At 45.5% G+C, this 72089-nt stretch overlaps 1 protein-coding gene across 1 annotated transcript; it reads right to left on the reverse strand.

The window, feature by feature from the left end:
- Window positions 1-44923: 44923 nt before the first annotated feature.
- On the reverse strand, window positions 44924-58628 carry TFPI2 (tissue factor pathway inhibitor 2). Its single transcript, XM_088442222.1, has 5 exons — window positions 58412-58628; window positions 57401-57580; window positions 52203-52382; window positions 49434-49607; window positions 44924-48223 (listed from the first exon to the last, which is right to left on the reverse strand). The coding sequence occupies exons 1-5, from the start codon at window positions 58503-58505 to the stop codon at window positions 48168-48170; spliced, it is 684 nt and encodes a 227-aa protein (XP_088298348.1). The 5' UTR covers window positions 58506-58628; the 3' UTR covers window positions 44924-48167.
- Between the last annotated feature and the right edge of the window lie 13461 nt (window positions 58629-72089).

Here is a 72089-nt window from a genome sequence, read left to right on the forward strand (position 1 = left end):
CTGCCCGCAGCCCGCATGGTGCTGCGGCTCAGGGGACACATGGCACCCTGCCCCCCGGCCCAGCCCGCCACTGGGGTTGGGGGAAGCCCAGCTAGTGAGGCTTCCCCCCAACCTGATGTTATTTGGAGTGGCACGCCTCCAAATAATGTCACAGAGGGGCGTGGCCTATGGTACTTAGGCCACCCCCCCAATTTCAGTCACCCTATTAAGAGCCGGCACAGGGTGCTCTGACCCCTGGAGCCGACCCTGGCTATCACTCATGCATTCTTAAAACAGCTAAAGACAGGGCATTGTCATTATCAAGATCTGAGTGTCTAAAACCTGCAACAAAGAAAGAACAAAGTAATAAGATGATATAGACATAGGACTATTCATCATCTAATCGAAAATTGATGTCGGATGCAAAACGTTTATGGGCCATGGTCGCAAAAGATCCTCAGTTACCAGCTTTGAAAAATTCTGTCATCATGCAGCATATAGACAAGGCAAGAACATTAAAGATTATGTAGTCCACAATGACATTACACACTTGATGAATCCAAACCCCTCCCACTTTCTTAACCGCAAACCAGGAAACTATAAATGCCTTGGCTGTATCACCTGCAGCTCCTTGGAAACAGGGGACTCTTTTGCGCACCCACATACTAGTAAAAGATTTAGGATTAAATATCCTCTTACCTGTTCAAGCAAATTTATAGTTTATTTTATTAGATGTCCTTGCGGAGTTATGTATGTGGGCAAGACCACCCACCAATTTAAAGAGCGGATGGCACTTCATTGATCTGCCATCCGAGCAGCAATTGAGGGTAAGAATTCGGACCAGCCGGTTGCCAGGCATTTTTGCGTCCATAAACATGGATTATCCACCATTAAGTACAAGATGATAGACCAGATCCAAGTATATCATAGGGGAGGTGATCGGGATCGCCTCCTACTACAATGAGAGACAAGATGAATCCACATGGGCTGAAAGGGCAACTCTCATTTTCATGTTTTTTATCATTTATTATATTCAGGATCATTGCTATTTAATATCTTCTCTGATTGGCTGATGTTGCTCATTGTGCATTCCTGTGTGCCCTTATGTGGATAGTTTAGATCATTAAGTGACCTTGGACAGTCTGTTTCTCAAAAAACTAAAATAAAATTTCCGAATTTTTTTTCTGAAATATTTTGGGTTGTTTTTGGGTGTTTTGGAGTTTGTTCTTTTGTTGTTTCTCTTTATTAATATTGATCTTTCATGTCAGCATTGTATATGAATTTGATTCCCAGATATAGTCGGCTATTTTTCATTTATAGTATATTCATGGGCTAGAGATCGTCTAGCTATATTATGAGTTTGTTGCTATTAATTTGATTGTCTGACCATATTCTTGGTGATGGGTCACATGGTTAGCCGGGTCCCCTGTGGGCTGCTGGGACGCTGAATGCCAATGCGATGGCTGATGACGTTACCGGGTCTGCAGGGAACCGAGCTGACAGAGTTTTGCACAGTTGGTGTTCAGTTTATAAAGGCATGTGTTGTTTCTCATACATTATGTCTTGATAAAAGAGTTAATCTCTGAAACGTTGATATCTCAACTGCAGTCTGTGTCTGCTCTTTGTGGGTTTGGAAGCTGGGAGTGCCGTCCGCTAGTTCTTTAATTTATATATATATATATATATATATATATATATATATACATATATATATATGTACTAGAAACCCCCCTCTAAAAATCCTGTGTTTGCCCCTGAGCACATTTTCCTCTCTCACCTATTTTGTGACACATTCCCTTCCCTCACCTGTGTAGTTACACATGTTCCTCTCTCACCTATGTAGTAACACATTCCCTTCTTTCACCTGTGTAGTAACACATTTTCCTCTCTCACCTATGTAGTAACACATTCCCTTCCCTCACATGCGTAGTAACACATTTCCTTCCCTCACAATTCAAATAAAAGAGCCACACCAACTGCCAGTGATGTTTAGCAGCACTTGGGTGACAGTTGGTGTTTGAATATGATCTGTACTACAGCCACCATGAGACAGTCAGTCAGGACAATGCACAGAGGGGGGAAACATTTTAGCCTCTTTCACCCCCTTAGGAGTCGAATTTTGAAAAAGCCTTCTTAGTGGGCACCTACGTGATGGAAGGCATATACTCCCCGATTTTCATGTCTCTAGGTTCAGGGGTTTGGGACGGTCGTTGATGAGTCAGTCAGTGAGTCAGTCAGTGAGTCACTCAGGACATTTGATTATATACATATATAGATTGTATTATGTTATATTATATGTACGTTTCTCTTTTTGTCATCTAAGACTAAAATCATAATAATTGAGAGACACTTTGTGTTGGGCTTGTGATTTGGCCACCTGACTATGGGACTGACTTGTTGTACACCAAAGCCGCTGCAACTGGGATTCCTGTACTCAGTTATAGCGCAAAAATGTGCAAATTCTAGTATAAGCATTTCCTGCATGTAGGAGCGTGAGATGATCTGTTAGTTGGTCCGTGCACTCCTCCACCACCCAAATATTAGACAAACATATAGAGATAAGCTGGCCATACACTTGGGGCCTCATTCAGTACTGATTGCAAGTGCATCTACGGACGCAGATCGAGCGATTGTATGCCATCACGCATGCGTATAACCCGCACTGTGACTGCGGACACACAGAGCTATCCATCGTAATGTGAATGACAAGCTGATAGCTTATGAGGGTAGTGACGAGTGGGTGCTGCATATGCATTCGCAGCATGAGAGCTCCCAGTGGGCCTGATTCAGTAAGGGGCGCAAGGTAGAGAACGCACACACTCGGCCGATGTTTTGGCACTGCGCATGCATATGCATCGCACTGTGTGTGTGCGAATTAGCCAGTAGGATCGGGTAAGGATACGCAGACTACACACAGTGTGTACGCAGACCCTTCCGATTTAGATTGACAGGAAGTGCAGTGTGTTTTTTTTTTGACGGGGGGGGTCGGTTGGGCGAACGCAGGCGTGCCTGTGCGTTGGGATGCCATTATAGGGGCGTGCATAATTAAGGCAGTGCGGCAGCAGACGCAGCCATATGACTCGATGAACGTAGGAAGTGGGCAAAATCCTGCACCAGGTCAGGTCATCCTCTAATGTGCGTCTGGGTCCGATGGTTCTCAATGTTACCGATGTTTTGTGCTATCCTGTGTACAGATTGATTGTGCATTGAGTAAAGGGAGATGGGTGGATCTATGTATTGCTGGGCGTCCGCACCCTTGTGCTGCGCTTGCTGTGCGTATGCATTGATTAGCACATACACGCAGTGGCCGAGTACGTGCGTTCTCTCCCTTGCTGAATCAGGCCCTGTGTGTGAGGAGACTGGCGGTGTCTGCAACTGGCCGATGTGTGTCGTTGGCACCGATGTTTACACAGAAGAGCAACATTGGACGGATATGAGAAGGCAGTAGTGGGCGTATTTATGCCAGCTGAGATGTGGCAGGCATTAGTATATTTTCGCAGCTGCGTTCCGTGCAAAATTGCAGCTGCGAATGCAATTGCGATCGGTACTGAATCAGACCCTAGACAAGCTTCATCCATCCATACAACTAGTTGGTTGGTTGCAATGAAAGTCTGGTAATGTAGGGGAGTAAATAACAATTAGCCATTTGCTCCCAAATGGCGGAAAACAAATGAGAACGGTGGATCAGACAATTTGGTTAAATCTGTTTCATTTAAACAACTTGTCTGAATGACAGTTTTTGTCCATTTTTCAAATATGTTCACTGATTCTTGTTTTTAATTTTCTTAGTGCTGCCTATATATTGTAAACCGCACGAACACTCCAAGAGGTAAATCACCCCTCCAGTATTACTGTTCAAATGTTTTTATTTTATTTTGTATTCAATTCCTCTCATCTTTGATATGAAACATTGAATCAGTTTTGTTGATATATTTTCTACCTTCTTACATCCTTTACAATTGTAGCAGAAAGGAATCCTTTGTTATATGTTGTCAAAGTGTCTTCTTCATGTGGTATAATGCATGACGTTAGAATATTCTTTAATGTCTGTGCTTTTCCATAGATGACAATAGGTTTATTCAGTAAAATCTTTTCAAAATCTCGAACCAGTTTAAGGAGATGCCAATGATTTTTAAATTTGTTTGTAATCCCTAATGCTGGGCATACACGGCAAGATAAAATGTCTGTCAGACCGACAGACATTTTAGCCGGCCGGCTGCCAGCCGCAGATGTCCGCGGCATACACTGTGAGAGAAATCTCACAGTGTATAGCCCGACATCTGCACTCCGCCCCCGGGGGAGGAGACATTTCCCTGTTCCTTCCGTAGGAACAGGGAAATGTCTCCTTCCGTAGGAAGGAACACAGGAAATGTCTATCTGTCGGCTGCGCTGGGCATGCACTGCCCGATGCGGCCGACAGTTACTGGGTGAATACCGCATCGGACGGGCATGCTGGACAATCCAGCATGCCCGACCGAGCAATATTTAACCCTCGTTCGCCCCCCCCACGCTACAATTATTGCGGCGATCCGCCGATATCGGGCGGATCGTCCCGATAATTGCAGCGTGTATGGCCAGCATAAGTGTAGCTATTGTATTTAGTGATGAAAGTTGTTTTAGGTGAACTCCTCTTATTTTTTTTATTATATTTAATGAGATCTTCTTTATTCTATTGTTCAGGGCCATAACTAGGGTGGTGCGGCCGGCCTCCTGAACCCGTAATCCTGGCCAATACCTTGTCTTCTACCTCCTGCTACAATGTATGATTGTATCATAAGTCCGGCTCCTTCTCTGCCAGGCGCACCGGTACTAATACACATTACATCAGGCAGTCCACCATCTCCCCTCTCTCCTGTAGTCTTCAGGGACTGGGAGAGACTTCATGACATCTCTCCCATCCAGTCCCACAGTGACCTGCGCCGAGGAGCCTTTCCTCTGGCGTTTGGCTGAATTCATGAAACTGGAGGAGACGGACACTGCGGCTTTCTCCGGCTCCCACAGTGCCGTGTTATACAGGTAAGTGCTGCATTTAGTAAAACACCCGGGGGAGAGTGGGGGATTTGTACTGTGGGCATAATGTGTAAGGGGGAACTACTACTGTGGGCATAATGTGTATGGAGCATAACTACTCTGGGTATAATGTGTATGGAGCTATACTACTGTGGACATAATGTGTAAGGGGGCACTACTACTGTGGGCATAATGTGTATGTAGCATTAAAACTGTGGGCATAATGTGTAAGGGGCACTAGTACTGTGGGCATAATGTGTATGGAGCATTACAACTGTGGGCATAACGTGTATGGAGCATGATTACTGTAGGCATAAGGTTTAAGGAGCACTACTACTGTGGGCATAATGTGTATGGAGCATGATTACTGTGGGCATAATCTGTAAAGGGCACTACTACCCTGGCCATAATGTGTATGGAGCATTACTTCTGTGGGCATAATGTGTAAGGGGCACTACTACTGTGGGCATAATGTGTATGTAGCATTAAAACTGTGGGCATAATGTGTAAGGGGCACTACTACTGTGGGCATAATGTGTATGGAGCATTACAATTGTGGGAATAATGTGTAAGGGGCACTACAACTGTGGGCATACTGTGTAAGAGGCACAACTACTGTGGGCATAATGTGTAAGGGGCACTACTACTGTGGGCATAATGTGTAAGAGGCACTACTACTGTGGGCATAATGTGTAAGAGGGTATTATAGTGTTGCCATGACCTTTCCCTACAAGACCACACTCTTTTTGGGCCGCATGCCTGCTGAGTGCAATGTCCCTGTTTACACTATGGATTCCCTCCAAATGAGAAAAACAATACGTCCCTTCTCCAAATCAGTTGTAATCACTCATGTAGAGTTGGCATGTGAATAAAACATAAACATGGAGAGACACAGGAGGAAAAATAGTGTAATCCAATTTTTAATATAAGACAAAGATACAATAAAATCAATTCTTAAAGGTGATATTCAATGCTTTTCCACACACCCTTGGGTCTTTTTCAAGGCAAATGCTCATTTGCGCTATAGAACTGGTAACTTTTGTTACCAATAGTTCTTAAAGCCTTGCTGGTAATTGCCTTCATTTATGCCTTTTGGAAGCACATGCTGAATATCACCATGATGGTGCTGGAGAGACACAGGAAGATGGTGCTGGAGAGATGCAGGATGATGGTTCTGGAGAGACGCATGAGGATGGTGCTGGAGAGATGGAGAAAGATGGTGCTGGAGAGACTGAGAAAGATGGTGCTGGAGAGATGCAGGAGGATGTTGCTGGAGACGCAGGAGGATGGTACTGGAGAGATGCAGGAGGATGGTGCTGTAGAGACAGTGATAGATGGTGCTGGAGAAACAGGAGGATAGTGCTGGAGAGATACAGGAGGATGGTGCTGGAGAAATGCAGGGGGATGGTGCTGGATAGACAGAGAAAGATGGTGCTGGAGAAACAGGAGGATAGTGCTGGAGAGATGCAGGAGGATGGTGCTGGAGAGACGCAGGAGGATGGTGCTGGAGAAAAAAGCAGATGAGTAATTATTTTCACATCATATATATTTTGCTAAATTAAGTGCAGTTTTTCTTGGTGTTTTCAATTTCATTATTTTAAAGCCAGACCAGCAAATGGCTTTTTCTGATTTGCAGTATAGTCGGATTTATTATTGCATATTGTTTATTTATTAATATTTTTATAAAATTTATATATATATTTAATATTTCAATTAATACAGGTATTATAAACATCCAGATCAAGCAGGTTGTTTTCTATTTTTTTTTTAAATTATGCTATTTTTTTGTATTACATATTTAAAGAGACATTGCTGCTGATAGTGGAAGGGGTGTACACGTCCACATGGCACTGGTCACACCCACACAGCTCCTCTGTTCTCATAACAGGGCCTTAAACAGGATGCATGTAGATGGTGCTAAATAAATGCAGGAATATGGTGCTGGAGAGACACAGGAAGATGGTGCTGGAGAGACGCAGACAGATGGTGCTGGAGAGACGACGCAGGAGGATAGTGCTGGAAACACAGCAGGATGGTGCTGGAGAGATGCAGGAGGATAGTGCTGGAGACACAGGATGGTGCTGGAAAGATGCAGGAAGATGGTGCTGTAGAGACGCAGGAAGACGGTGCTGGAGAGACACAGGAGGACGGTGCTGGAGAGACACAGGAGGATGGTGCTGGAAAGACACAGGAGGAAGGTTCTGGAGAAACACAGGAGGAAGGTTCTGGAGAGACAGATAAAGAGGGTACTGGAGAGACACAGGAAGATGGTGCTGGAGAGACACAGGAGGATGGTGCTGGAGAGACACAGGAAGATGGTGCTGGAGAGACGCAGGAAGATGGTGCTGGAGAGACGCAGGAAGATGGTGCTGGAGAAACGCAGGAAGATGGTGCTGGAGAGAGGGAGAAAGATGGTGCTGGAGAGACAGAGAAAGATGGTGCTGGAGAGATAGAGAAAGATGGTGCTGGAGATGCAAGAGGATGGTGCTGGAGAAATGCAGGAGGATGGTGCTGGAGAGACAGAGAAATATAGAACTGGAGAGATAGAGAAAGTTGGTACTGGAGAGACGCAGGAGGATGGTGCTGGAGAGACGCTGGTGGATGGTGCTGGAGAGACGCAGGTGGATGGTGCTGGAGAGATGGAGAAAGATGGTGCTGGAGAGATGGAGAAAGATGGTGCTGGAGACATGCAGGAGGATGGTGCTGGAGACACGCAGGAGGATGGTGCTGGAGACATGCAGGAGGATGGTGCTGGAGACATGCAGGAGGATAGTGCTGGAGAGACACAGGAAGATGGTGCTGGAGAGACACAGGAAGATGGTGCTGGAGAGACACAGGAGGATGGTGGTGGAAAGATGCAGGAGGAAGGTTCTGGAGAGACGCAGGAAGATGGTACTGGAGAGACGCAGGAAGATGGTGCTGGAGAGGAGCATGAGGATGGTGCTGGAGAGATGGAGAAAGATGGTGCTGGAGAGACGAAGAAAGATGGTGCTGGAGAGACAAAGAAAGATGGTGCTGGAGAGACGAAGAAAGATGGTGCGGGAGATGCAAGAGGATGGTGCTGGAGAAATGCAGGAGGATGGTGCTGGAGAGACACAGGAAGATGGTGGTGGAAAGATGCAGGAGGAAGGTTCTGGAGAGACGCAGGAAGATGGTGCTGGAGAGACGCAGGAAGATGGTGCTGGAGAGGTGCATGAGGATGGTGCTGGAGAGATGGAGAAAGATGGTGCTGGAGAGATGAAGAAAGATGGTGCTGGAGAGACGAAGAAAGATGGTGCGGGAGATGCAAGAGGATGGTGCTGGAGAAATGCAGGAGGATGGCGCTGGAGAGACAGAGAAATATAGGACTGGAAAGGAGAAAGATGGTACTGGAGAGACACAGGAGGAAGGTGCTGGAGACGCAGGAAAATGGTGCTGGAGAGATGCAGGAAGATGGTGCTGGAGAGATGCAGGAGGATGTTGCTGGAGAGATGCATGAGGATGGTGCTGGAGAGACACAGGAGGACGGTGCTGGAGAGACACAGGAGGAAGGTTCTGGAGAGACGCAGGAAGATGGTGCTGGAGAGACGCAGTAAGATGGTGCTGGAGAGATGCAGGAAGATGGTGCTGGAGAGATGCATGAGGATGGTGCTGGAGAGATGGAGAAAGGTGGTGCTGGAGAGACGGAGAAAGATGTGCTGGAGAGATGGAGAAAGATGGTGCTGGAGATGCAAGAGGATGGTACTGGAGAAATGCAGGAGGATGGTGCTGGAGAGACAGAGAAATATAGAACTGGAGAGAAGGAGAAAGATGGTCCTGGAGAGACGCAGGAGGATGGTGCTGGAGAGACGCAAGTGGATGGTGCTGGAGAGACGCAGGTGGATGGTGCTGGAGAGATGGAGAAATATGGTGCTGGAAAGATGGAGAAAGATGGTGCTGGAGAGATGGAGAAAGATGGTGGAGACACGCAGGAGGATGGTGCTGGAGACATGCAGGAGGATGGTGCTGGAGACACGCAGGAGGATGGTGCTGGAGAGACGCAGGAGGATGATACTGGAGAGACACAGGAGGATGGTGCTGGAGAGACACAGGAGGATGGTGCTGGAGAGACACAGGAGGATGGTGGTGGAGAGACACAGAAGGAAGGTTCTGGAGAGACGCAGGAGGAAGGTTCTGGAGAGATGCAGGAAGATGGTGCTGGAGAGATGCAGGAAGATGGTGCTGGAGAGACAGAGAAAGATGGTGCTGGAGATGCAAGAGGATGGTGCTGGAGAGACAGAGAAAGATGGTGCTGGAGAAGCAGGAGGATGGAGCTGGAGAGACACAGGAAGATGGTGCTGGAGAGACGCAGGAGGATGGTGCTGGAGAGATGGAGGGGGATGGTGCTGGTGAGACATAGGAAGATGGTGCTGGAGAGACACAGGAGGATGGCGCTAGAGAGATGAAAGATGGTGCTGGAGAGACACAGGAGGATGGTGCTGGAGAGATGCAGGAGGATGTTGCTGGAGAGATGCAGGAGGATGGTGCTGGAGAGATGCTGGAGAGATTGTGATAGATGGTGCTGGAGAGACAGAGAATGATGGTGTTGGAGAGATGCAGGAGGATGCTGCTGGAGACGCTGGAGGATGGTGCTGGAGAGATGGAGAAAGATGGTGCTGGAGAGATGGAGAAAGATGGTGCTGGAGGGACGCAGGAGGATGGTGCTGGAGAGACAGAGAAAGATGGTGCTGGAGAGACACAGGGGGATGTGCTGGAGAGATGCAGGAGGATGGTGCTGGGGAGATGCAGGAGGATGGTGCTGGAGAGATGCAGGGGGATGGTGCTGGTGAGACATAGTAAGATGGTGCTGGAGAGACAGAGAAAGATGGTGCTGGAATGACACAGGAGGATGGTGCTGGAGAGACGCAGGAGGATGTTGCTGGAGAGATGCAGGAGGATGGTGCTGGAGAGATGCTGGAGAGATTGTGAAAGATGGTGCTGGAGAGACAGAGAATGATGGTGCGGGAGAGATGCAGGAGGATGCTGCTGGAGACGCTGGAGGATGGTGCTGGAGAGATGCAGGACGATGGTGCTGGAGAGACAGAGAAAGATGGTGCTGGAGAGACGCAGGATGATGGTGCTGGAGAGTTGCAGAAGTATGGTCCTGGGGAGACGCAGGACGATGGTGCTGGAGAGACACAGAAAGATGATACTGGAGAGACACAGGAGGATGGTGCTGGAGAGATGCAGGAGGAGGTTGCTGGAGAGATGCAGGAAGATGGTTCTGGAGAGATGCAGGAGAATGGTGCTTGAGAGACACTGGGAGGATGACACTGTAGGGGTGCAAGGGGGATGGCATTATATAAACACTGGGGATGGCGCTGTAAAATGCAAAAATACGGCACTAGAGAGACATAGGAGGATGGTGTCTTTCCAGGATGTCTGATTAGGGAAGTTCATATTTTGCCCTGCCCCAAAACCTCTGTTACTATGTATTATCTGGTTTAACCTCTCTGTATGAAGATTACACAATCAGGTGGCTTACATACCACATGATCTCCTTTATATAAAGTGAATACTAGCTCAAGGTACTGTCTGCCCAGGGAGGCTCAATTTCTTCAGTAGTTCCCCATTGCAGAAAAATAACCATATAGGTAAGATATAGGTAAGTAAGGATAAGTTCCACCACCTATCTAGGACCCGTTTAAGCCCTACTAAAAATCATATGCAACTTCAAAATCAGTGTAGCTATAAGTCAGATATGGCTTTGTTTATTACTGTCAGTAGAAATTCTGTGTATGAGCATGATACAAGAAGCTACAAATATAGTGAGTTTGGCCATGTGACCATGGTCCTATGAGACTCTACCAATTCCCCTGCACTGGGTTTTCCAATGTGAAAACAATATTCCAGCTGCACTGGCTCATTATTTGAAACATCCGCCAATTACCGAATACATACCTGCAATAATATCATTGGTATGTACCTAGAAAGTCGTAAAGGACAGCTCTCCTGCTAAGAGCTGTATTTGCGGTAGAGAGACTTCCGGGTTTATGACCGAGAAGTCCCTCTGGCATCCTTCTGCGCATGCTGTGGGCGGTGCTGGAAGGTATCCAATTGGATCCTTCTCAGGGGGTGTCCCAAAAAGAAGCCCATAGGCTTCTATTGAGCAACTCCTACTAAAGATACCATTATCTACCGGGTCGATGCATGCTTAATTCATATGAGAAATGAGGTAACACCCCTGAAAATTACATTTTCAAGGGTTAACCACATTTTTGAGCTTAGTACATTCGATTTGTATGTACAAACATAAATAATGCCATTACGGAACACCAAAGCAGACTTCAAAGCAAATCTAATTCACCACACTGGGCTATATTTATGAAGTGGCGGCGATTATAAACCGACAGTTTTTGGTTGGTTTTCAGCAGAAAATTTAAAGCGCCACTAAGTGTAACGCCCAGTATGTTTTACACTTGCAGTGTTTTCACACCCTTTTCACATTATTTTAGTACCATTTAAATTAATCAAAGGGCTTTTAGAGGAGAATTTGCAATATTTCCTCCATGCCCTCAAATTCGCATATTTTTAGTATGCAGATCGCATTCCCTTGCCTGTAATGGGAAATGCGATCTGTTTCAGATTTACTAAAGGCAAATTGTTAAATAATTGTGGAGAAAACCTTTGCGGAAATAACCCAATCTTCAGTTGTCGTTATGTAGGCTTCCCTTCATTTCTCCTACTCCTGCTGCATGCCGACAGACAGAGCAGAGCCTGAAGCCAGCTTCTGTGATCAGCCTGTGTACCTAATAGACCACAGGCTGATCACAGAGAAATTAGGTATAATAGAAAAATAAATAAAATAAAAAGTTTTTTCATTATTTTCTATTATAACTATTTATTTTCTCTGTGCTCAGTCTGTGCTCAGTTTGTGGTATACACACAAGCTGATCACAAAAGCTGGCTCCGGGTACAGGGGCATTGAGCCAAGAGCATAGCCTTAGTGCCGTTTTAAATTTTCAGCTGAAACCCGCTGTTGCTTTCAAAAATATAGCCCTTTGTATTAATAATGTTTTTCTTATCTGCACTGCTGTGGAATTATTTATTGTTGCACATAAGTGAAGTTGGAATTGATGCAGCTATAGACCAATAACCAGTATATTATGCACTGACTGTGAGCGTCTGCATTGAATACCGTCTTAATAAATGAATACACGAGAGATGTAATAATTGTTAATATCATTACAATCCACAATTCAATCAGATGGAATTATCCAGATGGTTAAAGCTTTCAAAATCACTGCCCTTGTCAAATCACGATACCTAGGGAACGAAAGAAAAAAATATTGTTTTTATTACGCAAAAGAAAAATGAGTATGCTGCAAATAGATTTAAAGAAGCATTGCAAACATAATGAGGAGGTAAGTACTCATGGGGGCCTGGCAGCTTACAAAAGCTGCTGCTTGTTGACATGTTTAAGCAGGAAATATAATAATTGCCTTGAAACCACTTTGTCAGTATCTTGAACCGAATTGCAGTTGGGAACAGGGGGTGGTGTCGACAATAAGAAAGACTTGAGACAGACTTATGGTCTACATTAAATCTGAACCTTCTATAAAAGCAATAGAATGTGGCTCCAAATTGGCCTTCATTGTCTCAGAACACATTTTGTTCGGTCTCACCTTGCCTCATGCCAGCCCACTTCCCTGCGTCTACAGTATATCCACAGGGACACAGCAACACTTAAATACTCAAACAATCCACTTAGAATTTACGCTAAAACAACCACTCCACCCCATAACTGCTCTGTATTGGCCGAGCAGACATCTTTGTACAACATTAAATTTCTCGCAATAGTCCTAGACAATGAAGTCCTAGCAACCACATAGGGTCACTGATGTCACTGATATTCCAAAACACAATCATAGCACCCCAAGCAGACCAGTCACCTGCAAAAGTACTAATATAGCGCCACTGGAAGAAATCTAAGGTGAGCTTCCTCTATTATAAATTCATCCTTCCATCCAACAATACAGTCATGTCACTTGTTGGGCAAATGTAATTAATTTGTTTAATATCCACCCAGTCATCTAACTGGCAACTTTTCTTTACCACCTTCAACCAGCTTACCTACCCATCTGCACCTACTGTACTCCCTTTTCCTCCCTCACAACCCCTGGTTCTGCCACCGGCTACATAGGACAAAATCTGCACCATTCATCAAGATAAGTCCTCATGCCAAATCATTCACCAACCACCCATCTTCTCCTACATTCCCCAATGCCCATTACCATTATAGTTAATTCTCTACAGTAACTAAGGATGAAATCTGCAAACATCTCCTCATCATCTCACTTTAGAACAGGGGTGGGGAACCTTTTGTCTGCCAGGGGCCATTTTGATTTTTAGAAAATCTTTCGGGGGCCATACAAAATTATTAATTTAAAATTTGCCTCCTTTATTTGGTTAAAAACGTTATTAACTCACCCTTAATGCGATGGCTGTAACTGCTTCTCTTTGGTATGTTGCCAGGCAGAGTCTGGAGGGGCAGTCCCTATGGATGTGTGACAGGCAAATTGATAAGGTAGCCCTGGGGTCCTCTCAGTCCTAACCAGCCTGATGACAGCACTGACTGTACACACCCCCTGCTGTGCCACCACTGCCTGCTTGCCCACGCTGTTAGGGTGAGACCCTGCACTAACTAGCTCAATGGCAGCCATATGACAGCCCTGATTCCCCCCCCTTGTGCACTGCCTGCCTGTCGCCGCTGATGGGGAGAGAGCCCTGCATGCCACTCAATGACAGCCCTGACACCCTGATCCCCCCCCTGTGCTACCTGCCACCGCTGATAGGGAGAGAGCCCCTGCACTAATCCGCCCGATGACACCCTCCAACGCTGCGCTACCTCCCGCCGCTGATAGCCGGTGACAGCCCTGACACACACACCCTCCCCCCACTGTGCTACCTGCCGCCGCTGATAGTGCAGCGGGAGGAAGGGGTGTGTCAGGACTGTCATTGGCTAGCTGACATCCCCTCTCCCCCGCTGCGCTACCTGCCACCGCTGACAGCCGCTACACTACGCTGATTCTGCTGCTGCCGCTGACGGCCGGCCGGGCCGGATGATTTCACCTTGCGGGCCGGAGGTTCCCCACCCCTGCTTTAGAACATGCCCCCTTCAACCATATTTGCCCCCTACTTATTCACTCCCTCTCCCCCACTGCATGCCCAGTTCTTAAACCTATGAGACTCCACTGACACATATACATCCTCCTTTAAACACATACTAACCTCACCAATCCTAATGAAGCCATCTCTTTACCCTACCACTTTCTCCAACTACAGCCCAATTTCTCTTCTCACCTTTGCTTCCAAACTGCTTGAGTGACTTGTACAAAAAAAGTGATCAATCTATTTACAGCAAAGTCTAAAGCTGGGTACACACTCTACGTTGGTGAGACCCAATGATGAGCTGATGGGATGTAAAGAAACATCACGTTGCCATAAACACTACATAATCCGGCATACAATGGCACAATGTATTGTTACATGCTACATGTAACACCGAGTCAGCCGTGGAATTGCCCCATCTAAGCAGCACTGCAGATGGGATGATTCAATGAACGACGGCAGTGAATGATGGATTGGGCATGCGCACTATACGATGTGTACCTCATTCAGAGGCGGTCGCTCGGGAGCGATAGGTCACACCCAAAGTGATCGAGAGTATGCAAAACGAGCGCTCAGTCGCAAAGCACATCGTAAGCGCGGAAACACCCACAACAATGAAAGCACACCTCCTATCTCTACGGCCTAATTCAGAGTCGGTCGCAGGCGGCAACCTACGTCAGCACGATTAACACCTGTTACATTGTTAATTGCCTACAGACATCGGTTGAGGCAGAAACCATCGCCAGCACTCACAATGCTTAAGGTAGACCCTGGGCTACTCTTAGCTCTGCGGGTAGTAGCGTTGTTATTGCAACAAGATGACGTGTGTGTGATGACTCGCTCAGTAATATATGCACGCCATTAAAATGCCCTTTTTAAGGTCAACCATGCCTGCGTGCGCACCACCACACCCCCGTTCACAAGCACCTTCCCCTGTAACCACCCACAAACGGCACGAAATGTTAATCTCAGCTACGACCTCGTAGTGACTAGCAAGCAAGAGGATTGCGGTCGGAAAGACAGGCTTGCACACGCGCACTGCCATGTACACGCATGGGCAGTTGAAAAAAACATCGCTCGCTACGACAAATCGCTCCATGCGACCGCCTCTGAATGAGGTCCAGTGTCTCTACCTCTGGTACTTCCTCCCCGCCATTCCCACTGTCTGTTTGAGTCCTACAGTAATCTGTTTTTCACTGTACATCTCTTCTCTTGGTGAACTAATTTGCTCATGTGGCCTCCAATACCACCTCTACACAGACAAAAGCCAAATCTTTCTTTCCTACCCTGACCTATCCCCTTCTGCAACGTCTCAAACAACTGTATCTATCTTGGATGTCTCAAAGCTACCTAAAGCTCAACAAGTCGAATGTCCTCCAAAATCCAATTCAATTTACTCTGTTCCTTAATACATTTCAATTATCATCCATAACTACTCTACAGTTCATACTCTTAGGTCTACCTCTGTCACAGATGGAGGTCTTACAATAAATTTTAAATTAATTATTGTTTCTTTAAAAATAAACCTCCCCCCACTGTTATCCCTTCCCTTTCCCTCATGTTTCTCTGTGAGTTTATTGTAAGTCTGTCAGTCCAACACTAGTTCATGAATATATTAAAAACTTCTAAAAACTATTGACGGATTCTTTTTATAACTCTTTTAAAATTAATTGTAAAAACCTTATTTTTAAAGAAACAATAATTAGTTTAAAATTTATTGTAAGACGTTCATCTGTCAAGACATATACGTTCCAAGTCACACCTTTTCTTATATAGACTCAATATCCACAAGGTGAGCGCTAGCTGTCTAAATATCTAATCCCTTTATTAATCTAAGAGAGTGGGGACCTCAACAGCAAAAGCTGCTCCCACATTCATTTCAGTTATATTTAGATGAGTGCATGATAGATAATCTATTTACTGTACCTCTGTCACACACCTCATCTCTTGTACCCACCTTTACATCTTCAAGCAGGGCCACCAAGAGCTGACTGGGGCCTGGGTATTAGGGAGTGGCCAAATCCAGGAGGCTTTTCCACCCATTCCCCCCCCACTATTAAAAAAGCTTGAAAATTCTCTTTATGGGCGCTGCAGAGCTGCACTGGACATTTTTCCCCCTCAGCAGAAGACCCGGGCCCCGGCCAGGTCCCTCCAACAAGCCCAGGCCTGGGAAAGCTGTACTCGCACCCCCTCTTGGCTCCCCTGCCTTCAAGGATTCTCCCACATTACTACCCACTTATGGAATTCCCTACCGATCAGACTCTTCCATAGTCTTCAAAACTCATGTATTTATTAGAGTTGACCCTACTCCCACCTATACAACCCACACCCTTCACAACAATCCCATTCTGAGCCCCACTCACTCCTCCAGCTCTGCCTTCCTCCAATAAGATTTGAAGCTTTCTTATGAGCAGGGCTCTCTGCATTTATTTTGATTACGTTCTATGTTTTATGTACAGATGTGTCCACATACAACTATCCTCAGATTGCGCCACTAACTTTCGCACCACGGACTTTGCTACTCAGCTGCGTCAAAACACTAATCCTAAGTACCCAGTAATGTGCGACTTTATCCAAATTCTTTTGAGACGAAAAAGTAATTCTAAATACCTAGTACACTATTTGCAAAATGAGAAGCACAAATAAGTAACACAATGAAGGAAAAAGTAGCAAAGTCGGGGGAGAAGTAATATAATTGAGGAAAAAATATGCAGCACAGAAATCGTGCCAGGCATCTCTCGCCATATGGCGGAAAAGCGATAATTGTATGAGAACACATCTGTATGACCTGTTTTCCCCACTGTCTGCCATTGTGCATAATTCATTTAATAGTTGAGTGTGTAATTGACACTTACCTTAGTTATAGCAGACTATTATGCAAGTCTCATAAAAAGTTTCTGAAAACTGTTGCAGACACCAAACATGAAGGCGGGCACGTCTGTGCATATTGTAGTGTTTCATTAAAGCCAGACAATGGCCACTCTCTGGAGGTAAGACCTGAAAATAAAACTGCATTCTGTTATTATTATTAGTATTATTATTATTATTATTATTATTATCCTTTATTTATATGGCGCCACAACACAAGTGTTCTGCAGCGCCTTACATAGTACATAGAACTAATAGGTGAACAAGAAACAAGTAACTTACAGTACATTACAGTGCAGGACAAGGACACAATTTGTATACATTGCTGCAATAGCGATTAAACACTCACAGTAAGCAGCCGGGAGTTGGCAGTCACGTGTTAGGTGCCCTTATGGGGAGTAAAGAGTAGAAGAAAATGTAAAGAGAAGCACATGAGGGAAGAGGTCCCTGCTCGTGAGAGCTTACATTCTAAAGGGGAGGGGCAGACAGGGGCGACACAGAAAGGGTAGATAGGGAGGAAACAGCATAAGGTGGGTTAGAATGAGACCTGGAAGGCCTTGATGAAGTAGTGGGTCTTGAGAGCCCGTTTGAAGATATGTAGAGAGGTGGAGAGGGAGAGGGAGAGCACTCCAAAGGTAGGGAGCAGCACGGGCTGCTTATGATGTGAATAACAATCCCCCTCTTTTTTACATCTGGCGTTTTACATTTTGTTTAAGAAAAAATATTATGAGTGTGTTTTCCAGATGCCTACCCGACTGTATTCAATTGATTGTCAGTAATATTTACCAAAAGTACATTACAACAACCAGAGCTGTAACTAGACTTGTTGGTGCCCTGTGCCTGAAAGATCATTGGCGCCCCCCACCCCCCATTTTTAAATAAGGACATAAGATAGTGCACCTGAAAAAGGGCCATGGCCTCATGGTGAAGGGCCAGGGAAGAGATAGGGGAGGCCAGGAGATGCTGGTGATAAAAGAAGAGGAAGCTACAAGTGAGAATGATAATGTGAGGTTCTGAATTTGTTGTGGACCCGGGGTGGTGATAGAAGCAGACACAGGAGCAGACTTAAATGAAAAAGTGGGGTTTTTAATAAGTGACTGAGAAGACATGGGAATGGCAAACAAAAAGTCCAGGTATAGCACTAAAGTGCACTTGATAACTGTAGTGAAGGTTAATGAACAAATGTCCAGATAGTGACAGGCAGGAATAGTCCAGTATAGGTATGGTGAGCTAAAACAGAATGCAGGTATAGTGAGCTGTAAGTGAATGCAGGTTTGGTGAGCTGTCACTGATGCAGACAGAGGTAGTGAAGTCCAGCTGGGAGTGAAATGAAGCAAGGTGCAGGGAAACAGCAGGTTCAGGTACTCAGGCAGGTAAGAAGGTATATGGAGGGTGCAGGGTAAGTCCAACAAGCGGGTTGGAGCAGGCAAGGTTCAGGCTAGTAGCGTAACCGACAGGCAGGCAGATAAGGCACAGGTACTCTCTCTCAGCCGCAGCTGAGAAACACGTTGCACTGGCAAAGGAAGGAAGGCTCTGGACCTTCCTAAATGCTCAGTGCCACGCTGTGACTGGCTGGAATGAGCACATGACCTACCAGGATTGGACAGCTGGGATCACATGGCCGCAGGCAAGATGGCGGCGCCCATGCCAATGGAACGGAAACACTGCCAGACCTCACAAGGCCTAGTGATAATGTGCCCGCACAGGACCACACGCAGCCAATGCCCCTCGCCAAACACCAGCACCGCTGCCAGAGACCCCCCGCCACAACGACCTCACAGGTAATACCCGGCGGGTACCATGCCGAGAAACCCTGGCCATGACAGATAATAAACAGGAGAATTGACAGGCCTAAACAGCGCCCCCTGCCCTGCGGTGCCCTGTGCCATGGCAATGATCGCACGGCACTACCCTAGTTACGGCACTGACAACTTGTAAAGAGTGCAGGTCTATTATTATTAGTTATTATTATCATCAATGGGGAGATAATTATTAAGGGAAACCCAAATGTAAATGATCATTATTGTACTAGTACAAAAGTACTAGTTGCTTGAGCACAGATGACTTAACTAGTACCTCAATCAATTTGATTTAACCATCTGGACTCAAGCTTGGAAATCCTTAAAACCTGGGCTGTCGCGGCAGCGTTTGGGAAACTCTGCTATAGAGGGAGAATGTGTGAGTACACTGCTAACCTGGAATACTCTCCCTGGTAATCCTAGTTATACTGGAGGAGTTTGCGAAACTCTGCTGTACAAAATAATTATTTACTCTCCCGGAATGTCTAGAAGATGTGTAAACTTTGGGAAGTTCTTCCAGGCTCCCGGGAGAGTAGCCTACTTACATGGATCCCGCCTGCTTCCTTAGTGAAGTGGGCGAGCCTATATGATGTGATATGCTACAAATTGCTTCACCCACATCACGACAACTCATATCATGGCATGATACAGAGAGGGACGGGGCCATACATTTAGTATCCTGACACAGGGGATGCTGGGCGCTTATAATACCAGTGCCAGAATCCCGACACCTGTCAGAATCCCTACCGCTGGCATCCCGAAGGTAAGTAGCGGGGTTGGGGGGGAGGGTTAGGGTTAGAGGTTATGGCTAGGGACTAGGGGGAGGGTTAGGGTTAGGCATTAGGAAGGGAGGGTTTGGTTCAGGGTGCGGGGAGGGGGAGATTAGGTTTAGGCACTAGGGGTGAGGTTAGGTTCAGGCACCGGGGAGGGAGGTTTAGGATGGGGAGAGGGGGAGGGTTAGGATACCTACCGACAGGTGTCGGTATTCTAACCCTGTTGGGTTAGTGCCTCCAGAAGTACTCACTCACTCACTCCTCTCGGCGGCCCTGGACACAGGAATGTCGCAATATGCAGCACCTGGAAAATGATGGGGTGCGAGTTGATGTGTGTTTGTATTTCTAGTTACTACATGATCATGTTAATAAGACTAAACGTAATCTTTTTGGATTTGTTTCAAGACAATTAAAGACATAGGGCTCTATTTACTACAATCCGCATATTGAATGCGGATTGTAGTGTGATATTACCAAGTGAATTCGCATTGCGAATTCAGGCAATATCACAGGGATTTACTATAAATCCCTTGCAGGGACAGAGCTTGCGATAAAGCTCTGTACCTGCGGATCCCATCCGCACTCTAGTCGCGGTATTTTCAGAAAAAATACCGCGACTAAGAGCCCGCGCATGCGCCGACCCACCATCGCTGCTACCCCCTCACCGATGCTAAGCCCCGCCCCCCACGATCGCGGACCCCTGCGACCCCCCCCCTGTGACACCCCCCCCTCCCTTCATTACACTTACCTGCATCCTCCTGGCCTCCGGTGATCTTCTCCGGGCTTCCCGGTCAGGTGATCTCCCATACTGCACTGGGACCCAATCACCTGATGACCGGGCAGCAGTGCACTGTGGGAGACGAGCTGACCGGAGAGGAGCCATCACTGGAGGCCCGATCACCGGTCCCTGGATTCAGGTAAGTAAAAAAAAAATGTTTCAATTTTTTTTTTCTTTTTTTTACAGCAATCAGCTTGCGGTCTGTTTAGACCACACAGCTGATTACTGGTACCGGCTCCCGCCTCTGCTCTCCCCGTTAGAGCAGAGTGGGAGCCTGGTAACCGGGGGAGATCCTGGATAACGCCACCTCCAGGTGGCGTTATTATCACAGGGCTTCCCCCGGTATTTTTTTACAATTTATTTTTAGTAACTATGGTCGGATCACATTTCCCATTCCAATTATGGGAAATGCGATCTGCTTTACTAAAAATAAGTGATACTTAGGGGTTGGAGTAGAATTTTACGAATTCTACTCCAATTGCCCTATAGTAACTACAGGTGAAACTAAAATAATGTGAAAAGGGTGTGAAAACACCCTTTTTCACTTTATTTTAGTAAAAATAATGTTAATAAGTAGAGCCCATAGTAATAGTTTTGAGTTACACTATTGAGGTCACCCACACCTTTACGGCGCATGGCAGATCCAATGTACAGTCGTTGGGACCCGGACATCAGGGACTATGGTCTTTATCTCTCTCCTGACCAGCAGTGCAGGCAACGGCAGCATGGGTAGCGTAGGAGTTGGTACAGGTCTGGATACACCACCAGTATGTTGCAGCCACATACCCGTCCCGCTTCCTAGAACCCCATGCAGCAGTGGGATCGCGCATGCAACACTGGTGTTGGCTGCAGCCCCTAGAAGCCGGGCAGAGCTCCCTGATAGGCAGAGGAGTCGCTTCCCACTGGAAGATGCTCTCTGCTAATCGCAGCATGTTCTGTGCGTGATTGGCAGGTAGCACTTCCAATGGGATGTCACTGCCAGTCACAGTGTAGACAGTCCAAGCACTGCCTGCTTATGGCTCACTGTGGTGGTGGATTTTACTGGGGCAACTGCAGCCCCTTGGTAAAATCAGCCACTGATCCAGACTCTGGGAAGGCATGGCTGCACTCCCAGTGTGTGGGTCTTAAAATGCTGAGAGACACCAGCCTCTGCAACATGCTGCAGTGCAATCCCATGCAAATCGGAACAAACAACCTGATTGTGGGATGGCAGGAAGAGCCTACAAAATTGGGACTGTCCTGCCCACAGCGGGATAGTTGGGAGGGGATGTAGTTAGCAGACCGGCGGGCGGGTTGCCGCAAGTCTAAATTCCAAGCCTGACACGGGGCTTAAGATAGGCATCAAAATACTGACACCTATCTTATTCATGACGCCGGAATACAGACAGACGCCATCCCGAACGAGGTAAGTCAGAGGCATCTTAACTGTTAGCTGCGGGGTTAGATTTTTTTGGGGGGGTTAGAGTTAGACACCCCTGGGGGGTGTAGGCACCCCTGAGGGGAGGGTTAGGTTTAGGCACTAACAGGGAAGGTTAGGGTTGTGGTGCGGGGTGGGGAGGGTTAGTGTTAGGCTACAAAAATGGAGGGTTAGGGGTCGAAGGGGGAAGGATTAGTATACTTTCTAACCCCTGTCAGGATAACAACCATCGGGTTGCCGCTGTCGGTATTTTGACAGGAGGCATCCCGACAGCCGGTATTACATACCCATTCCGTTGGGAGGTTTGGGCTGACTATAGAGGGAGAATTTGTGTGTACACTGCTAACATGGGATCCTCTCTCTAGTAATCCTAGAAATCACGGTATACTGTCTATAGCCGTCCAACCCTCCATGGCTACGAAACAGATAAGTATATCAATAGTTTGATTTATTTTGATTTACCAATATATTATTATTTGTATTATTTTAGTATCTGCATTGAATTCTAACTCCGTGAAAATATACTGTGTCTGTGATAATGCCCAACGGGACCTAAACTGCAACTAATTCAAAGAGGGAGGCTCACGATTCCTCGCCATGCAAACTCTGCAGCTTTTATCCCAGCAGTAATCACACATCAGATCCCACCGCTCAAACCAGCAGCACAACATATTCCACACAATACGTCCTCCCTCCAGAGTCATTTAAGTTGTGCAAAACACATTAAATACACAGCAGGGTAAATTCTCATATATGAGACCATTATAAGCATCTGAGTAATATCATCAGGCGGTATCCTGACAAACACAGGAACACAAGCTGAATATGAATCATATCACAACACCATAACGTATAACAACAGCAGCACTTTAGGAGACGGCTAGCTGAAATTGAATGTGATCAAATAAACCATCTATATTGCCCCCATTAAAAGATAATAAAATAATATCGCTGTAATAAAATATACATTTACATTGGCTCCTTCTTAAAATAATAAAACAATATTGGCTGCTTAATAAAATAAATGATTATTGCCCTCGTAGTGCCTCCCTAGTAAATACTTCTCTTGTTCTTATTCTGTTGAGCTAAGCCAGTGAGCCAGCAATCTCCCCAAATAGAGGGCCTGATTCAGGGGCGTATCTATAATGGATGCAGTGTGTGCGGGACACACGGGCCCCCGGGTCAAGGGGGCCCCGCACCGCACACCCTGCACCCATATTATTTTAAACTTACCTGTCCATGGTCCCGCGTCGCGTGTCAGCGCTGCTCAGAACACTGAAAAATGGCCGCCGCGGACATTTTTCCAGTGTTCTGCGCGTGCGCAGTAGACTCCGGGGTCTAGAGTGTGCCCGGAGTCTACTGTGCATGCACAGAACTCCGGTAAAATGGCCACCACCACTCTCTAGTGCCCGGAGTCTACTAAAAAATGGTCACCCTCCGTTTCAGTCCTGTGGTCGTTGTTTCCCTCACAGTAGCATGATCTGATGTTAATCCAGTACCAGGGTGTTGGTCTCCCCTTGCTAAGGGGTGACCTACTCACTGATCCAGTGTGAGTGGTGTCAGTAGATGGTAGGGGTGTGCGTTATGCAGTGGCAGTGACCTGCACTACTGCTCTTATCAAATCCCTCCTCAAAACACCACTTCTGTAGCCAAACATTGAAGTTTCTGATGCAATGATTTCTATCTTCCCCTCTGTGTACTGGCCAGGGCCGGCTCTAGGGGGGTTCGACCAGTGCGGTCGAACAGAGACACCACCCATAGAGGGCGCACCCCTCCCCAACATCCCGATTTCAGCGGGACAGTATTGTCCCGCTGTTCCACCCGTGGGCCGAAGTGGCCCACGGGTGGTGAAATCGGGAGGTTGGGGACCCCCACCGCCGTAGCTGTGCGGCGGTGCCCGTATGGGCGCGGCATCCATTCACAGACGGGAGAGGGCTGGGGGAAGCCCAACCAGTGACGGAGGGCTGGGCTTTACCCCCAGCCTGATGTTATTTGGAGGCGTGCCATGTGGGCACACCTCCAAATAACATCACAAAGGAGGCATGGCCTATGGTAATGAGGCCATGCCCCCAGGGCGCAGCATAGCGGGCCGCTCCAGGGGTGCTCAGACCCCGGGAGCCGGCCCTGCTACTGGCACTACTTCTGAAATAGTTACAGTGGTTGCCACCTGCTTTAGAGCAGTCCCTAACTTCCTGAATTCATCTTTTACTGCCATGACTTCAGCATTGGCCAGGTCATTTGTCCCTAGGTGGACAATGACATCCTCCTCTCCTATCTTGTCTTGCTGACTTCACAATTCTCAGCATGTGCTCTTTATGCCTTGGAGCTGTGGCTCCAGTTAAACACCGTACTTGTCTCTCTACTTCAGCAGTGTTTCCAGATGTACTCCTCTAATAATGGAACTCCCAAGAGATCCTTACTTTTTGAAGACGTCATTTTCCTGTTCCTATTCCTTTTTCTATAGTCAGTGGAAGAGCCCATATCTTCCTGTTCTGTATTGCCTATATTAGCTGTACCTTCCAGCCCTGCAAGAGCAGCATATGAGTTTTGCAGTGTCACAGCTTGTGGGAGGTGTCTGTGTCCCTCTGGAAATCTCTGCCTTTCAGAGCTCACAGTGGTCCCGGCAGTATGTCTTCTGGGGGCTCTCTGAGGCAGTGGTGGCCTCAAGGACACAGACATCCTACATATCTCAGCATGCAGTTTTGATATCTCCTCCTGCAGCAGAGAAAATTGCTTACAGATTGGACAGCAGCTGAGTCTCCAGCATTCCTCCTGTAAAACAAATGCATTACATCCCCTGCACTGCACTAGGCCAAACATTGTCTCAGATGTAAGTGGTATCGGAAATATGTGTTACTGTTTGTGTAAAATAACTCACCTTTCTCTGTTTCAAACTCACAATTCACTTAAGAATGCAAGCCTCACTTTAGATTGCACGCTTCTCTCACTGAGCAAGCTCTAAGGAGTTGAAAGACTATTTAAATAGTCTCTCAGGTGGCTGCTGTTAGATTCAGCCCCACTTCCTAGTGTTACTTCTCCTTAGAATCAGCCCCTCCTCCTAGTGTTACTTCTCCTTAGAATCAGCCCCTCCTCCTAGTGTTACTTCTCCTTAGAATCAGCCCCTCCTCCTAGTGTTACTTCTCCTTAGAATCAGCCCCTCCTCCTAGTGTTACTTCTCCTTAGAATCAGCCCCTCCTCCTAGTGTTACTTCTCCTTAGAATCAGGCCCTCCTCTTAGTGTTACTTCTCCTTAGAATCAGCCCCTCCTCCTAGTGTTACTTCTCCTTAGAATCAGCCCCTCCTCCTAGTGTTACTTCTCCTTAGAATCAGGCCCTCCTCCTAGTGTTACTTCTCCTTAGAATCGGCCCCTCCTCCTAGTGTTACTTCTCCTTAGAATCAGCCCATCCTCCTAGTGTTACTTCTCCTTAGAATCAACCCCTCCTGCTAGTGTTACTTCTCCTTAGAATCAGCCCATCCTCCTAGTGTTACTTCTCCTTAGTATCAACCCCTTCTCCTAGTGTTACTTCTCCTTAGAATCAGCCCATCCTCCTAGTGTTACTTCTCCTTAGTATCAGCCCCTTCTCCTAGTGTTACTTCTCCTTAGAATCAGTCCCTCCTCCTAGTGTTACTTCTCCTTAGAATCAGCCCATTCTCCTAGTGTTACTTCTCCTTAGAATCAGCCCCTCCTCCTAGTGTTACTTCTCCTTAGAATCAGCCCCTCCTCCTAGTGTTACTTCTCCTTAGAATCAGCCCATCCTCCTAGTGTTACTTCTCCTTAGTATCAGCCCCTCCTCCTAGTGTTACTTCACCTTAGTATCAGCCCCTCCTCCTAGTGTTACTTCTCCTTAGTATCAGCCCCTCCTCCTAGTGTTACTTCTCCTTAGAATCAGCCCCTCCTCCTAGTGTTACTTCTCCTTAGAATCAGCCCCTCCTCCTAGTGTTACTTCTCCTTAGAATCAGCCCCTCCTCCTAGTGTTACTTCTCCTTAGTATCAACCCCTCCACCTAGTGTTACTTCTCCTTAGAATCAGCCCCTCCTCCTAGTGTTACTTCTCCTTAGAATCAGCCCCTCCTCCTAGTGTTACTTCTGCTTAGAATCAGCCCCTCCTCCTAGTGTTACTTCTCCTTAGAATCAGTCCCTCCTCCTAGTGTTACTTCTCCTTAGTATCAGCCCCTCCTCCTAGTGTTACTTCTCCTTAGAATCAGACCCTCCTCCTAGTGTTACTTCTCCTTAGAATCAGCCCCTCCTCCTAGTGTTACTTCTCCTTAGAATCAGTCCCTCCTCCTAGTGTTTCTTCTCCTTAGAATCAGCCCCTCCTCCTAGTGTTACTTCTCCTTAGTATCAGCCCCTCCTCCTAGTGTTACTTCTCCTTAGTATCAGCCCCTCCTCCTAGTGTTACTTCTCCTTAGAATCAGCCCCTCCTCTTAGTGTTACTTCTCCTTAGAATCAGTCCCTCCTCCTAGTGTTACTTCTCCTTAGTATCAACCCCTCCTCCTAGTGTTACTTCTGCTTAGAATCAGCCGCTCCTCCTAGTGTTACTTCTCCTTAGTATCAACCCCTCCTCCTAGTGTTACTTCTCCTTAGTATCAGCCCCTCCTCCTAGTGTTACTTCTCCTTAGAATCAGCCCCTCCTCCTAGTGTTACTTCTCCTTAGAATCAGCCCCTCCTCCTAGTGTTACTTCTCCTTAGAATCAGCCCCTCCTCCTAGTGTTACTTCTCCTTAGTATCAGCCCCTCCTCCTAGTGTTACTTCTCCTTAGTATCAGCCCCTCCTCCTAGTGTTACTTCTCCTTAGAATCAGCCCCTCCTCTTAGTGTTACTTCTCCTTAGAATCAGTCCCTCCTCCTAGTGTTACTTCTCCTTAGAATGAGCCCCTCCTCCTAGTGTTACTTCTCCTTAGAATCAGCCCCTCCTCCTAGTGTTACTTCTGCTTAGAATCAGCCCCACCTCCTAGTGTTACTTCTCCTTAGAATCAGTCCCTCCTCCTAGTGTTACTTCTCCTTAGAATCAGCCCCTCCTCCTAGTGTTACTTCTCCTTAGAATCAGCCCCTCCTCCTAGTGTTACTTCTCCTTAGAATCAGTCCCTCCTCCTAGTGTTACTTCTCCTTAGAATCAGCCCCTCCTCCTAGTTTTACTTCTCCTTAGAATCAGCCCCTCCTCCTAGTGTTACTTCTCCTTAGAATCAGCCCCTCCTCCTAGTGTTACTTCTCCTTAGAATCAGCCCCTCCTCCTAGTGTTACTTCTCCTTAGAATCAGACCCTCCTCCTAGTGTTACTTCTCCTTAGTATCAGCCCCTCCTCCTAATGTTACTTCTCCTTAGAATCAGCCCCTCCTCCTAGTGTTACTTCTCCTTAGTATCAGCCCCTCCTCCTAGTGTTACTTCTCCTTAGAATCAGTCCCTCCTCCTAGTGTTACTTCTCCTTAGAATCAGCCCCTCCTCCTAGTGTTACTTCTCCTTAGAATCAGCCCCTCCTCCTAGTGTTACTTCTCCTTAGAATCAGCCCCTCCTCCTAGTGTTTCTTCTCCTTAGTATCAGCCCCTCCTCCTAGTGTTACTTCTCCTTAGAATCAGCCCCTCCTCCTAGTGTTGCTTCTCCTTAGAATCAGGCCCTCCTCCTAGTGTTACTTCTCCTTAGAATCAGCCCCTCCTCCTAGTGTTGCTTCTCCTTAGAATCAGCCCCTCTTCCTAGTGTTGCTTCACCTTAGAATCAGCCCCTCCTCCTAGTGTTACTTCTCCTTAGTATCAACTCCTCCTCCTAGTGTTACTTCTCCTTAGAATCAGCCCCTCCTCCAAGTGTTACTTCTCCTTAGAATCAGCCCCTCCTCCTAGTGTTACTTCTCCTTAGTATCTGCCCCTCCTCCTAGTGTTACTTCTCCTTAGTATCAGCCCCTCCTCCTAGTGTTACTTCTCCTTAGAATCAGTCCCTCCTCCTAGTTTCACACCTAGTAAGAATAGAATACACAACACAGATACAGACACAACCAAATTCACACACAGATTTCTCCCTTAAATTATAATTATTATATAGATAGGCAGAGAATACTCACCTGCTTCTGTTTCGGAATCGGTATGAATTACCGCTGGACCCCTGGCCGGCGGTTCAAATCCCGACAGCGCCTGGCCGACAGAGGAAGAAATCCCGATCGTCCCTAGGTAAGTATTCACTAACCTAATCCACCCCCTAACCTTCCTTTAGGGTGCCTAACCCTAACCTTCCCCCCCTGTGCCTAACCATAAGCCCCCCTCTAAGTGCCTAAACCTAACCCCCCCTTCCCCACCTCCTACACCTAAGTCCCCCGGGGGGTGCCTAACCGTAACCTCCCTCCGGGGGTACCTAACCCTAACCCTCCCTCCCCATAGCCTAACCCTAACCTCCCGGTGGGGGTGCCTATCCCTAGGACTTAGGGATAGGCACCCCCCGGGAGCCATAAACCTAACCCTGCCCCCCCACGGCTGTCCGCTGTGGCGCCCGGCATCTGCTCGATCGGGATGCCGGGCGCCAGTCTCCCGACGTCGGTCAAATGACAGGCGGCTAGATTTAGACGCCTGTCATTCGTCCCTAGTCGAGATAACAATGTCTGGAAGCCGGCGGTCGGCATTCCGTCCGCCGGCTCCCTGAACGTATACCTTCTGTTTCAAACTTTCAATTCACTTAACGATTCAAGCCTCACTTTAGATTGCAAGCTTCTCTCAGTGAGCAAAAACCACCCCAAGCTGCGATTCAGGACATTATCAATATTAATATAAATAGTGGTTGCGCTGGAGCATGGTGTCTCCACGAGTAGCGCAATCTAGTTACTAAACACAGTTTTAGAACGTTTGATTCTCATTCCATTCATTTCTACACATATCTTATGGATGACAGACACATAACATATACGTGAACATTGGACACATAACCCCTGTTAGGTTTAGGCAGCGGGGAAGGGACTGGTTAGGGTTAGGCACTTAGAAGGGGGATTAGGGTTAGGCACTTGTGGGGGAGGTTAGGTTTAGGCACCCCTAAGGAGGGTTAGGGTTAGGGGGGTTAGGTTAGTAGATACTCACCTATCCACAATCGGGATTTCCAGCGCTGTCGGGCTTCCGCTGCTCGGAACTCTGCTGATGTCGGGCTGCCGCTGCCAGGAATCGAACCGCCGGCCACAGTATTTCATACCGATTCCCTGTATTTGAACTATAGTCTGACATATGTCTGGCTGCCAGGATCTGTAATAGTCAATTTGTAGATTGGAATTGAAATTGAAAAACGAGGTCTGGAACTGATACTTGCCACCCTGAAGAGTACATAGCGGCTGATTCTAAGTTGGGAGTAAAGCAAGATGGAGCCAGTAACTTTGTACCTGGAACAGACCATGTTGCCAGGGCAATAACGAGGGGTATGCGACGAGTGCCGCAGCACAGAGCTCTGTGGGCAGCACCGACGCTGCCTCACAGTCCGTGCATCTGGCTAGCAGGGTGCCTGGAACATGCAGACATGTAGCCGGCAGCCTGTACAGCACCCCGCGGCATCCCGAGGATGCTCCGGCAGTGCTTCTGTCCTTACCGGCGCTGGCAGCCCCACCCCCTTGGCATGACATCATGAGGTTATACGGTTATGACTCTACATGTTGCAATGCAAGAGGTGCAAATACATTTATATTTCCTCATGCAGGGTAAATACTTCATGCATTTAGCTCACAAATGCTGGATAGATTTATTTTTACACTGCAACTTAGATTTCAGGGCCTGATTCAGAGCCGGACGCTCTGACCAGAGCGCTCGCTCTGAATCAGGGCCCTCCTACCTAAACTTGGAGCGGCCTCTTGGACGCTCGCATAGCTGTGGGTTACCACCCACAGCCTATGTGAGCGTCCATGATGATGATCGCGATGGTCAAGACCATCGCGACCATCGGGCTTGCGACGAGACCCTGCGGTAGGGTCTCGCTGCTGCAAGCCCTGGAGTGATTTTGGCTCTATCAGAGCCAAAATCACTCCCACTGACATCACTAGTGATGTCAGTGGGGCCGGACCCAGACGATAGGCGTTCCCATGGGAATGCCTCCGTCTGGCAGCCACGCCCCCGGCACGCCCACCAAAGGGGGCGTGCTGTCACTCACCATCGACAGCACGCCCCCTTTGGTGCGAGACCCCAAGCGACGGCTACCCCGTCGCTCGCCGGGTCTCGCGCATGCGCACGACGGAGCTCCCTCCATCGTGCGCATGCACATTTGGGTACCATCGACCCGCTTGCGAGCGTCTCTGAATGAGACCCTCAGTTTGGACACACTCCTCCCAAATCTAAATCTCTCAGCATTATAAACATCTGCACCACCCGCAGTGCAGCATGGTGTTACCCAAGTGCAAAGTTACTTTTTTATTTCTTGCTTTGCCCCAATTCAGAATCAGGCCTACAGCTTACTGCCACATTCTATGATTGCTATTAAAACTTACCTGGGATTAGGCTGAGCTGCTTGCATGCAGGACTTCTCACATTCAGCTTTCACTTTGAAATTATTGCCATTTCCAAGGCAGCCTCCATAGAAGAACACCCGGCATTTTTTTTCTGCATTGTTGTAATAGTAACGAAGGACATCAATTTCACATGGCCCAACTTCCTTGGGCAAGAGGCAAATATTAGGGTCACCTGCAATGAAATGACAGTTTGTAAAAGAAAAGTTCAGAAGAATCTCATAAAATAATCCCAACGTAACGGTTACATCACAGACTGCTTACTCGTGACCGTTGTACAGTACCCTCCTATGAAATGGCTTAAAATAAATTCACTTTTGTTGCCTGTAATTTACAAAATTATATTTAGTAGACGAAAAGTGACAAGTTTCTTATCCAGAAATCCTGATCAGACTGGCTGAGTTGGTTAGATACAAACTTTAGTAGAGTCTATCTAACACTCCCTGCAGGAGAACGAAGAATCATCAGTATTGGAGGCCGTTTCAATTATCCATTGGTCACAAGACCCATTAAGATAGAAGCGCGGATGCAGCAATTTGCATAGCCTGGTCCCCACCCCGGTGTCATAAAGAGGCTTTCACATGAAAAAAAAATTCTGACAGGAATTTAAACAAATTGGCTGTATGGATAATCTTTCATATAGAGATGTGTTTGACACCACATCAGTCTGGTAGCAGCTCCTTTCACTTCCTAACCCTCAATCTACCTGTCTCAGGACCTGATTCAGACCCGCTCGCTAGATGCATTCGCTCTCACGATGCATATGCAAATTTGGGAAGGCAGGTGATCGCACGGCAAGGCATTAACACGCCCACTATGTCTTGGTGCGCGATCACTCTGTGTATGCAGACGCCCGCCAGCCTGTCTTAAGACGCCCACTTGCGCACGTCATCTCCAAGAAATGTATGCAACCATCGGTACATCGGGTACCATCGGAAGCGCTCGCAGCGCTTGTGGTTGACCATAGCCTGCCACAAGCACTGCGAGCACTTCAGTGTAAAATCCGGCCAGGTGATGTGTACTATGACGCTGCCTCTTAATTATGCACGCCTCTGAAACGGCGTTGAGACGCTCAGGCATGCTTGCGTTTGCATCTCCACATCCCCCATTTTTAATGGCCAGCCCCTGTCACCACCCACAAACGGCTTCTCCTGTCACTCACTCTGCTGGGCTGTCCATGCGCAGCGAGCGAACGCTTTCCGATCTGTCGCAGTGGTTCATGCACGAGCACTGCGATGCGCACGCAAGCGTACAATGCGAACCATCGGCAGCTACGAGCGAAAGCATCTTAGCGAGCGGGTCTGGATCCAGAAGTCGAGAGAGGCTCGCGATTTTACAGGTAACCCCCCGCACGCCCGGTAGAGTAGGCACTTCTCCCACATTCCTACCCACTTCCTAGTGAAGTAGGCAGAATGGGGAGAATATTAAATGAGATCGGGGGTCCCCGAGTAGGGGGCGTGGCTTAATGATGCGATTCTATAAGAAATGTGCTGTTTGGCCCCGCCCCTATTTAAATCTGCACTGATCGCTGTAATTTACCATGAGGGGGTGGGGCTTAATGACCCCATCACTACCCACCTGCTTCTCCCCGGGCTTCTCCCAGGGAGGAAAAATTAAAGGTAGGCAAGTATTCACATCATAACACGGCCCCTGCCACATGCAGCTGCACCCTCAGTAACATTATCACATGAGTGGAGAGAACTCTGGACCTCATTCAGACCCGCGGAGCGCTCGCAAGCGGGTCGATGTTTAGGCCCTGCGCACACGCAGCGGCCGCACTGCGCATGCGCAAGCCCCGGAACGAGAGAGAAATCCTCTCGCTCCGGAGCTCACTGCCAAAGGGGCGGCTGTCGATGTTGATCGACAGCTTGCCCCGTTTTGTAGGCATGGCAGGGGTGTGGTTTCACAAATGAAGGCGTTCCTAAAGGAACGCCTGCCGTTTTGTGGGCGGCCGCACTGACATCAGCAGTGATGTCAGTGGGGAGCTTCCTGCTCAACCAGAGCAGGAAGCTCACAGGGGCTTGCGGTTGCCGAGACCCAACCTTAGGGTCTCGTCGCAAGCCCCGATGGTCAAGACCATCGCGACCATCAACCTGGTCGGTCGCTAAAGCTGTGGGAGGTAACCCACAGCTTAGCTAGCGACCAGGAGTCCGCACTTCAAAATACAAGCGGCCGCCCACATTCAGAACGAGCGCTCGCATTTAGCGAGCGCCTCTGAATGAGGCCTCTGTCTCCCACACTAATCTCTTGAAATACTATGTACTGCGTTGACCATTCCAATTATCTGATTGGCTGCAGCCAGTTTTATTCCTGTCCACTTCAAAACAAGCTGCAAGCGGAAAACATAATGAAAAATCATCTTAAAAACCACTGCGGTTGGCAGATAATATGGGTCTTGCGCATAATGTATGTAGTGCCAATTCTTCTCCTGCAGATCATAATACAGGAGACAAAGTTACAGAGACTTCTATTTACAATTAGCATATTTAGTATAATTTAGTGAAAACAATCCACAAAGGCTGGATTTCCTAAACCATACAGATGTGTCCTCATCAGGGGCAGCTTAAGGGAAGAGAGAGCCCATGTACAGGGTCCATGCGGGCCCCGTCTTCTGCTTTGTGCCAGAACCTACTGCGCAGGCGCAAGTCTCCGGTATCATGGCGCATGCGTCGTGTTCCTGGAGACTTCTCTCTGGGTAAATACCCACTGTGCCGTTTTCCCGGTATAATTATATCAGTGCAGGTTGTGCGGTGTGGGATACTAGTTCTCCGCACACCCTGCACCCAGTATAGATACGCCAATGGTCTTTATGCCATACAGCGCGAATGAGACGCTTGGTGTTGAGCAGCGTATCATATTGTTCCTTAAATTTTGCATCTTAGTTGCATCGCAGCTGCAGTGAAAAGCCGCACAGGTGAACTAGAGACACTACTTCTGCCACTTTTACCACACAGGAATTGGTTTTATACACATACAAAGTCGCAGACTTGGCGTGAGGAAGTACAAATGCAGCAAACCCCTTGTGGTCTGTGTACGCTATCAATGCAGCTTTGTCGCTCATTTAGAGTGAAAAAAGACGCCCCACGCGGCTTCATCGCCCAGGGCCTGGGGCACCTAGAGGGGCTATTTAGCATATTTGAAGCCACAGTCTAAAAGGACACATCTCTATGTGTCAACGGTTTATCCGGTCCACCCGGGAGTTGCTGGAGGGCAGGCCCAGGTAGGCCCGTGAAGAGTCGGCCCAGTACTTCCAAGGGGCATGGCTTAATCGCGGGAGGCGTGGCCACGTCCCCCTTAGAAACAAATGGAAAAAATAATTCTGCAGCACTGAAGAGGGGGGATCGCTTTGAGCCAGGGGCTAATTCGGGGGGGTCACTAGAGCCCAGCACATAGCAGCGTGTGCTGGGCTGCAAAGACACAGGCTGCTGACAGGTAAGAGGCAGGGAGCAAGAGGGTGAATACCATACTTGCCTACTTTTGAAAAAGGATTTCAGGGAGATTGTGAAAGCAGCCCCTATGAGTGCGGCGGTAAAGTGGGCGTGTCCTGCTACATATGAGGGGCGTGTCATAAATTTGATTTACATCCAAATGTAAACAAGCCCCAAAGCGGTTAGTAATATCTATTCGTTGATGAAAACACACTGATGCATGTAGCCATAGAGATCATTGTGCCTTATACCCAACGCAGTGAAATTATACTAATGATCCCATTGAATGTATATATCTTTGTTTTGTTTTTTAGATATAACAGCTTCATAATGGGGCAAGGTGCAATCAGGGAGATTGCAGGACTCTTCAGGGAGTCAGGGAGATTGCTACTATTTCAGGCACTCTCCCTGACAATGAGGAAGAGTTGGCAAGTATGCGGTTCACAGAATAAAACAATAACGATTGAACAATCAAGTTCCCTTTTTAAAGCATAAATTATTGATTGTATTTGTGCTTTTTGAGTATGACATAAATCCTTCTGTAAGAAGACACACAGCTATTTGTTTATTCTCTGGTCGGTATCCAATTAGCCCCGAACATTATTTGGGCGCTAAGGGCTGCCCCGGTCTATCCAGTTAGCCCTGAAAGTCGGCACTTATCGGGGATTGTGTTTCAGCTGCCTCCGACAGGCGAAAAAAAATCCTCGAAAGCAGCCCCGTTTTCGTCTCGGACCCTGTGTGCTTTCTAACAAAAACGGGACATTTTTCTCACGAATATAACGGGCTCAAATTGGCTAGCCCGAAAATGAAAATTGCGATAACAGCCCGTGTTTTTTTTCATGAGAAAAATAATCGGGGCTAATTGCTAATAGCTAGAATCTGATTGGTTGCTATGGGCAACATCTCCACTTTTAAAAACTCTCACTTTAGTAAACAATACCCCTCAGTGTGTGTTCTTATAGTTTGCAAAATGACATACAATTATCTGACAAAACAGAGGTGTTACTAAGGAACATTACAGGAGTATTATGGGGACCCCCTCACTAAAACGGAACATCACAGCTACAGGAGTGGTAGAGGTACCCCTCGCTAAAAAGGAACATCACAGCTGATGAATAAGTGGACTTTGCTTGTATTATTCCAGATCTGAACCTTTTCTGCAGGAATGGCCATGGTTATGGTAGAACCAGGGTTGGCGCTACCATTAGGCAGCTGCCTAGCGGCGCCGGCCTCTGGAGGGCGCTGGTGAGTCTACCTAAATAAAAAGGATATCTCTCAGAAACATTTTTCTTTTACATGGTGCTGGCAGGGCCGGATTACTGGTAGGACGGGCCGCCAGGCTCACCCTCCCACAGAGACTGTCACCAGGATGGAGCAGCGCCCGGACCCATAGCCCCCATTTGCCGGTGAGAGCACTGAAGGCGGAACAGACACAGATGAGGAATGGAGGACCACAGCACGAGACGAAACGATGGCCTGAAGTCAGTGAACAAATGGATAGAAAACTAGGGGAGCAGTGGCGGCAGAATGAAGCTTTGCCTAGGGCGCTTGCCGCTTGCAAACCTAGCACCGGCCCTGGGTAGAACTAGTCCAGGTGGGAAATGTCTATACCCAGATTTAATTTCATTTCCATAAAGTTAGTGCCCACAGGAGATTACAATAAAACAACTGTTGGACATAATTAGAGGTGATCATCAGGAAACAACAATCCCCCTCACTGCCCAACATTTCATAGCATCTCCAGGTAACTTGTGTAACCTCTCATCCTGTTGGATACAAAGCACTGTAGTTTTCTCCTCACAGGATTGCAAACATGTGTTGTCACTGGTCATCCCCTCGCAACATGATACTAATATACATCACAGCTACTTCAGTCCTAAGGGTCTATTTACCAAGCTGTGAAAAAACGGGGAATAAAGGGCTTTTCTCAACATTTATTAATAGGTTAACACTGGAGAAATTGTATTATGACACTTCACCAGCAGCGTTCATTAAAAAGGATCCCCGGTTTGGTAAATTGCAAGCGCTGTTAAAATCTGTGACTGTTAAGTGGTGATACAGATTATTAGCGCCAGTTATTACACTGAGTGTCTTTATGCCATACAGCGCGAATGAGACGCTTGGAGTTGAGCAGCGTATCATATTGTTCCTTAAATTTTGCATCTTAGTTGCATCGCAGCTGCAGTGAAAAGCCGCACACGGTGTACCAGAGACACTACTTCTGCCACTTTCACCGCACAGGAATTGATTTTATACACATACAAAGTCGCAGACTTGGCGTGAGGAAGTACAAATGCAGCAAACCCCTTGTGGTCTGTGTACGCTATCAATGCAGATTTAGAGTGAAAAAGACGCCCCACGCGGCTTCGTCGCCCGGGGCCTGGGGCACCTAGAGGGGCTATTTAGCATGATTGAAGCCACAGTCTAAAAGGACACATCTCTATTTGTCAACGGTTTATCCGGTCCACCTGGAATTGCTGGAGGGCAGGCCCAGGTAGGCCCGTGGAGAGCCGGCCAGGCCCCAGTACTTCCAAGAGGCATGGCTTAATCGCGGGAGGCGTGGCCACGTCCCCCTTAGAAACAAATGGAAAAAATAATTGTGCAGCGCTGAAGAGGGGTGAGTGCTTTTAGCCCCTGGTCACTAGAGCCCAGCACATAGCAGCGTGTGCTGGGCTGCAAAGACACAGGCTGCTGATAGGTAAGAGGGAGGGAGCAAGATGGTAATTACCATACTTGCCTACTTTTGAAAAAGCATTTCAGGGAGATTGTGAAAGCAGCACCTATGAGCACGGCTGTTAAGTGGGCGTGTACTGCTACATCTGAGAGACGTGTCATAAATTTGATTTACATCCCAATGTAAATGAGCCCCAAAGCAGTTAGTAAGTTAGTTATTAGTGCCGAGTTAGCGCCAGTTTTAATAATAAAAAAAAAACATTATTCCCTTAATTAACACTAGTGCATCACAAGTCTCTTGGTGTTTTCAGCAAAAATAGTCAACAAGTTATCACCTCATATTACCTAATCTGTCCTATGATTCTCCTAATAAACCAGGGTTACCTACCCTCACGAAAATCGGGTGCTGCTCCCAGCCCCCCATCCACTGAATCGCGTCATCATAGCCCCGCCCCCTGCTTCACAATGCCGTTAAAGTGGAAGACCTCATTTTACACTTTTGTAGATATGGTCATTTGTCAAGGTAAAGACTTTTGGTCACTCCAATGTCCCAGTTACATTCCAGCATGTTATGAATAATGTACATAAGCCATTGCTAGGCCACTGTGCTGCAATTGATCTGGATGACTTATTGAAATACTCTCGATCTCTCCAGAATCACGTCCATGTTCTGACAAAATATTTTGTTCATGAAAATGGAGAAATGTTATATCAAGGTGTTGACATTTCATTTTCTGGAACACATTATTTCCTTTAAAGGATTACAGATGGCTCTCGCCAGGACTATCTCGCAGATGCTTTTAATGGTGCTGTAGGGGCCATCATATCACAAACACAAGTGGTCCTACCTCACTGTGGGCCTGATTCAGAGGTGCACGCTATTGCAGCCGCAAAGGCGTCTTTTGCCGCAGTGTGACTGCGTCTTTATGCTAATGCCGTATCTGATGGGATGAGTACAGAGACCCACATGGATTGCAACGCTAATGCGCCACTGTGTGTATTAACATATCAGGTACAGAGATTGCACATGACCGCTTGTGTTAGCCATTTCCTTGTCAGCCACGCTTCTGTATGCTGCGCTGTACTCTGCTATATAGGCTGTGCTGTGTCCAGACTCACAAGTGGCTGTGCTGCTCTTAGTCAATGTGTATAAGGGGGGCATGCTGCTGTATGCTGCGCTGTACTCTGCTGTATAAGCTGTTCTGTGTCCAGACTCACAAGTGGCTGTGCTACTGAGTCAATGTGTATAGAGGACGAACGCTGCTGTTTGCTATACTGTACTCTGCTGTAGTATTCAGGCTGTGCTGTGTCCAGACTCACAAGTGGCTGTGCTGCTCTTAGTCAATGTGTATAAGGGGGGCATGCTGCTGTATGCTGCGCTGTACTCTGCTGTATAAGCTGTGCTGTGTCCAGACTCACAAGTGGCTGTGCTACTGAGTCAATGTGTATAGAGGGCGAACGCTGATGTTTGCTATGCTGTACTCTGCTGTAGTGTATTCAGGCTGTGCTGTGTCCAGACTCACATGTGGCTGTGCTGCTTAGTCAATGTGTATAGGGTGGTGCACGCTGCTGTATGCTGTGCTGTACTCTGCTGTATACAGGCTGTACTGTGTCCATCAGTAAAGACATTCACGTGCATATATAAGCTCTGTGACTCCATGCAGTTTGACTAGAGCTGCAACATAAAAATATCTAAAAAAATAACTTAAATAATTGTATTGCCTATACTGTTTGGTGTGCATTGTTCACGTGCATATATAAGCCTTGTGGCTCCAGTCCACACAGTTTGAATAGAGCTGTGACATCAAAAAAATAAATTAAATAATTGTACTGTTGGTGCGCTTTATTCACGTGTGAGCCATGTGCCATGTTTGAAGCTGAACTGCCACGTGTTTGTGCCACACACTGCTATCGCTTAGTATAGCCAGCCAGCAATTTTGGTGCAACCTTTTGGCCTAAACTGGATGAAAATAATATTGTGAGCTGTGAGGTGGTCAAAACCGACTGAAAATGAGCCTATATTAATGTTATTGAGGTTAACAATACTCTAGGAACAAAAAAAAGACTAAAATTATGTGATTTTAGCTTTTTTTTGCACTTTTTTTGGGAAAAAAATCCCAAACCAAAACCAGTCACAGCAGTTTGGCAAAATCAAAACCAAAACCAGCCGATGAATTAGAACCAAAACCAAAACCAGGATGCGTGCGTAGTACGACTTGAACACATGCACAGACTGGAAATATCATCCGCTTGCGAGCAGCATCGTCATAGCTCGCTCCTATGAATCAGTGTATTCTCTAAAAACTAAAGCTTGGCCTAGAAAGTCTATCAGCAAGTGTCAGCATGTCACCTGGGCCAGAACTAATATTCCACATTTGCGGAATATTCACCCATCTTCTGCAGCCTTTGATGGTTCCGCTGGGACCTTGGAGATCCAGATAGATAGACTTTATTACTAAGCTACCAGTCTCAAAAGAGTACAACACCATTTTTGTGGCAGTAGTCTACAAACCTTATATTTTTTTCCAAGCACATTTCCCTCTAAATGCCTTTGATTTTCCCTAAACTCCATTGTTCCTTATAGATAGCTTTCGGCTACATGATTGCTGATGTAGTCTGATTTATAACTCACTTTTGGGGAGATGTACTAAAGCCTGGGAGACGGATAAAGTGGATAGAGTTAAAGTACCAGCCAACCAGCTCCTAACTGTCATTTTTAAAACCCAGTCTGTGACATGGCAGTTAGGAGCTGATTGGGTTATACTTTACCTCGTTCACTTTATCTCCATCCAAGGCATAGTAAATAGACCCGTGTTTGAAAAAGGAGGTAGGAGCTGATTGGTTGGTACTTTACCTCCATCCACTTTATCTCTCTCCAAGGCTTAGTAAGATATTACTAACCCATCTGCATTAATCCACTGCCTATAATCCAAAAAGAGAACTAGTCAGAACCTTGACCAATGTTTTTACAGTTGCACCAATTTTCATCAGGATGAGTAAATTGACATTTATTACCAATTAGTTATACAGTGCCAGCATAATCCATTGCAAATGACAATTGAGCAAAATGTTTAGCTGCTGTCTAGGAGTGTTCGACTGGGTCATCCTTCTCAGAAATTGGCATTATGATTGATAGGTCTGTTTCATACACTCAAAAAATCCAATCATTTGTAGAGCCATGCTATGTATTCACCCTGTTTTCCAGAATCCATTCAGTCACAGTGAAGTTTCTTCTCTCGGAAAGGTTACAGGACATCTCAAAGTTAGTCAAGTTTGTTTCAGGTCCTTGACCAAGTGAAGGTTACAGTCTGGATGAGAGATCTTGTGAGTCCACTGTGGATGTTTATTCTCAGTAACTAGTAGCTTCATTTCACCTTGACAAACCGCACATTCACCATTTAATTTCCCCTCGTAAACCCATTCACCATGTCAGAATCAGTATGATTTATGTGGCCGGTGGTTCAAATCCCGACAGTGGAAGCCTGGCAGGGGTGAAGATCCTGAACGTCCAAAGGTAAGTATAAACTAACCTAATTGTACCCCCTAACCCTAACTCTCCTTTAGGGGTGCCTAACTCTAACCTCCCCCCGAGTGCCTAACCCTAACCCACTTCTAAGTGCCTAAACCTAACCCCCCCTTCCCCGCAGCCTAACCCTAAGTCTACCGGGGGGTGCCTAACGCTAACCTCCCCCCGGGGGTGCCTAACCCTAAACCGCCCCTTCCCCTAGCCTAACCCTAGATCGGCGTAGGTCTAATGACAGGTGTCGGGATTTCTTTGCCTGTCATTAGACACTTGCCGGGATTAGACAGTCGGGAAGTCGGCGGTCGGGATTATATCCGTCGGCTTCCAACTGCTTTCCACCATGCCTGTGTGTTTGATATCCTCCATCTCACTACCCCCTGTAGCAGGGACGTGCAGTCAGGGTAGGAGAGCTTTGATATAAAACTGTGCCTCCCAAGCCACTGACCTCACCGCACGTCACTGCCCTGTAGGAGGCGTCACTGAGCACCAGTAATTTGTTCATTCTTTTCTATCTGCATTTGGAACTTGAATACAAGGTTTGCCAGCCAGATACCTGTCAACTTGTACTTGTTTAAGTGCCTTGCAGCATACATATTTGCTGGGGCGTTTATAGTAAGTAATTCCACAAATCCAGAAAACATCCATTAAATATAATTATATAGTCGGACGCCATAGGCGTGCCGAGCACAGTGTACCCGGAATGTTTTCAATTTTTTTTTCATAGGCAAATATTCATCCAACAATCATTAACCCCTCACCCCCCATTATTATTCTCATTTCATCATTACATTCTCCACTAAGTACTTTTCATCATTATCATATTGCATTAACACTCTCTCATCTTTCTCCATTAACAATTAATCCTTCATTGATCTCCCCCATTCTTAATAAACCTACCCTTGATCCCAACATATTCTCCAACTACTGACCAATCTCTCTCCTCCCTTTTGATTCCAAACTCCTTGAGCATATTATTTACAACCGCCTTATCACCTTTCTTTCCTCCCACTCCCTCCTTGACTTATTTCAATCTGGTTTCCATTCTCTCCACTCCACTGAAACTGCCCTCACAAAAGTCAGCAACGACCTCCTTGCTGCCAAATCCAAGGGCCACTACTCCCTGCTCATTCTCCTTGACCTCTCTGCTGCATTTAACATGATAGATCACCCTCACCTCCTGCAAATCCTTCACTCTCTTGGTCTACGTGACACTGCTCTCTCCTGGCTGTCCTCCTACCTCTCTGACCGATCCTTCTCTGTCTCCTCTCATGGCTCCTCTTCTCCCCCACTTCCACTAACAGTAGGAGTTCCCCAAGGTTCTGTTCTTGGACCTCTACTTTTCTCCCTATATACATCCTCATTAGGTGAACTCATAAACTCTTTTGACTTTCCAATATCATCTCTATGCTGATGATACTCAAATTTACCTTTCCACCCCTGAGCTCTCCCCCTCGCTTCTTACCCGTATCTCCAGCTGTCTCTCTGCTGTCTCTTCATGGATGTCCCAGCGCTTTCTTAAACTTAACACGTCTAAGACTGAGCTGATCATCTTCCCACCCTCTTCCACTACCTCACTTCCCACAATTTCATTATCTATTGATGGCACAACCATCTCCTCTAGCCCCTAGACTCCCACCTCTCCTTTAAACCACACATTCAGCACCTCTCATCCTCCATTAATCATGAACCCTGTTTCATTATTCTCCTCTTACCTCTATTTCATCATTATCATTACTAATCTTTATTACCCCAACCCTCCCTAATCCCCACATCCTTATAATATCATTCATCCGACCCACTGCCAACAATGGCACCAAGCCTCTGGGTTCAGCGTGTGCTGCTTTTGTGGGTATTATGACTTCAAGTGCAGCAGCCGTTATATAGCTTTTATCCCAATATCTGCCATGCTTTGTACTGTAAGACTTTTGCATCTTTCCTTGTTTTATTTGCGCTTTGTCTGTACTATGTAATGCTCTGCTTATGTACTGTACTATGTGTATGTATGTACCAGTGGTGCCTATCCCTAACCCTCCCCCCTAAGGGTGCATAACCCTAACCCCCCCCCCCAAAAAAAACTAACGCTAACCCCGCTACGCTCCCTAAACCTAACCCTGCCCCCCCGCGGCTAACACTAAGGCCGCCCCGGACTTGCCTCATTCGTGCAGCCGTACTTCTGTGCTCCGTCATCGGGATTAAGATAGTCGTTGGTATTTCGACACCTATTTTAACTCCCTTGTCGGGATTCAGCCGTTGGGATTAAGACTTTGCGGCCACCGGTCTTCTAACTACTTCCCGTTGCAGACACTATGAGTCAGTCAGGATATTGCACAGGGGGAGGAAACATTTTAGCCCTTTTCACCCCCATAGGAGTCAAATTTTGAAAAATCCCTTCCTAGTGGGCACCTATGTCATGGAAGGCATATATTCCCAGATTTTCATGTTTCTAGGTCCAGGGGTTTTGGCTGGACGTAGATGAGTCAGTCCCACCGCTTACAGCATGCATAGCAATGTTTAGTAATGTAGGACAGCTCTTCCGATAATGATTGTGGTAAAAAGCCCTCTCTCTCTCCAAGGTTTGATGTATCCTTCCCCCTCCCCCAGTGTTTGTGTGGGCTTCCTCTGGGAGCTCTGGGCCTGACTCAGACCCGCTCGCGAGCGATATGCGCTCGCGAGCGGGTCGATGTTTGGCCACTGCGCATGCGCACGCCGGAGCCGGCTCCAACATGCGCATGCACGAGACCAGGCTAGCGACGGGCGCTCCATCGCTCCGGGTCTCGCACCAAAAGGGGATTTTGATCGACAGCTCGCACCGTTTTGGAGGCGGGCAGGGGGGGTGGCTGGCCAAACGGAGGCGTTCCCGACGGAATGCCTGCCGTTTGGGGGCAGCCCCACTGACATCACGTGTGATGTCAGTGGTGAGCTTCCGGCTCTATTAAGAACCAGAAGCTCACTGGGGCTTTGGGGAACGATGGTCGCGACCATCACCTGACTGCTCGCAATAGCTGTGGGTGGTCACCCACAGCTATGTGAGCGGCCAGGAGGCCACACAAAAAAAAAAAAAAAAGCCCTGATTCGGAGCAAGCACTCTTTCAGAGCGTCCGGCTCTGAATCAGGCCCTCTGGTCACAGTCCAAAAATAAACCGGTAGAATAGCTAACCACTGATACAATGAATGTTAGTGTTTGTCCATGGAAGAGATTATACATGCAAATCCAATTCTCGTTAATGATTCGCCTAAATATGTCAGGTAAACTTTGCTCATTTTCCTGCAATGAAAAATGAGCAAAGATGTTGGTGGGAGAGTGCCTTCATCTGACCGTTCCGGAGTCACGTGCATGCACATCGCTAGCAGTTAAATCGCCCTTTAGACTGGGATGTACCCATGTCACAATCCTGACATCCGAATGCCAGCTAGGGATTTATGATAGGAGTTGAAATACCGACGCCTATCATAATCCCGACGCCTGAATGCTGAGGACGCCATTCCGAATGAAGGCAAATCCGGGGCGCCCTTATCGTTGGCCGTGCGGGGGGGGGAGGGTTAGGATTAGGGAGTCTAGCGGGGTTGGGGTTAGGATTTGGGGGGGGAGATTATGGTTAGGCACCCCCAGGGAGAGGTTAGGGTCAGGCACCCCCCCGGGAGGGTTAGGTTTAGGGACCAGTAAGGGAGGGTTATGGTTAAGTACCCCCAGGGGTAGGTTAGGGTTAGGCACTAGGGGGGAGGTTAGGGTTAGGCACTGCTAAGGGAGGTTTAGGGGGGAGGGGGCAGGGGAGGTTAGGGTACTTACCTGCCTCAGTCGGGATCATGATCCTGTCGGGCATCTGCTGTCAGGATTTGAACCGCCGGCATTTCAATCCCATTCCCTTAGACTGTAAGGGTATATTTACTAAAGTGAGAGTTTTTAGAAGTTGAGATGTTGCCCATAGCAACAGTGTTCTCCCCAGGCTGTTTTCTGCGAGCACATCGCCCGGCAAAAACAGCCTGCCACCTGGAACTTTTCCCCTCCGACCCCCACTGTGGAACGCTGGCCTCTAAAGTGACCAGAGGCTAAAGAAGCCTCCAATCGCTTCAGAGGCCAGCGTTCCCAGAGATGCACTGCGCGGGTGACGTCATGACGTCACCCACGACGTGAGGAGCCTGCCCCGCGCGCCTGCTGGATCTAGTTAGATCCAGTCAGCGCGAGGCAGCGGGAGGACAGCAAGTAAAGGTAAGTGCTGGGCTGGGGCTGGGGTCAGGACCAGTCTGGGGGCACTATTTAAGTATGGGGGCACTGCATAAGGGATACTATTAAACCTGGGGACACTGCATAAGGGGCCAGCCTGGGGGCACTGCATAAGGGATACTATTAAACCTGGGGGCACTGCATAAGGGGCCAGCCTGGGGGCACTGCATAAGGGACACTATTAAACCTGGGGGCACTGCATAAGGGGCCAGCCTGGGGGCACTGCATAAGGGGCCAGCCTGGGGGCACTGCATAAGGGGCCAGCCTGGGGGCACTATTTAAGCCTGGGGGCACTACATAAGGGACCAGTCTGGGGGCACTACATAGGGGCACTACTTCAGCCAGGGGGAAATGCATAAGGGCAAAGTTAAACTACAGGGGGCAATGCATAAAGGGGAAAACTACAGGGGGTACTGTATAATAGGCACTTTTGACTGAGAGCCAGTGGGGAAGCAGCCTGAGACCTGTCGGGCTGGATTGGTAAGGGAGATACCCCTTTACCCGGCGTGCGCATAATTGCGAAAGCCCCCACCCGGCTACTTTTGTATGCCACCCGGCTGGAAAAAATTTCTGGGGAGAACACTGAGCGACCAATCAGATTCTACATTTATCTAGCACCTTCTAGAAGATAGTAGCTAGTATCTGATTGGTTGCTATGGGCAACATCTTCACTACCAAAAACTCTCACTTTAGTAAATTTACCCCTATGAGAAGGATGTGAATTATTAAATATTCCCTGTAATGCGCTGCGTAATATGATGATGCTATATAAATAAACAATGTTTAGAGGGATGAATTTACACACTGCTCTGCGGCATTTCCGTGTTTCAATGTCTATTTGTGTCTCCTGGACTTCTAGGAACTACAATACATTAATTGAAACCAATTTTTTTTTTATTATTATTATTACGTATTATTATTACTATTATTAATAACAAAGATTTCTTTATTTTTCAGTAGAAAAACAGTCCAATGAAATATCATAAGAAACAAATTGAATCAACAAATGACTTATACAGTATCTTCAGCCCCGAATGACATTAATCTTCAGCCCTTCCCTGTTTTCTATATACAGTATATTTACACAAACGTATAGTACATACACACAAACAAACATAGCCACAGACCATCAGCCTAGAAGTCTTTATATTACATTGTAACTTTTTGCTTACATAAAGAAACTTGTCATATTGCATATTATCCAAAACTTATATGTATACGTTTCCTAAATAACATTATGTACAAACGGCAGTTAATAAGAAATGCCTTCAAAGTGTTAAGGTGCGTATACACGGTACGATTAAAATGGATGATATGAACGATAACGATATCGATCATATCGTGCATTTTTCGCCCACCAACGACCTGCGATACGCGGTTACGTATGGTCAACATCGATATCGACCATCGCCCGTGCATCTAGGCCAACCTGGTCGATATCGACCAGGTTGCTATAGGGACCTGCGATCGTAGTAGTCGTTGGTGTATTGGTGGTGTGCTGGATGTTCAATATCGATCGTCCAGCACACCCGGGAGATCGAACAACGATATCATTATCGATCGTCCCGTCTGTACACACCATTAAAGTATCTTACAGCTTGTACTCACTGTCCAAGTCTGAGACCCGTTTATTGCTATGTTAAATAGAGTATTCCAGTGGTTCCAAAACACAACCCTCAAGGCACCCTAACACTCCAAGTTTTAAGGATATCCAAGGTTGAGCACAGATGGTTATATCAAAATGAATGAGGCACTAATTAAATCACCTGTTCTCAAGCATGGCTATCCTTAAAACTTGGACTGTTAGGGTGCTAATGTCTCAGACGCTGAGGATTGTGTTGAGACGCCCACCTGCGGCTTTGCAATCCAAGCATCTATGTGCAAAGACGCAGCATGCCTCGCTGATCATTCGATTGTCACAGTTCTTCACAACCCTATGGCTACACAGAATGGCCCGCGGGAACTGAGACGCCAGAGACATTTTTATTGCGTACGGGATCTCGACACGCCTACTGTTTTTTTTTCCTGCAATTATGCTCACTGCAATAAAAAAATAAACAGTATCACCCGCAGGTGCAGCATTTCGCAGTGTCTCGGTTCACACAGTCTTCACTTAAACATTATAAGAGTTTCTGTTATACCGTGCTGACAAGCATTCAAACCGGCTTCATTGTCTGGTGAAAGCGTAGGGTATAATATTATCATATACCTAGGTCCCATCAGTCAAGTTGACAGCTCAAAGTGACTCTAGTCTAATTAAATAAATGTAATTTCAAAGTTTATCCTATTTCCACACTAGGCACTCACAGTAAATGTCTAAGAAGCTCACAATCTTCTGAGTTCTTTGTAAGAAACTGTCAGACAGCATAAATTTGTACCAGTGTGAATTACTGTATAGAGAAAATATAAGTTTTTGTGTGGTTTTAGGATTGCACTTTATATTAATGCATAGCATCCGTCTTACCACAGTGGACAATGGAACACGGAAATTTAGAGCATTGTCCGTGACTGGTACATTGGTCATGGGCATTGCCCTGGCTTCCCCCCAAAAAGATCACTGATCTCAGAACAGACGGCTTTAAAAGGCACTTGATGTGTACATATCCTTGAAATGACATGCAATATGACAATTATTGAACTCAGATTGAAGATTCTTAATGCTTAGCAAAAAAATAATTATTAGGTATGGACTTTCAATGGCACAAATAAGAAGACAAATGTAATACAGTACTGTACCCCACTAAGCAATATTGTGTAAAAAAAAAGTAAAAAGAAACCTAGAGCTGCAGTACAAAATCACATATTTAAGGCTGCATCCATCCGTATAAGCCTACTTTTTTTTTTTTTTTTTTTAAATCTATCACCAAAAAGTTGCATAATGATATTTACATACAAATACAATCTTACGAAGGGAACATGATTGTTCAATTGCTATAATTTTAATCTGTACAACAATTCTAATGTGGGGTGCCCATTTGGCTGACGGATCAACTGGATTTGGTAAGTACGTGCCTTTGCATACACACTTACCAACTAGCCGACTGAAATGTCTGGCCAGAGGAACCAGTGGTGGCGTCATTGACGATATATATCGTTTGTCAGCTGTATGAAACAATGTATCACACAGTGTGTACCCAGCATTAGATAGGCCCTATGAATCCCGCCTATGTATGCAGCTGTATTACTACTAAATGAAGAGTGTTGACATTAAAGGTTATTTAATAGCACTGTATTTTCTGCAAAATGTGCATTCAACTATAACAACCCAACACTTTTTTGGGAGGGTTCCATATCTCCCAACATGGGATACTTCCAAATCGGGTCATGGGCGAAAGTAGACTTGGACGTGAACGTCAGGGGGTGTGTCCACCACACAGAGGTAGAGATCACGGCCAAAAGGGCACGGAAATTCTGGGCATATAAAAAGCAAATGTGGAATAGTTGATGTGGTTCATTGCAAATTTTGTACTAAAATGCAATGTTACTAAATGATACCTATTGTATTTTGTTTACACTGATACTTGTGTCCATCATAGGTTATTAATGGCATTTTGATTAAAGCATGCAGGGCCGAACTTGCTTACATACAGCTGCAGACACTGAGAGGTCTGTATATACTTCCCAACTATACCAATTTGTCAGTAGCCCCGACATTTTGCTGGCATCAGCCACATTAAACTTGTAAGACCTTATCTAATCTAATACACTGCCCCCTTGTTGCACAGCCAGAAGAACTGTGGAACTGGCTCTACTACCACGTACCATTGATTTTATCCTCCATGTAACTGTATGAAATTCCTGTCCACATAGTGTCTAGGAATATTTTCATTCACATTAAACATTGCATTATTAATATGACACAGCTGAACTCCAGCTTATTTCCAATCAAAATGTCTTTAGCATCCTAACAGACAATTATGAACTTTTTTTTTTAAATGTATATGTATGTTATTGCTCAGGAAGAAAACGTGAAGTTGCACGGGATTGGTGGTACAATATTCCCATTATATTGTCAAATTAGTAATGTTCTTCTCTGCAGGATGTTTCTCTGTTGTCCATAGAAAGACAAAAAAGTGCCTAAATGTGGGCATATAAAAATGTTATCTTCCCCATTCTCCACTCAAGATTGTGTCTTCAGCTTGCGAAAACGATTCCTAATCCGTGGCGTTTTATTTCCTAAAAATCAACAATAATTAGTTACATTAGGGAACATATATTCAATTAGCAAGTTTTGCTTGTATTTTACATGTTTATTTTACTTTTCTACATGTGTAATTCATGATAATAAATATACAATGTTTTAAAAAGTATTTAAACACATTTATATTAAATTGGATAAAGCACCCATGGCCTAATGCCCCTGTCTGCTGGTTTGTATTATTTATTTTGCCATGTGACTTATAGACATTTATGTTTGTTTACTTGTTTTCCCAATACATAAAAATATGTATTTTTTTTAAGAGATTTTTTTTATTATTGATTTTTTTATACGTGTTTGATGGTATTAATATTTTCTTCCCAATGATAATACATATAAATAAATCATCCTACTAATAGTGAAATAAATAAATACATACAGTTCTAGTAATTTATGCACTTTAAAATAACAATAATAATATATATATATATATATATATATATATATATATATATATATATATATATATATATATATATATATCCTGATATCTAATTCTCCTATATATTTGGCTTGTTTACCCTTGTACACCAATGAATGTTTGTCAGATTTGTAGTGTCTCTATGAATAAAATATTATTTAAATACAAAAATACTGCATCTGTAAATGTTGGGTTAGTTTACTTTACAATGCAACTTTTTATTCTTCCGAGAGCAGAAAAAAATTTAAAAGAAACTTGGTTCAGCTGAATAGAATGAAAAGTTAATTTGAATGTTTTTATGGTTTTTTTAAGGGTTTCTATATATTTTTTGATTAATTAATGTTCAGTAGCAGTGGTTTATATATTACTTGTTAGGCAGAGGCAATTTGTAATGTCATCCACTGACCTTTAAAACTACAAACTATTTTTGCAAACAAATTAATTTGCTTTTGCAAACAAATAAAATTTTTGCAAATAAATTAATTTTTTTTATTATCATGTCCTTTTAAACATATGAGAACAATTTAAAAAAGCTCTTCACAGCAAGTAAATTAGTGAAGCGGGGAAATATCATGACAATGCAACAAAAATTCATAGTCAACTTAATAGCCACAGTAACTAAATTTGAAGAAGGGTTTTTTTCTTATATACTCGCTCTTAGACCTTAATGTTTGCTATAAAACCAAGTTTATTTTTACATTTTTTTCCGTCCCTTTTACTTTTATTCTTTTAGTACTAAAATTATTGGATAAATAATCCACACACACCTTTCTTGCACATATTACTACAGTCTTCAAGCCTGACAAAGTTGTTAGAGTTTCCCCCACAACCAGTGTATGTAAACTCTTCACAGGCTTTGCCTTCAATGTTGAAATAATAGCGGGTAACAGAAGCAGAGCATGATCCCCCATCCTTTGGGCTATAGCAGAGACTGGGAGCATCTACAAACACAAAACCAAACAGCCTCTATAATGTACAGCATCAATGCAGTAAAGTTCTAACATTTTTAAGGGGCACTAGCATAGAAAAATATATTTGTTTGCTTTGTTCTTTGTAATATCTAGCACTGTCTTGTTTTGACGCGTTTCGCTCTTTGTTATTAAGTTGAACTGTGCAGGACAAATGTGTTTCTACAAGAGCAGCCTTTTAGGAGATGAGCAACACAATGGAGCAAGGTTAAAATACAACCATTTTGGCTAAGTCAGGTGTCTTGAAATGATGTAAATACTGCAAGTAGATCATGCATAGACAAATATTTGAAAAGCGGTATTGACTAGGCTTTATCCAGATAATTGTGTGCCCCACATTCGAAATTCACAGAAGTGATCATGTGCCACCCACTGGTGAAACCCTCAAATATATGCATGGTGGAGTTACAGGGATGCACCTCTAAGCTGTGCCTCCCTTTCTACAATGGTAGTTACGCCTTTGGGTATCTTATGCCTTTGGGTATCCTAACCGCAGAAGACAAATGGCACATAGAGGGGTTATGAGTCACTGAACTTATACTAAAATACTTGTATATAAAAGACTACAAATTGTGAAATCCCCACATATACAACACAGAGGGTTTAAGCAGGTACTGATAACCAGGGTGCTGCCTTGTCTGTGGGACCAGCCATCAAGATGGGGCAATGCCTCACTTGGCGCACGCAGCCTCTCTGCTGCAGCACAAACAATCATTGCAGGGAATTGTTTTCAGAACGCACGTGGCAAACAAGTTTCCAGTCGCAAAATGTACAGTACATGGCGCACAGAGGGTGCATTATATACATAAGGGAGTCATGGAACCTGAAGCAATATTCAGTACCCATTAATGGACCTCTATTAATATACTTGTAGATAATAGAATGCAAATAATGGATTATAATAAATAGTGTAAAATGGTTCCCTCATCCTGCACTGCTTGCAAATGCTTAATGTCAACTGCGGAGACAAACTCCTCCTCCATCACAGCTGTGGTAGATGCGCCTTGACATTTTTTATGACTGACGTCACTTAAAGATCATTTTTGATATACAGTGAAGTAAACAAAAAAATTTTCACGGTAACATGTCTACCGTCAGAGTAGAGACATAGGGGTATATTTATTAAGGTGATAAGTTTTTAGAGGTGGAGATGTTGCCCTCAGCAACCAATTAGATTCTACTTAACATTTAACTAGCACCTTCTAGAAGATAATAGCTAGAATCTGATTGGTTGCTGTGGACAACATCTCCACTTCTAAAAACTCTCACTTTAGAAGAATATACCCCGTAGAATCTAAGGTGTTTAGCAAAATATATGGGGTGGAGGGGCAAATACTGTACCTCCTCTTCATTATTATCATTACTATAGCCATAATCCTATGGAAAGAGTCCCTAGGGAGTCAGCGAAAGAAAGAGCGCCACCACCAGGTTTAGAAGTGCTAAAGCAATTTCCTCCAACCACAAAGCACACACACACATCAAAATCTGTAACATTTCACAATACTTATTCCGTATTCTAAGCTTTCAACCATTTCTAGTGTTTACCATATTTCTTGCTAGACTTGACACAGTTTAGAGTCCACTAAATGCACAAAACCAATAAAGAATATTCCTTCCTTAACTAGTTTTCCATAACTAGTTTTAAGATACACCAGGTTATCGTTATAGGATGTTTTGTGTTGTACTGGGGTTATAGTTAAACCGTACAGATTAAAAAAATAAACTTTTTAAATGTAGAAATTACATAAACAATTTGGGAACTTTGTTGCATATTAAAGTGAATATTGCATTTATTCTGATTAATACACTGCTTTTATGCTTGTTACTTTTTACACCTGGGGGCTGAGTAGTACACTGATGCACAACACGAGTCACGCAGGAAGCACGACCGTACATCTCTAGTTATTACAAAGGTGATGTAAGGCAACATGTTATAACAGGGATGAGAGGGAATGTATCATTACAAAGGTGATGTAGGGGAATATGTTACAGCAGGGGGGATAGGGAATGTAACACTACAGAGGTGATGTAGGGGAATATGTTACAGCAGGGGTGAGAGGTAATGTATCACTACAGAGGTAATGGACGTACATGTTACTACATCACGTAGGGAAATATGACACAACAGGGGTGAGAGGGAATGTACCACTACAGAGGTGATGTAGGGGAATATGTTACAGCAGGGGTGAGAGATACTGTATCACTACAGAGGTAATGGACGTATATGTTACTACATCACGTAGGGAAATATGACACAACAGGGGTGAGAGGGAATGTACCACTACAGAGGTGATGTAAGGGAATATGTTACAGCAGGGGTGAGAGAGAGAATGTATCACTACAGAGGTGATGTAGGGGAATTTGTTACAATATTGGTGAGAGTGATTGTATCACTACAGAGGTGATGTAGGGAATATGTTACAGCAGGGGTGAGAGGGAATGTATCACTACAGAGGTGATGTAGGGAATATGTTACTTTTCAGGACTCAATCATTTAATTATCCTCTTCGCTTTATATCACGATGCGACATTACACCCAGTGTGCAGAAGATGAATGACTTCACTTACTTCGTTTGGGCGCACATTTCTCCTGACAAGAAGCTTTGTCTCTGAAATTATTATCGTTGCCATAGCAGCCGCCATATATGAACTGTTCACACTCCATGCTGACCAAGTTGTAAGCGTAGCGCTTCAGGTAGCTCCGGCAGGGCCCTGTCTCTGCCTCCATTCTGCATGCTTTATGGACTTCTGAAATTTTAGATAGAGTAGTAAAATATACATTTATGGGACAGCAAGAACTGAGTCACCAGTGGAACGCTGAAAAGCATCTTAAATGCATACTGTAGGGCAGTGTTTCTGGGCCTGATACAGAGATGGACGCTAATGCGATCGCGGCTGCGTTTTCGTACACAGCACAGCTGCGAAAATATGTTAATGGCTCCAAAGATCACCCAAGCATAAGGACGCCCACTGCTGCCTTCTAACTGTTGCCTTCTAACTGCTGCCTTCTTACTGCTGCCTTCTAACTGCTGCCTCCAAACTGCTGCCTCCTTGCTGCTGCCTTCTAACTGCTGCCTTCTGACTGCTGCCTTCTGACTGCTGCCTTCTAACTGCTGCCTTCTGACTGCTGCCTTCTGACTGCTGCTTTCTAATTGCTGCCTTCTAACTTCTGCCTTCTAACTGCTGCCTTCTAACTGCTGCCTCCTTACTGCTGCCTCCTTACTGCTGCCTTCTAACTGCTGCCTCCTAACTGCTGCCTCCTTACTGCTGCCTTCTTACTGCTGCCTTCTAACTGCTGCCTTCTTACTGCTGCCTTCTAACTGCTGCCTCCTAACTGCTGCCTCCTTACTGCTGCCATCTTACTGCTGTCTTCTTACTGCTGCCTTCTAACTGCTGCCTTATAACTGCTGCCTTCTTACTGCTGCCTCCTAACTGCTGCCTTCTAACTGCTGCCTTATTGCTGCCTTCTGACTGCTGCCTTCTAACTGCTGCCTCCTAACTGCTGCCTTCTTATTGCTGACTTCTAACTGCTGCCTTCTAACTGCTGCCTTCTTACTGCTGCCTTCTAACTGCTGCCTCCTTACTGCTGCCTTCTTACTGCTGCCTTGTAACTGTTGCCTTCTGACTGCTGCCTTCTGACTGCTGCCTTCTAACTGCTGCCTTCTTACTGCTGCCTTCTGACTGCTGCCTTCTAACTTCTGCCTTCTTACTGCTGCCTTCTTACTGCTGCCTTCTAACTGCTGCCTTCTGACTGCTGCCTTCTGACTGCTGCCTTCTGACTGCTGCCTTACTGCTTGCGGAAGGTCTGACCAGCCGCAGACTCGGCAGCTCTCCTGAGAAGTAGGGGGCTCTCATGCTGTGTATACACTCGCAGTGGCTAATTATGCACGCCCATAAAACGGCATTTAAAACGTACAGACACGCCTGCGTTTTTTTTACCACCACAAAACGCTGACAACCTGTCACTCACTCTGCGATGTATTCCTTTGTGTGTCTGTAATCGCAATGCGATTGCAGCGCACGCGCAGTGCGGCTTATACGCGTAATTGCCAGTGCGTTCAGTCCTGAATCAGGCCCTCTGTCTTCAAGACATCCTAACAGTGGTCCCTTCAGAATAAAGCACAGATAGTGAAATTATAATGACTGAGGTACTAATTAAGGTCACCTATGCTCAAGCATGAATATGCTCAAAACCAGGACTGTTAGGGTGCTTTAAGGACTAAGCCTTGGCTAGAAATAAAGTGGACGGAGATAAAGTACCAGCCAACCAGCTTCTACCTTTTTTTATCAAACACAGCCTGTGACAGGAGCTGATTGGCTGGTATTTTATCTCTGTTCACTTGATCTCCATCCAAGGCTTAGTAAATAGACCCCTGAGTTTGGAAAACACTGGAGTGCGGCAATGTGGGACATCACTGAAGAGCCAGAGTGTTCTTAGCATCTACAATGAACATAGTACTTTAATGTTAATTATAGTTTCTTTATATAGCGCCAGTAATTTACGCAGCGCGTGCAGAGAATATTTGGCATTCATATCAGTCCTGCCCCATTGGAGTTTAGGGATATAGTTGCAAAAGTGCCGGTTTATAAAAGTGGAGTTATTGCCCATAGCAACCTGATTCTGTCTATTACCTTTTAGAAGGTGCTAGATAAATGATAAGTAGAATCAGATTGGTTGCTATGGGCAACACTTTCACTTCTTTAAACCCGCACTTTAGTAAATAAACCCCTTACAGTCTAAATTCCCTAACATACAAGCACACACCTACACGCTGGGGATAATTTGTTTCATAAGCCCATTAACCTACTAGTACTGTACGTTTTCGAAGTCTCTGAGAAAACCCACACAAACATGGGGAAATCATACAAACTCCACACAGATAGGGCATGTGCTGCTAATCACTACGTCACCCTGCTGCACATTGCCCTCAGAACCACTTGCCCACCACCTTATTAAAGGGAACCCCCCTAAAACTGAATATATTGGGGGAGATGTACAAAGCCTTGGAGTGAGATAAAGTGGAGAGAGGTAAAGTACCAACCATTCAGTTCCTAACTGTCAGTTTACAGGCTATGTTTGAAAAATAAGCTGATTGGTTGGGACTTTATCTCTCTCCACCTTATCGCTCTGCAAGGCTTTAGTATATCTCCCCAATTCTATGGAAATAGAATATTGCAAAACGTATCTGTGTATGTGGGATGCAGATGTCCAACACAGGGGAATTCAAGTATCAAGCAGGTGAATAGCAACCCAATATAAACAGAAGAGATCCCTGTCTGTAAACTGTAATGCTGGGTACACACTAGGACGATGTCGGCCCGATATGTCGTTTCGTGATGTAGTCAGGAAGCCGATGGTCTAAATGCCAACCGCCGGCTTCCCAACTGTCTAATCCTGGCAAGGTACTAATGACAGGCGTCGAAATCCCGGCGCCTGTCATTAGACCTACACCGGGAGCCCGATGCCCGGCACACCGAACAAAGGTAAGCCAGGCGCAGGGGGCAGACAGCCGTGGGGGGGAGGGTTAGGATTTAGGGCTCTGGTGGGGATTTAGGGTAAGCAGCCTACCCAGGAGGGTTGGATTTAGGCTAGGGGAAGGGGGGTTAGGGTCAGGCCTCAAGGGGGGTGGTTAGGGTCAGGCACCCCCCCCACCGAGAGACTAAGGTTTAGGCTGCGGAGAAGGGGGGTTAAGTTTAGGCACTTAGAAGGGGGTTAGGCACTTGGGGGGGAGGTTAGGGTTAGGCACCCCTAAAGGAGGGTTAGGGTAGGGAATTTGGTTAGTGATACTTACCTAATTAGCAGTCGGGATCTTCACTTCTGCCCGGCTTCCGCTGTCGGGATTTGAGCCATGCGGCCGGCGGTAATACCTACTACACCTACTGAATCTGGAAAACATATCGGCCGGATCATCCAGTGTGTACGACTATCTCCCCACTCCCGCAGTCGCATGCGATATATATCGTCCAGCCAGTTGTGCTGCACGGCCAACCGGACGATATTGCATGCGGCGCCGTTGCGTCGCTCATTAACATCGCTCAGTGTGTACCTGCGGTACAATATGTCGGCCAGTCGGGCTGAAGTATCGTCGGGTACGCATCGCTAAATGTGTACCCAGCTTAAGTTACCTGGGAGAGAACAGTACAGCAATGAATCTGAGGGGTAGAACATTTAATGTTAACCCAGGTACTTACAGCAAAAAGGGACGTTACCTAGAACTGCATCCCAGCAGAGGTGCTGCATGATATAACAAGGAAGAATATGTATTGTAGACAGAACATCTCCATATCTGAGCCATAATATTATAGAGAAAACATGCTGGGGCGAGGGGGAGGGTAAGTAAAATAAAATTCTTGCAGACTGAGTTCATTCAAATTGTACAGATACATAAAATACATTGTGTTACATATCTATTTCCCTTCTGTGGTTATTCTGCAAGGTCTATACAGCAAAAAGGAGAATTGTTTAGGCTAATAGCTCTGGGACCAAACACAAAGCTGATTTATGGAGACAGCTGTAGAAGGTATATACAGTGGCGTGTTCAGGCTCAACGGGTAAGGTGGCAAATCTATGATGATATAAAGACACTGATAAAAAGCACAGGCCGAAGAAGAAAAAACAATATATTTAGCAATGGTTAGCGCGGCGAGTACAAGCCAATAAATGAAAGAAACATTAGGGGGCTAAAATGCTTTAAAAAAAGAAACAAACTGTATTTTGTACTTAGCCCTCACTCACTGAACATCTGCAGTTTTATAGAAATGTTCTCTTACAATTCTAGAGGCTCCCCGCTGCTCTCATACTGACACCAGTGATCATTGTGCAACCCGAGCAGAGCAATGTGACATTTCTGGCCATTTTCTGTATTTATGTACCCTCTCTATAAATCTGAAATACGAAGCACAGAAGATGCACAGTGCTAAGGAGCCACAATGTATGATGTCCGGATCTTATGGTGCTGTTGCTGTATGTATATTCTCTGCTCTTGGTCAACGATACCGTAAACTAGAAGTACTTACAGACAGAACCGTGAGGTGGTGCACTGTGCAAATATCACACCATACATCCCACCACTGAAAGACACTGAAACTTTACCCTTTCCTCCAAAAAAATTGCTAAATTAGCCTTATTTAGGAGTTCAATTATGACAATTAAGGGACATAGAGTCTTTAATTAAATATTCTGCTTGTATAAAGCTCAGCTTTACATAGGGAGAAATATACAACGGGCAGACACAAGATAATAAAATTTTTGGATGATACCTGATCCATGCCATCTTATGAGCTGGAGCAGAATCAATATATTAGCGGTGGGTAAGCAACTATACGCCTCTAATCCCTGCAAGCATTGCCCCTATAATGGTGCCCTCCCCAACCCTTTATGTTATTTCAATAATCTCAATAGTCAAATTGAAATCTCCTTTTGCCCTGCTCTATAAAATTAGGCATATGGGCCCCTGCTCAGTACTTTGCAGGAGCGCCCTCACCGGCCAGCTCTTACCTTGTTCTGTAAATCTATGCGCTTTGGTGGATATTGAGGTGCCCTGCAAAACTGAGGTACATGGCAGCTCGGGAGAGGGTTTCGCACAAATACCACTATTCTTTAATAATGCTAGCAACCAAAAGATAAAGGTAGGAAGCTCTACTGAGACAATATAATCCTCAACACCAGAAGACAATGAATGGGACTAACACATAGCCAAAAGCTGCCAAGTACTGCCAGCGTACCACGCAATAACAACTTCATTAAATGTTCAAAATAAACTTACTCTTGATTTTCCAGCATGTTTTTTCACAGTCTTCCAGACTATCGAAATTGTTGGCATTGCCATCGCAGCCTCCGTAAAGGAACTCCATGCAGGTCTGCTTGTACCTATCGTAATAGTACTGAGGAAGGAGTCCTCTGCAGGGACCTTCAACCTTTGGCAGGAGGCAAACCGTCCCATTATCTGCAATGCAATCAGGATTTCATATAGGTCATAGAAAGATAGACAGAACACACACAGCCATTGCACATTCCCAGACACAAAGCCACAACACAGACTCCATGATCCTGCAATCCATTAATACAAAAAGAAAAAAAAAAACATTTGGGGAGGGGGGCGCCAAATTACTGCCTTGCCCCAGGTGACAAAAATCCTAGTTTCGGCCCTGAAGATTTTTTTAGTGGGTAGCGGTTTTAAACTAATTTTAGAAAACATCTGCCAAAATATTTTCTTTTTCCCATGGATAAAAATATGAACCGTAACCTTCATTTAAGTGCTTTAAAAAAAATTATAATAATTATAAACCCTCAAACTTCACCCTGAATGCAAGCAAAATCTTTTCTCAATTTCTATGTCTTTAACCCATTCTCCCACCCCCCTCCCCTGAGTATTGTGAAGCATTCCAAAAGAGGAATGTGGGTTCTAGCATTTCCATAGTGTCACAAAGCTTTCCCTGAACAGATGCTGCACCTTTATTAAAGTTTTTATCACATAAAAAATCCTGCACTCAAACTAATAATAATAATAATCCACTGTATACTATGGCAGCCACTCAGCATTTGCAAGGACTTGAAAAGTACTATTATTCCTTAAATTGTATTAGCTTCTTGAAATGCACTTTAAAAATATAGAAAACAACTGAAAAAGGAAAGCAGAAAGTAATGCATTCTGTAGCTGTAAATCATATTAAACACTTCCTTCTGCGCGGTCATACAGAAGCAATAAAAGACAGAAACGCATGGAAGTCGCATGGACTGGCTACACTGTAACTACACAGTGACATATCTGTCTTACTTCTTCCTGCAGATTCTCCGTGCTGTGGGGATCCAATAATTACTTGTGCCACCAGGCTGGCAGCTAGCAGGCACCGGACAGCAGAGACTGGCATGGCTGGGATGAAAGTGGACTCTGGACTGCGTAGGTTTTAGCAACACCCAGGAAATCGCTTGTACAAGGTGGAGCTGTGTGTGGACTAGCGAACAGAAGAAAGTTGCAAGAGCACTTTTATACAGGAGAAAGAGGGAATGCCCCCTAGCAGTATAGACAGAGGGTGTCCCCTTTGGCAGAAGGAGTGGCTCTTGTGACTCACTCCTTCTGGTTAGTCCTCATCATCTATTATTAATGTTATCCAACCTATTACTATGCTTAACCAGCGTCATCCACATAGGGAGGAGAGTTTTGCAAGAGTTGGGTTAAAGTTATCTGACACTGGGGGTTGCAGAAACAACCTCTCCTCCCTCATGTTACAGTTTCTTATAGGTTATAGAGGCTGATGATGTTACTCTGTGGAGATAAGGCTTCATATGACAACACTGTGCTATTAATGACAATTTCTGCAGAAGTTACTCTTCAGGATACAGATGTGACTAACGGGCAGAGGCAGTAATGAAATTAAAAGTGTCAGACATTGTATGTAACTGGGGAGCGTCACTTATTTATACATTATCATTGCCATACAGCTGTGTAAGGAATTACTGTAATTGTAATAACAATGTGATAGTGATGTGATGTGCCTGCAGGAGCCGGGTATGAAATAACGCAATCCGTGTGGCCGAGCTGGTGATTTTACATTAGATTATTTGTGCGCATCCTATTTTATCAGATAGAACTGAAGATATCTGATATTGGCTTTTGATCTCCAAATACTAGTGCCATTGTTCTGTAACACCCTGGGCTATAGGGCCCCATTTATTAGCAAATGTAATTACCAGCGTAATTTTTCATTTAGTATCACTATGATACAAACGAAAATGCCACTAGCATTTATCAATACTTACCCTTCCGGCGAGGTCCAGCGAAGTCCGCCTCGTCTGCGAGGTTCTCCGCTCGGCTGCTGGCTGCCTAACGCTGCCAGCGTCGTGTCCCTGTGTAATGCGCATGTGCGACGGTCCATCTAAGCATGTGCATGACACGGGGACCCCATTGCTATCAATAGGAACCGCATAGCCCTGGCCATTTAAAAATCGTGAGAGTGATGCTGTGATAAATAGCGGTAATCTAAGATTACCGCTGTTTTTTGAATCCAGAAAGGATTCTTTTAGAACCCTTTTGGCGAGAGCTGAAGGGGTTATGCATCGTTAATAAATGGGGCCCATAGTTACTAGTGGTTTATTTACTAAAGTGAGGGTTTTTAGAAGCGGAGATGTTGCCCATAGCAACCAACCAGGTTCTACTTAACATTTATCTAGCACCTTCTAGAAGATAATAAAGCTAGAATCTGATTTGTTGCTATAGGCAACATCTCCACTTCTAAAAACCCGCACATTAGTAAATATACCCCTAAGGGTGTTATATGATATGTCGACATTCATAATGTAGATTGGGATGAAATGTCGACATATCGTCCCTGGTGGTCCAGCCATCACTTATCGGCTCCAGACGGCTCCACTGGCATCTTCTGGGCCCCAGCAGTCATGTAACCAGGGGCATATCTGTAATGGATGCAGGGTGTTTGGTGCACACGGGCCCCTGGGTCCAGGGGGGCCCCCACTGCACACCCTGCTCCCACATAGTCTTATACTTACCTGTCCATAGTGCTGCTCTGTAACCACTTTAGTGTCAGTGTACTAATGGTACAGCGGTCGCTGATTGGCTGGCGGGTACGGCTTCTGACAGTTTACACGTGGGGTCTGCCGTCAGAACCCGGGTAGCCGTCTATATGACAACACATAGACGGCTACAGTCTGCTGTGCTGGGGGCTTACCGGGGATGCTACGGAGACCAGCGGAGGTGAGTATAGGTTCTTTGTTCACAGGTACAGTCATTGGATTTCTATTTGGAGAAGGGGACCGATCGTCGGGAAGCAGATAAGTATGTGTGAGTGTGGTTGGTGTAATATAACGTTACTTACTACAGTGTGTGTGTCTTGTGGTTATTTAACAATTTTTTTTACAGCAGGGGTACGGGTACCGGCCGCCTGCTGGCACTTGTAGTTCCACAAATGCCAAAGGGCAGGCGTGCTGGCACCTGTAGTTCCACGGTAAAAACAATAGTTAACAATATTTTCAACACTATTACCCACGTACCCACCAGGGGAGCGGGTAAAAGCCTGGGCTTCAGCCTAAGGCTGGGCTGCTCGGGAGAGGGGGACCCCTTTATTGAGGGGGTCCCCACCTCCCCTGAGATCACCAGCTTGGAATGACAGGCTTGGGGTGATAATGCTTTGGCCGGGGAGACCCGGTGAGAGGGTACCCTGGCTGTGGCATTACACCCCTGCTGGATTTGAGTCCACTGCTGGTTTTAAAAATAGAGGGACTCCTACACAATTCCCCCCCCCCCCTATTTTTAAAACCAGGTCAGGTTCAGCAGCACAGTGCTGGTTCCTAAAATACGGGGTAACATTACTCGTTTTTTACCTAGTATTTTTAGAAACCAGGACTGGCTGAGCAGTCCAGGGCTGGTTATACTTTTTTTGGGGGGATCCTATGTAATTTTTTTTTTTTTTAAATGAATCCTTATCATGCAGAAACTTACACAAATTACACTGATCTGTGTATGTGTATGGCAAACTCGCATCTCAGGAGGTGGTCTATTTAAAACTTCTATTTACCTGTGAGTTTGTCATCTCGTTTCTTAGTATATTCCCGGGTTGTATCTTTTTCATGAAAAGTACTTTAGAGTTTGGCCGATGGTGAGTTTATTCGAGTTTGCAATCGAGTTTTTCAGTGAAAAGAGAGAGTTTATCTTTAGCAAATTTGAGAGTTGAAAAAAATGCCTAAACTCCCCCGAGAATGCAATCTCGATCAAACTCAAATCTTAGTAAATTTACCCCCAAGTGTAAGTGTGCTATTGTTCTTTAAACCCAAGTATAAGTGTGCTATTGTTCTTTAACCCCATGTGTAAGTGTGCTATTGTTCTTTAACCCCAAGTGTAAGTGTGCTATTGTTCTTTAAAGCCAAGTATAAGTGTGCTATTGTTCTTTATCCCCAAGTGTAAGTGTGCTATTGTTCTTTAACCCCAAGTGTAAGTGTGCTATTGCTCTTTAACCACAAGTGTAAGTGTGCTATTGTTCTTTAACCCCAAGTTCTTTATCCCCAAGTGTAAGTGTGCTATTGTTCTTTAACCACAAGTGTAAGTGTGCTATTGTTCTTTAACCACAAGTGTAAGTGTGCTATTGTTCTTTAACCCCAAGTATAAGTGTGCTATTTTTCTTTAACCCGAAGTGTAAGTGTGCTATTGTTTTTTTAACCCCAAGTGTAAGTGTGCTATTGTTCTTTAACCCAAAGTGTAAGTGTGCTATTGTTCTTTAACCCCAAGTGTAAGTGTGCTATTGTTCTTTAACCACAAGTGTAAGTGTGCTATTGTTCTTTAACCCCAAGTGTAAGTGTGCTATTGTTCTTTAACCCCAAGTTTAAGTGTGCTATTGTTCTTTATCCCCAAGTGTAAGTGTGCTAGTGTTCTTTAACCCCAAGTGTAAGTGTGCTATTGCTCTTTAACCACAAGTGTAAGTGTGCTATTGTTCTTTAACCCCAAGTATAAGTGTGCTATTTTTCTTTAACCCGAAGTGTAAGTGTGCTATTGTTTTTTAACCCCAAGTGTAAGTGTGCTATTGTTCTTTAACCCAAATGTAAGTGTGCTATTGTTCTTTAACCCCAAGTGTAAGTGTGCTATTGTTCTTTAACCACAAATGTAAGTGTGCTATTGCTCTTTAACCCCAAGTGTAAGTGTGCTATTGCCCTTTAACCCCAAGTGTAAGTGTGCTACTGTTCTTTAACAACAAGTATAATTGTGCTATTGTTCTTTAACCACAAGTGTAAGAGTGCTACTGTTCTTTAACCACAAGTGTAAGTGTTCTACTGTTCTTTAACAACAAGTATAATTGTGCTATTGTTCTTTAACCACAAGTGTAAGTGTGCTATTGTTCTTTAACCACAAGTGTAAGTGTGCTATTGCTCTTTAACCACAAGTGTAAGTGTGCTACTGTTCTTTATCCACAAGTGCCATTGCGGAGGCCTAATTTGTAAACGTGGTTGCTTTTGACTTATTGTTGGGGCTGGTTACAGTGAAGGAGACCTACTCATTACTAGACTTTCGACTGTTTATGCATCTGACTTTTTTCCATACAGTTAGTGCCGGATTACCAAATAGGCAGAGTAGGAACCGGCCTATGGGCCCCACACCTTTTAGGGGACCCGTGACAATGGATCAAAATAATATTGATGTAAAAGAAAATAACAATCAAGCTTTCTTACATTGTTTCAAAAGATAGAAAAAAATAATTGACTCAAATAAACGAAAACTTTACATTAAAGACTCTATAGAGAAAATACTGTATTCATGTAATGTGCCCATTAACAAAAGTACATAAACCATAGACATCAGATTCACATTACAGTTTGTCTCTTAAAGGCTCATCTTCTGTCAGCTGTCAGTTTGTAATAAATTTCTGTGGAACCTACGCACGTGTAATGTACAGTAATGATGTCATCTCCCTCTAGCGGCTGACGTGAACACTACTTACTGTAGTTCAATGTTATCTCACTAGAGCGCGAGAAACCTCGAGAAACGAGGCTCTCTGTGAGAGTGTAGCAGGTTCCCGCCGACTCCAGATTGTAGTAGAATAATTGCGAGTAGAAGCTTCGAGAACACAGACGTGTATATAATTTGTGAGGGGGGCCCCGAGTTTTCGACTGCCTAAGGGCCGCCTCAGGGTTTATTTCGGCACTGCATACAGTGCCTCAACATTCAGACAAGCTGCAAGTTGGCAAACAAGCAGCTAACGTATAGCAGCTAGCAGTGACATTGCAAAAGACAGGTACATTAGGAGAGGCAGTGCTCTGTCTGACAACTGTCCTAATACTGGCAAATCAACCACGATTTTTGATGACTGTCTGTCTAGAAGTCTGAATCAGAGCTATATGCTAATAATGCCTCCGCAGCTGCAAATTTCACACGGCGACTATATGAAAATATGTACATATCGCAGCCGCCGGGATTTGTATAGAGATGCCCACCAGCGGCTTCGCAAAATCTAAGCGACTGCGCACAGGAAAACAGATTATCTGACTTCTGAGTAACCCTATGGTTGCAGAGAATCGGCGCGGGAAATGAGACGCCGGTGCCATTTTCACTGCGTACTAGATTGCAGCGCCAAAAGCTGTCATGACACGTCCGCATTTGGGTCGCCGCCTCCCCATTGCCGCCCACAGATGCTCCCTGCCTGTCATTTACTTTGCGAATAAATCCTACCTGTAAGCGAGAAAATGAAAATGAAGCTTGACGCGGTCGCAGTGCGACACAGACGCTTGCGCAGATTACTGATGCACGCCTTCTCTGCGTAAACATTGACACTGCGTCCATCTCGGAATCATGCCCCAAGTCATGACATTGCCTCACGTGCAGGGGCAGATGGGAGGTACACTATGTCACTACCCTGCTAGTGAAGGGGGTGCTGCGTGCACTACTGTTAGAGCCGGACAGTCATCCAAAATTGCATGTGTCTTTAAAAGGGATAGGAAGAGTTAAAAAGCAGCCTAATAGTTTCTAAGGATAGTTACACCCAGGGACGGTGCTAGGGTGTTTGGCGCCCCCCTGCAAACTATAAATTTGCGCCCTCCTGCCATCCGTCAGGGACAGGCAGCGGACAGCTTTCTTCCTCTCTCTCACACTCACTGTTTGGCGGGTCCTCCTCCTGGCGTTGCGGTGCGCTCGGAGGCGGGTCCTCCTCCTGGCGTTGCGGTGCGCTCTGAGGCAGATCCTCCCTTGCTCCTCTTCTTGGGCACAGCACACCACACACAGAGAAAGCAGGTGTGCGCGTGTGGCATGATGTCATCGCATACGTCGTGCGTGTAAACTGCCAGTCGACAAGCTAGCATTGGCAGTGGCGCTGCTTATAACAACTTAAAAATGCAGGGGAGCGAACTAGCTCCTCCCACTCAGGGGCGGGCAATGCCAGGACATAAATTGCCCGGTCCACCCCATAGTTTCACCCTGCCAGGCACGCCCATGACACTGCTGAACTAGCTACCTCTGTTTGCCTGTCACGGGCACAGCAGCGCAGCTGTAAAAGCGCCCAGAAAGTAAGCAGCTCCAGCCCAGCGCCCCCCTGCCATGCTTACCCTGCGGCCTGCTTATTTATTTATTACCTGTTAATTTTATAGTGCACAGACATTCCGCAGCACTTTTACAGAGAATATTTGGCCATTCACATCAGTCCCTGCCCCAGTGGAGCTTACACTCTATACGCACACTTGGGTTAATTTTTGCGAGGAGCCAATTAACCTACCAATATATTTTTGGGTTGTAACAGGAACCCTGAGCATCTGGAGGAAACCCACCTGAACACACTGGGAAAATACAAACTCCATACAGTTAGAGCCGTGGTGGCAATCCTGTGAGGCAGCAATACTAACCATTACACTAACCATGCTGCCCTTGCATCATGCTTGCTCTGCCAGCGTGGCATTAAAACCCCACTCTGTAAATAATGCCATGCTCTGAAATATATATACAGTATGGTTATAGAAATATATAAAACAAAATGTATAAATGATGAAATGCATTACATAGTTTGCAGATTCTGCCATTCCTTTAGACCAGGCATGTCAAACATGTGGCCCGCTTTTACAGGCTGGCAAAAGGTACACTCCGGGTGCATAGTTACAGCCTAAGTGGGGTGAATATATTGTGGACAATGGAGGAGGTGCCCCTTCAGTGCTGGAGCCCGGCGGCAGGCGCCTCCATTGTCTCCCATAGTTCTGCCCCTGGTACAACATAAAGGGCATTACTGAGGGTACAACATAAGGAGCATTACTGGGGGCACAACATAAGGGACACTACTAAGGACACTACTGGGGGCTCTGCATAAGGGGCAGTACTGGGGGCACAACATAAGGGGCATTACTGGAGGCACAACATAAGGGGCATTACTGGGGGCTCTACATAAGGGACATTACTGGGGGCTCTACATAAGGGGCATTACTGGGGGCTCTGCATAAGGGGCAGTACTGGGGGTACAACATAAGGGGTATTACTGGAGGCACAACATAAGGGGCATTACTGGAGGCACAACATAAGGGACATTACTGGGGCTCTGAAAAAAGGGAACTACTATTGACATTACTAGGGGCTCTGCATAAGGGGCAGTACTGGGGGCTCTGCATAAGAGGCATTACTGGGGGCACAACATAAGGGGCATTACTGGGGGCACTGCATAAGGGGCACTACTAGGGACATTACTGGAGGCTCTGCATAAGGGGCACTACTGGGGCACTGCATAAGGGGCACTACTAGAGACATTACTGGGGGCACAACATAAGGGGCATTACTGGGGCACAGAATAATGGGCACTGCATAAGGGGCATTGCAAAAGGGGCTCTAATACAGGGTGGAATTGCATAAGGGGCACTACTACAGGGGGAACTGCATTGTTTTTTATTAATAATAAACTTTTCAAAATTGCATATAACACTTTTTTTTTTTTTGTGACCCACACATTCGTAGATCTTGAATATTCTGCCCGGTTGGTATTTTGAGTTTAACATGCCTGCCTTAGATTGTATACACTAACACATTCAGTAGAGTCATTTAATATAAATATATCTGTTACAGTGTTCCGTCATTGGCAGTGATTATTGACAGTGAATCCCAGATAAAAAAAACATAAATTCCTGCCAGCTAATCCAGAGTCTGCAGAGACTTTAATCCCTATGTACTGTATGCATTGAAGTAATAGGGTGAGCCACATACCAAGCTTGCTGCAGCTTGCACTGTCGGTGTTAGCTTGGTAGTAAAGCTGCGAGCCTTAAAGGAGATGGCGATTTTTCAGCTGAAGTGCTGTATCTGGCGAAGAGACCTCTTTTCTACCTGAAATCTCATTGCTGAATGGTTCTCCTGGCCAATACTGAGTTTATGCTACAGTACAGTATGCCGATGTTTTCACGAATGGGACGATTTTTTTGCCACTGCGCATATGTCTGGGTTGCACTGCGCATGTGTGGAACTACGTTACTATAGTCACACGCTGTGAGTCTTTATTCGCAGTGTGATTGACAGGCAGGGGGTGTTTGGGGGAAGTAACCAGGAGTATCAGCTAAAAACGCAGGCGTGTCTCAACCGTTCCGAGGACGTGCTACATCCTGTATCTGCGATCCCGTACGCAGGAAACATGGCTCCGGCGTCTCAGTTAAGGCGGCAATTCTGCCTGACCATAGACTCACTCAAGGAGTCGATGTTTGTCTGATCTGCGTCTGTGTACGCAGTTGTGGACAGCTGCGTCTCAGTACAAGTCCCGGCGGCTGTTCCATTAGCATATTTCCGCAAATCTTCGCAGAAAAAATCGCAGCAGCAATAGCGTCCAACTCTGAATCAGGCCGGAGGAACAGCCACCCGTTAGTAAGAGCTGCAGAGAGGAGGTACAGTGAGAGGTGTACTTAAATTACTGTTGTGGGGGAGATTCATCAAAGATTGGAGAGAGAGAGAGATAAAGTGGAGAGAGATAAATCAGCTTCGAACTGTCATTTTACAGGCTGTGGTTAAAAAATTACAGAAGCTGATTTATCTCTCTCCACTTTATCTCCAATCCGTGATACATCTCCCTCTGTGTATTTTGATACTGTACAGTATATTTGAGTGTAGTTATATACATTTAAAGATTTTACGGTATTTAACAAATTCACTTGGTGTGTTATAGCTCTGTCTGCTTTCACTTCTATGTTCAGCCATAGGGCACCACACCTCTGTAATCTTAAAATGAACTTCATCTGTGTAATGGTGGGTAAGATTGGAAAACTCTGAAATCCTAAAAATACATATTTCAGAAGGTCTGTCCCATCCCCTGAATGCATGCGCTATGGGCGCCAGGGCAAGCACCCCAATACCTAGGACCTAGGAGAAGCTGGAAACTTGGTAAGTTTGAGAGTGGAAGGGCGGGACAGAGAGGGGTGGCAGGGGGGTGGCCTGTGGGACGGAACAAAGCGGGAGGTGGTGGGTGGAGCAGAGCAGGAGGGGGGATGAACTGGACAGGACTGGTTTGATTCTACAGGGCTTAATTTTAGTCTGCTGAACCTCATCTGATTCAGGACCCAAAGGGAAGATGTATCAAACCAACTAAAGAGTGGAGAGGTGGAGGTGTTACCCATTGCAACAAATCAGCTTCTGCCTATCATTTTATGGAATGTATTTGATAAATGCTACCTACAAGCTGATTGGTTGCTATGGGCAACTTCTCCACTTGTCCACTTCTCCACTCTGTAGAAGGTTTGATACATTTCCCCATTGTTCTTTAAATAATTAGTAGATCTGAATAAAAGAAATTTATACAAATGTCACCGTCAGGCTACAGATGTGCGCAGACCCCCATGTTTTGGATTTAAATCTTCGTTGTGCTTTGGTTTTAGAAAATACACCCTCAAATGTTTTGGTTTTGGATTTCTCTAAAAATGTACAAAAACAGCTAAAATCACGTAATTTGGACCTTACAATATAAACATCAATAAGATTCAATTCTGGACATTTCCCGTCACTTTTGACCACCTCGCAATATTGTTTTCACCCATATTGGCCAAAGGCTGCAGCGAGCTGACTGGCTAAACTAAGCATCAAAGCAGCTAGGAAACATAGTGGCACTGCAGTGGCAGATAGGATGGCATTTTATTATAAACTATACAACCATACAGAATGTTTTCATTCATAAAGAACTAATAACCTAAAAGTAAAGCCTAGCAAAAAAAAATGTATTACTAACACACTTCTCTAAACAGTAAATCACAGACCTCAGGCCCACAGTGCGCAATCATTTCCACTCTGGAAAAAGATTTTAGTGTGCAGGCTCTGAGATGATGGGCAGATATTCACTCTCCACTGTCTGAAGCAGAAAGATGTCACAAAACACAATGCAGCAAGCAGTAATTCAGTGAGCCATTTTATGTAATTGTATGCTTTATTTTTAGGTTTATCAATTATATTTTTTATTTTATCTTGTGAAACTGTATCAATAATTGCTTTTTACTGTAGTTGTATATTTTTTTTTACTATTTTTATACTAAGCATAATATTTATTGTCTGTACTATTGAAAGTGTATTTTTACTTTAAATACTGTATAGGACGACAATCTGATTTTATAATATTAATAAATGTACAAATTATATTTTATATACATTCTGGTCATTTTTTTTTACCATATTGGTAACTCACATTCATAGTTATTGGCAGAACCGATGGTGTTGATAGGTGTCAGCGGTGTGAGATGGAGGTCAGTCCACACGAAAAATAACTTGTTGGATGTAATTGGTGGTAAATGTCTTCCTCATTTGTAGTTCATATTGATGAACATCATGTTTTCCACATTTTGAGGAAGTAGCCTCCTACGCCGATCGCTGACATGGTTCCTGGCTGTTCTGAAAACTCTTTCTGACTACACATTGGAGGGTGGGCAGCTCAAGTAAAGCAAAGCCAGTTTGTGCAAGGGCCTCCAAATTGCCTTTCTTTCCTGCCAATAGTGAAGCGGACTGTCTGACATGCCTATTTGGATGCTATCATTAATATAGTCCTCAACCATTCTTCGAATGGTGACCATATCAGAAGGAGTCACGGTAGAGGACTCATTAATTGTAGGCAATTCTTTTAGACCCGACCAGATGTCAAAACTTGTGTTGACTCATCGGCATCACCAGTGGGTCTTTTTTTGGAAAAGTTTAGTTTTTCCTGGCAGCTGCAATTGCTGGAGAATCTGAAGGACAAGCCATCGCTGCATAACGTGCTGCTTGAGCTGACAATTTCCTTACCAACAGTTCTTTGCATCTCTTCAGATCTGTGTCAGATGGGAAGAAAGACATGATGTATGACTTAAACCTAGGATCCAGCACAGTCACCAAAATGTATTGATCCAAAGATCCTGACAACCCTCGGATCCTGGGGAAGTGAATAAAGGACTTGATCTACAAGTCCAACATACTTAGCGGAATCGCTTCGTTTCAGCTCTTCTTTTAGTTTCTCAAGCTGCTTTTCCAACAGTCTAATTAGGGGAATTACCTGACTCAAGCTGGCAGTGTCTGAACTCACTTCACAGGTGACTACTTAGAAGGGTTTCATCACTTTGCACAGCACGGAAAGTATTTTCCACTGAGCTTGAGTAAGGTACATTCCTCCTCCTCTTCCAATATCATAGTTCGTTGGGTACTTTTGGATGGCTTTTTGCTGTTCATCCATTCACTGAAGCATATAAAGGGTGAAGTTCTACATTGTAACTACCTCTTGATTCAGCTGGTAACAGGGCAAATACAGCATTTCTTGCAGGTGCTGCAATCTTCTACATGCACCTGCTGAATGGCGAAAATGTCCAGACATTTTCTGGGCCACAGAGAGCATCTCCTGCATGGCCCTGTCATTTTTTTTTTTCATTTTGCACTATCAAGTTTATTGTGTGAGCAAAACTTGGGACGTGTTGGAATTCACCCTGCTGTAATGCTCTTACAATATTGGTGGCGTTGTCAGAAATCACAAATCCTGAGGAGAATCCAAGCGGGGTAAGCCATTTTGCAATGACTTCCCTAAGTTTTTCTAAGAGGTTGTCAAGTCCTGATTCATTTTGTAATTGATTAAATATGTCTGATTGTTATTAGCTTAATAAATTTACCTTTTTACCCATATATATCTATGTTATGTATTATACCTGACTGCCTCTGACAAAGAATGCACTGAATCGCTGCACGTCTATGTCTTTTCCCTTGTGGCTCGCCGATGGTGTGCACAAACACCCTAATGTCACCCCCTCACCACTGGCGTGGTCCAGGTCCATTTTAGTAAGTGTAGTGCGGACCGCAGTGAATGCGGTCCGCACTACACAATAACAAACACACCGCCGCCGGCACCGGGTGGTAAACTCATACTACCCGGAGGCGGTGTGTTTGTTTTAGCAGCCAATGAAAGTCAGACAGACTGTATTTGGTTGCTGCACCCATGCCCGTAGCCGGGCTGGAGCTCACTCATGAGCTCCACCTTCCGGCTCCTGCAGTAGGTGAAGCAGGCCGGGAGGACGGAGGAGCAGATGGCGGCGGGCGCTGGAGCAGGAGCGGGGATTCAGGCAAGTATTGTTCTTTTGTTGTCTGTGTATATGTAAGGGCAGGGACGTAACTAGGGTAGTGTGGCCTGTGACATGGCAAGACAGGTAAGCGTCTCTTCAATGTGAACAATCCCTTTTCAACCGGGAATGTCCAAGAGGGGCTTTTTTCTAGGTCTTGGATAAGTCTACGGTTACTGTTTCTCGATAAATTTATTTTTCATCAAATCTACATCTCTTGTGCAATGATGTCTTATACTGTACGTCCCATTTGGCTGCTGGGGATATTATCTATCCAAGGCCGATGATGTCCACTAGAAATATGTAAATAGGTACTGCAATCTACAGACTTCATATACGTAGTAGAAATAACAGCTATCACCTACAGAGAGGGTCACATCTAGGTAAAAAATAGTGGTGACATTAATTGGGAAGTGAAATACAAGTTCATAGTGTTTGTGATAAGTAAATCAGTGAAAGCAGAAGCAGAAGAAATGTCCCCATCCCAAGCAAGAACTAATTTATCAATGTAACAGCCATAGAACACCAGTATTTTCCCGCAAGGCCATCCCAGATATATGGATCTCCAAATGAGATACTGTATCACATGCGGGTAACACTGTTGTAGATACAGGTATACAGTATTACATATACATGCACCTCTTCCATCTTCTTCAGCATCACACTCCTGTATTAGGCCTTATTCAATGTGTCTGCTTGTTGCAGTGATTTTGGAACATTTTGGAATGAAGTCCATGTTTATCAATGTATAACATCTAAGAAAATATGGAAAATAAAGCTCTATTTTCATCTGGAATGTGGGAGTTTCCTCAGCAAAGACAAGCACTGATATGTTGAGGGAACCCAGCCAGGTCAGTCAGATAACTGGAAAGAACTGGATTAATGTACTGTATGAACTAAAGTAACACATTTTGGTCACAATCCAGACTCCCTGTAAGTTTATTCACCTATATGTCTTAGGGCCTTATTTACTACAATCAGCATTTGAAATGCAGATTGTAGTGTGATATTTTCGCCTAAATTCACATTGCAAATTTAGGCAATATCACAGGGATTTATCGTAAATACCCTGCAGGGACAGAGCTTGCGATAAAGCTCTGACCCTGCGAATCCCATCCGCAGTCTTCTCACTGTTCTTTTCGCTAAAAAATACAGTGAGAAGGTGCTGTGCATGCGCCGACTGGCTCGCCTAACTCTCCCCCCAGCATAACCATGACCCCTCCCCCCCTATCACTGTCACTTAACTCCGGTGATCGCTGCTCCGGTGATGCCTTCTCCCGGGGCTCTGGTCAGCTTGTCTTCCATCCTGCACTGTGACCCCTGTTCTATGCAGCAGCTGACAAGGGTCGCAGTGCAGGTGCCGGGAGACCAGCTGACCGGAGCCCCGAAGGACATCACCGGGCACCGATCACCCTGAATGTAGGTAAGGTTTTTTTTTTTGCAGTGTTCGCCAT

Source organism: Taudactylus pleione, unplaced genomic scaffold, assembly GCF_031769625.1.
Source record: "Taudactylus pleione unplaced genomic scaffold, aTauple2 ptg000306l, whole genome shotgun sequence".
Lineage (NCBI taxonomy): Eukaryota > Metazoa > Chordata > Amphibia > Anura > Myobatrachidae > Taudactylus > Taudactylus pleione.

Bases quoted from the DNA above. Each gene is read 5' to 3' on its own strand.
- TFPI2 (XM_088442222.1), bottom strand. From the start codon at position 58,505: ATGCCAGTCTCTGCTGTCCGGTGCCTGCTAGCTGCCAGCCTGGTGGCA. The intron at 49,608-52,202 runs GTAAGTGAAGTC...TTGTGTTTGTAG, and splicing joins GAAATGTGCGCCCAAACGAA to ATGCTCCCAGTCTCTGCTAT. The intron at 48,224-49,433 runs GTGTGTGTGGAT...GTTGATTTTTAG, and splicing joins TAGTAATATGTGCAAGAAAG to GAAATAAAACGCCACGGATT.